The 72089-nt window shown below is 35.4% G+C and overlaps 2 pseudogenes; one reads left to right on the plus strand and one right to left on the minus strand.

Moving 5' to 3' along the window:
- Positions 1-3215: 3215 nt before the first annotated feature.
- On the minus strand, positions 3216-4331 carry LOC149145216 (protein DMP3 pseudogene; annotated as a pseudogene).
- A 25974-nt stretch (positions 4332-30305) lies between these two features.
- On the plus strand, positions 30306-57054 carry LOC149145217 (protein DMP6-like; annotated as a pseudogene).
- Positions 57055-72089: the final 15035 nt, after the last annotated feature.

Consider the following 72089-nt stretch of genomic DNA (forward strand, 5'->3'; position numbering starts at 1 on the left):
CAAAACAAGAGACAATTTTCCTTTTACAATTATTGTAAACTGTCACTAAACCTTTATGCAACAACTACACAGTTTTTTCATACACAAGTTCATCACACAAACATCTCAAAAATTTGGTTGAAATGTCGTACACATAATCATCAAGTTTACGAAATTGTTAAAATCATTATAACCTATTCAGATACCCGCTATTAATTTACAACAGCATTGGTAATTTGAAATAAGAAAATGAGAACAATGAACACCAATATATGTAATGTAACCAACAATAGGACAACAAGAAAAACAAATGAAAAAAATATAAAATTTACATCTACATCCCTATGTAAATTTTCGTGTAGTTCACATACAATATATTGAATCAATGATTATGTCCCTACATATGAAACAAGGACAAAGATAATGCAACAATTAATAGATAATGCAATAATTAATAATGAATGTCTCTATATGAACATGTCCCATTGTAAAACTGGAAACCAAATTTCAGCATAATAAACCTCTTTTCTCAACCTCTGTATCAACACCCTATGAAAATGTGCATTTCATTGACCAAACTAAAGGAGACCTTAACACAACAAGTTTGACTAATCAACTTCATGATATGTAATGACAGTTGCAAAATTTAAATCATCTTGTGTGGTTACTTGATACAAAGTAGTCCATGCAATCATGAACACCTTTAGACAGTTATGAAAATACCACTTACATCTAGAACTGGCAAACAACAAATCAACTTCCTTTAACAACTTAATATAGACAACCAAAATTTTCTAACTGATACACTTTTGATCCTTGAAAAAGCCACATACAGATATTCAAAATATCTACCAACCTTAGAATCATGTCCAATAAACTTGATACCCTTTCCATGGTAAATATTTTCATCACCTCAGTGGCAAATTGTTGTAATGAAAATATTGAAAACAGATGGCAAAAAGATAAAATAGAAAAATATTGAAAACAGATGGCAAAAAGATAATATAACAAATAAATGAAGTATCTAGGAGCACACAACATCTCTCAATATCCACAAATGGAAAAATCAGATTATTAAACTAAAAAAAAGTTGCATCAAACAACAACGAGAATGAAAGAATCACAAATGAATCTTCTAAATTGCAAAAGGTAAAATCTCGCAAAAGATTTAAAATATACTATTTTAAACTACAGGAAAATAGGGAAAAAAACACACACTGCATAAAATTTTTAAAAGCAACAATGGAAATGATCAACCAAGCCACCAAAAAAAACCTTTCTCTATTAACATTTTCTGACAATAAAACCCTACGCACAATATTTCCCATCATATAAAACTATGATTACATGAAACTCACTTTAGAATCACTAGAACTATACCTTTATAACATGCCAAAAAAATCATCGCATCACAATATAGTTGCAAGTACAAATTTCCACTACGAAATGAAAAACCCTTATTTACTCTATAGGATATTTATTCAAATATAAACAATGCCAAACAACTTCTAGGAATATAAAATTTACAAAATGTTAAAAAAAATATTTTAACCAATAGCCCAAAAACCTAAAAGCTCAAAACAACTAAAAATTCTAGTAACCATAACTAAAATCATATTTGATAATGGCACAACGAAAAAGGCTGAAAAACTAAAATCTTATTGTGTCAAATATTCTTACATGCAACAACCAAAAAAACACTTTTAAAACCTCAAAAAATAATTCAATTAAGTTCTCCGAGCCTTACACTAAACATCAAATATAAACATATCTGGAAGGTCCAAAACTCTTGTAAAGTCCAAAGAATACATAATAATAATAATAAACAACCTCTTTTAAAACAAAAGCTCTTTCTGAAACTTTAATTTCTCCTAATCAATATTCAAGAATGGTGCAATATATTAAAATTGTGTTTCATTTTATTTTTAATTTATTACTAAAATATCTAATCCAACTACAAGTAATTGATTAAGAAAAAAAACATCAATCAAGAAAAATAAGGAAAATCTGATACTAATATTTTTCCACATATGTCCTCATAATATATATCCCTAAACTCTATCGATTATTATGCACATACCTAGTTCGAAGACGGATGTGCTTAGTAACAAATTTGATTTAGATTTATAGTCGCTGTAAGTTAAAATTAATCTTAGGTTTATTCAGGATAACTCTCACAAATTACCTATTATCCTAAATTAAAAAAAAAAATCTAAATTAATAATAAATCTACATAATAACAAATAATTTAAGAAAAAAAACATCAATAAAAAAAATCAAGTACTATTATTTTTCCACATATGCCCTCATAATATAATATATATCCCTAAACTCTATGGATTATTATGCACATACCTAGTACGAAGACGGATGTGCTTAGAAACAAATTTGATCTAGATTGATAATGAATCTACACAATAACAAACAGTTAAAGAATGCATTTAGTGTAGATCTATTTAGAGAGTGTGTGAAATAATATATATAATGAATTTAGTTTAGGTGTATTTAAGTTTATCTACGTAGAATGTTCAATAATAAATTTAGTTTAGATTTATTTAGATAAAATTATGTACTTATGTATATTTTATTATTTTTATATATATGAGATTGTTTAATAAAATATTTTTATAAAAAATAATTAATTTTAATATATAAAATTTATAAATTAATAGTTTCAACAATAATATTAATTTCTGAAAAGTCTAAATTTTCATTTAATTATTAATTATTTTATGATGTTAATATATATAAATGTGTTTTTAAATTTTAAATTTCATTATCAATAATTAATAGATAAATAATGGGAATTTTACTTTTTCTAATATTTATGAAATATTTTTTAAAAATAATTAGAAAAAAAAAGAAATTTATCTAAAAAAATAATATAAATTTTTAACTTCTAAAATTATTTTTAAAAATATCATATTCAAAATTGTACAACTTAATTTCAATTCAATTTTATTTAAAACCTTAGACTCTTATGACTTTTTACTTTACTATATCTTTTTTGTTATATATTTTTAAAATATATATAACTCATCTATTAATTTTTCTGATAATTTACAACCATAAAAATAAATAAATAAATTTTTTTATGTTTTTGTATACCTCATCCACATTCCCGTCATTTAATATACATTTACTGACCATTTAATATATCATTTGATTTACGCAAGTTATTTAGACTGGTTTTCTCATATTTTAATATAACGGTTAGCCTTAGTCAAATCGATGACTTACACTATCGAGAAATAATAATTTATAATTTTCACATATTTAACAACTCGTGGATGTTGACTGCGTTTTTGCCGAGCCACAGTGGACGAAAAGACAGCAGTATTATTAAAAAATACGACATAGCACATGCAGTTTTGTTTGATTGTAAATGCCAACCTACTATTACAGAGACATCATAAGGATCAGCTAGACACGGGGACAGCAGCGAGAGGTGAGCATATTAGGTCATTTTGTCGTGACGGGATGACTGATTCCTTGTCTCTTGGACGGAAATAAAACGAACACCGCACCAGTTACCACACTGACCGCTACAGGTAAAGCTTGAACCCACTTATGTATGCTACTTTGAGCCGACGGGTACAGACACTGAACCACGTTTTTGTCTGTGAGAGACACGACAGCGAACAGCAGAACTGCTAGACCTGCTACCAGAAAATCCTTTAATGTAAGCTGATACTCCGAGACGTTTGAAGGCTTAGTTTTACTTTTCCCACTGCCAAACGTAACTATCCCGCCTTTGGTTGCGATTCCGTAATGGACTTTGCCGTTGCTGTCTGTGAAGGTATCCGAGAACGAGAGAACGAAGCACACAATTCCAAGAATTACCAGGCAAATTCCCACCAAAACCTTATGGCCCTTTCCACAGTCGCCGTTGTGGGAGAGAAGATTCGACAGCATCTGAAATACGAAAACAACGCCTGTGGGCAGCATTTTTGCAAGATTAGATAAAGATGATAAAGAGTAATTGATGGCCTTCGTTGTACTTGTCTCCTCACTAGTGGAAAGTCCCATGTTTCAACTTGTGATCTCTATCGTTCAGTTTAACACCTCTAAAACCGCAAAAGCACACAAAAGAAAAATTTGATATTGCACAAACCAAAATCGAATATATGGGCAAGGTCTTGGTTCCCCTGCTATTGATGAACACTGAGGTCACGCATCAGTATGGGCGATCTGATAAGTAATTCTCAATGGCAAGGGTGTCTTCTTATAAAGAAGAGGAAGATAAATTACTTACGTGGTGGATCAGAATAACCACGATTAATGCGTGCGTTTTGATTACTCTCTCCGTTGTAGCCGTCGCTGAAATTGTCAATTATGATGGATGCCTGCTGGAAGAATTTGAATGTCCTCCTGCATATTGCCATTGTATTATCCCAAGCCGCCTCTACATTATAACACACACGGAACTTGTATTTATCCACGAGCACCAATTCATCTTATCTTCCTGATCCGGTGGCGGTCAGAAATTTTATGATATGTCTTTTTGTAAATTAATACTTTATCTTTCAAGTCAGATATATATGGATGTAGCATCTATTAGTATATGATTTCTTTGTATATCACTTGTACTACTATTTTTTTTGGTAAATTAATACTTTATATTTCCAAAAAGTCAGATATATATGGATGTACTATTTATTAGTATAGGATAGTATAGGATTTCTTTGTATATCATTTATACTACTAAGGTTCTAAATACCAGAATTCATTCTTTATTATTGAGTTGTGTAAAACATACCTAATAGAAAAACTAAGTATCTCACATGTATAAGAAATCATTCAGATTCAGAAAATGAGATGGGAGTTGGGGGGCACTGGTAGTAGTGTCACCAATGTAAGTTTTTCTCCATATGGGTAAGTCTTGCATCCAATTTTTCCAAAGTGCATGTTGGCTCCTCAATGTTCTTTTAATGTTTTCCAAGGAGGCAAAGATATTGTACATGTTTCCTAAAGAGGCAAATATATTGTACATCTCAACCTGTTTGTCTTTCAAAGCTAATCCTAGCAGCGTTTTCATCTACCATTGTACAACCACGGAGTTCAAATATTGCTTCCTTAATTGTCCCCTAGTGTGGCTAGGATAAAAAAATCCACGTAGAGACTTCATCCATAATTTTAGAATCTGAGTGGGATTGTGTCTCCACATGATCTTGGGTTTTTAACTTGCAAATTTCTCTTCTCGCCTCTAGTGGAACCACATCTAAAAATGTAGATGCAAAATCTTGAGCAAAAAGCCTCGCTCTTTGTCATCCTTATGAATTGCTTCGCCTACCCCTAGCCTATAGTGCATGCACTACTTGGGTGGCATGAACGCAATAGCACCGTCACACCTATAGTAAATGTTGTAGCTTCCTTGACTTACCTGCAAAAAGATAGGAAAATGCACCAAAGACAAATCCCTTTGGACATAGACACCATCCCACTATGTCATCAACTATACTCATCACACAAGACTTTACCAAGGATATGTGGCTGCAGACTATACTCATATCACAAAACCAAATCCATAGGATATCCAATGGCTAAAATTTAGAGGAGCTCTCAAAAAAGGGAAAACCAAAAGCAAAGAGAGACACTTGAGCAGATTGCCACTTTTTTAGAAAAGATCCCTAAATCCTCAAGGAAATACAAGGACATGCCAAAATTGAGTTTTCTAAGCACAAATATCAACTAAATCTCTTTAAAACAACTAGTGACTAAACACACAAGTTGCACGCTAGCTTCCCAATTCAAGGACAAGTTTCCAAAAGTTGCAGACCCAAGCCCTATGAAAACAATAAAACAGATAAAGAAGAATGAGGGGAGACAACCTGTACCATTTCATTGGGAATCTAAGAAGGGATACATCCAAAAATAAAACTCAACCCAAAAATACCTTATTAATGTCATTAATACTGAATGCATGCGTCATGGTAAAATAAAAAAATAAAAATTAAATTAACGACAAAGCCTTCAAAAAAACCAAAAAAAACCACAACAACAGAGCCTTAAAAAAACCAAAAAAGCCACAACAAAGCCTAAGAGTGCACGGAGACAGTTTTTAGCCGTGTTAAATTGATATCCATACTAAAAAATTTCTCCCTTTTGTCCGTCGTGGAAATTATATTAAATAAAACAACTCTTTTAAATGGTTTAAAAACTATCTTGACCGTTGAATACGGGCATTAGAATAGAGCTTTTGACAGCAATTCCTCCGGCTCGATAAACTTGTCCATTTCTTTTGAAGTCCTTTAAACGTTGAAGCGCTGGCGGGTAAAGTGTAATTTGAAATTGCAGGAACGTTGAAGGACAGTTATATGGTTCTTTCAGAGTCGTCGCGCAAAGAAGCTCTTGGACGCAAATTTCACGTCTTTATCTTTATCTTTCGCTTTCATTTCAGAAGTGATACTCATTTGCTTATGAATTAATTAATATAATAAAGTAAAATGTGTACATTTGTTTTTATTTACCGAGTATGTACTTATTTTGGAACTTTTTTACTGATTTAATTTAAAGTTAATGATTAAGTTTTATTATATTAATTTTATTATTATTTTATCTACAAAAATATTAATATATTAATATAGTTATATACCATTAAATGGTTAGTAAAAGTGGAGAGGCATCTATCGATGATAAGTGTCAAAACACTTATCTTAATAACTAACATATGAGTTAAGCAATAAATTTAATTATGGGTATTCACCTCACTTTATCATAGAAATTTTTAATTAGTAAATAGCCATGTTACAATACCATGTGCCAATACTATGGCTCACCAATACCACATGCACAAGTTTTGAGATAACATTTTCTTTAATTAATGAATTAGAAGAGTATAAGTAACTTGGAGATAAATATTGACCCTTAGATTTGTGAATACTATTATGGGTATTATGGCATATTCCATGGAGGTTGAATCTCTACTATCCACCTAATAATAACTAATAATGAAATTAAAATTCTAGGATAGCCATGTCTATCCACATAATTATGTTATGAATAAAATAAATTATATCTATATTGTCTTGATCATTATTTTATATAACATATTTGTAGAAAATATTAACAAAAAAAATTGGACCCATACATATATTATAACGAAAAAGTTAATGATAACTAGAACATGACTTAAATCTAGAGGAATTGGAGCTCTTTGACCACCTTCCCTTCCTTAGCTAACATGGTTTTTTTCCTATGAATATTATTGAGCTCAAGATTGGTCCTCCCCCTCCATAATATTGATATTGGAAGGGGGGCATTTACCTTCTCATCCTAAGGCTAGGTTACTGCAATGACTTCTTTAGACATCAACTAAATATTACCCTAAAAAATCTAGATAGTATGAAAGACATCTTCATGGGTTTCCTTAGTGCTCTGAAAACCCTAAGCCACTATGATCAATGTGATCTAGTAAGTTTAAATAATTTTAGAGAACTTTGTATTCATAACCTGTCAATGGACTAGGTCAGTTACTCATCCCTAAATGTTTCCAAGGATTTTTTCCTTTGTGTGGTTCTTCTTCCTCTCCTCCAGTCCCTTCTCTAGCACTTCCATCACTCTCTTTGCCCCCAATGAGCATCTATTGTGGTAATGTTTTTCATTCTCAGGAATCTGTTGCAACTTTAGATGGGTGGGTGGGTTGTGTGGTGGAGAAGTACTCAAGTGGCTTTTTTTTTAATTCCACATCTAGTTTTCCTGCTACCACTCACTATTATACCTTGATAAACTAAGAGTCCCAGAATGCACATGACCCAACAAGACACTCCCCCTAGCATAATAGAGTAAAGCTAGAGGAACCCAAATTAAGTGAATCACATCAATCTATCCATCTACCATTCCAAACCTCCATCACATTCGAAAAGACCCACAATGCTAGAAAGCCCTCAAATCACATAGTAGAAATAATATGCATAGGTGAGATGATAACTCATGGAGTCTTGAATGTTGATTTTTCAATTGCAATTTATACAAACACCTTTTTCTAATACTTAATAATTACCTCCAATGATTTAGATAATTATTTATCACTTCAAATTATCATTTACACGTTCAAAAGTTCAACCGTAAAGACAATGAAATAGTAAAGATCACAATGCACAAGAGAGATATAATGTTTACCCTGTGAAAACCTAATAATCTTCTTCTTAGAGAAATGTTCAGCTCAACAAGAGATACATCAAAGTCCATGCTTATGGTCCACTACTCAACAATATGTCTTTACAAGACAACCAACAAGATGTCAATTCTAGCCTCTTCACTTGTCCACCAACATTCATCTTGTGCAACTTCAGTAGACTTTATTAAGGATAGGTCACAAGTCCTTCTTTATAAGGGCTCTATCTGATCCATCGCAAAAAAGTTCAGATTGTTTAGCACAAAGAAACTTGAATCATCATCATAGAGTAGACTCAGATCATCATCATCAAATAGGCTTATGTCATCATGAGAGAATATGCTTGTATCATCGTAAGAGAGATGACCATCATAGAATTAAGATCCTTTCACAAATGTTGGATCATCTTAAAACAAATATAGAACCATTATAGAGCTCGGCTCTTCTCACAAAATATGAACCATCCACGAGTATAGAACCATCATAGAATTCAGATCCTCTCAAAATATATTCTTTCTCATATATCTCGAGCTATATTTTTTCTCTTTAGTCTCAACCTCCTTATGTTTGTAGATTGTAGAGATATGATACTTGAGATCATGGACACAAAGTTCTTGATAAGGAGGACGAGTGTCTCCTTTATATATTCGTCAATGAGGTTGAATCATTGCCATAATGGGCTAAGCCAACTTGAATATATGAGAGGTCGACTTGATATCTTGTGGTGTTTAAATTCCAAATCCGAAAATTCAAATTTTCTCTTTTGACAACGTCATGAAGAACATGCCTTATAATATTTTATTTTGAATATAAAATCAATAAATATTTTATTTTCTTGGAAGTATGAAGAACATGCATCAAATAAATCTTCTTTCATCACAAATATGATTTATATTTTATCATTACAATTACAAATTGTAAATTATGAAGACTGAACATAACTACAAAAATTTGGCATTGCCCCTTAGTTAGGGAGGTATTAATAATGGCTATTTAGATGTTCTATGTTAACATATTTTTTCTAAGAATAAGGTTTCAAAACAATATCAACATCGACATCATCCATGTCAACACTCCTAAATGATAACATTCATAACATCCACTTAGTACCATTATCGAGCTTATCATACCTAACTTATGGTACACCATCAATATCCACTAGATACCATAATCCAGGCTAGCACACCTAGCCTATGGTACAACATCAATATTTGTTGAATAATGTAGCTATGTTCAATTTTCATAATCCTTGATGTATTTATAATCGATGTAAAAAAATGAAATTAAATTAAATTTTAAATTATAAAGAAAAAAAAGAAGGAAATCAACAAAAACCACATAAAATTATTTGTGTGATCTTCAACACTTTAACAAATGAGTAAAAATGTAAAGGTATAGACTTACTTGAATTTAGTTTACAAAGAGATGCTACTTAATTTAAGATGCATTTCTCTTTGGTTATATTAAGTATAAAATACATTGAACATTTTAGTTATATACACACACTTATCTCTCACATATATCTCTCTCACATACAATGTGATTTGTACTTTCTTTTCATGGTTATTAGTTGAGTTTCTCAAGTGTTTTTGCTTGATGAAGATAAAAGAACTATAATATATATTCACAAGGAATTGCCATAGTTCAAAACCAAAGTACTTGTATCAACTATACTAAAATTCAAAATCATATAAGAGATTTGGTAATGGAAAGAGCACAAAGATCACTCATTGAAAAACTATGTATATCACTTTGAAGAAATCTTATATCTATATTCAAGTTGCACCAATGGCTTCTACTATGAAATCAGAGAACAAGTTAGAGAGGACCACTAAATCTAGGGCTTAGAAATCAATAATTGACCTAATTCTTGAGAAAGAAAATATTTTGGAAATTGTACATCGTAATGTGACTGAACCTATAAATGAAGCTCAAAAGAAGAATTGTTATCGGGAAAACTAGTGTCCATTCAGAGCTGCTAGTCCCACTAAGACGGGTAGCTATCTTAGAAACAAACAAACTAAAGTTACTTGTGTTTTCCTTTATGAGAGATAGATGAGAAAGAAGTAGAGAGTACCAACCTCAGTCTTTCACTTGGTTCCTTGGTTGTTTCCTTTCCCCTTTGACAAAATCTCGCCACTTCTTCCTTACTTGTCCTGCTTCAAACAACACCTGTAGAGTCAAAGCAACATAATACCATCAAAGCATAGAGATCTATCACCATAAACAATATAGGATCAAATGTATATTAACCATACAAATGCATATATCAATACAAGATTCAGAGATATACTAGAATATGGAGGAAAACTCAAATAGTTTTATTGATAGAAGTTGTAGAAGAGAGGATTACAACCCATTTGTCTGACCCAATGCCATCCTACCAACATGAAAGCCCTCTTCACCTCATACAAAGCAAGATCACCCAACAATGTCTTCAAAGAGAAACCAATCGCACTTCCTTGCAAATTACAAACTTCCAGCCTTCAACCTCTGGATCTCTAAGATGAGGGATCCATATATAGATATTTGCAGAGGTGTGAGTCAGCTTTGGGTTTTTGATCAGTGTCATTCCACTAAGAGTTCTTGGTTCCACTTGAAGATTTCATTGATCTCTTACTCATCCCTGGGCAAATTCTGAGAGGCAAGTGTCATATGAGAAGTTTCTATAAGATTCCTTGATCATCCACTTAGCAAACTGTCTCTGCCATTTGTCTATCCTCGGTCATCGCACCCTACAGAAGGCCTTTTCAGTATGCATCGCACCTCCTGTGTGTACAAGGTGAGATGCATTGTACCTTGGCCATGGAGCAGGTGAGATGATCCAGTTTTGACCAGTTCTGAGCAGCTTTTCAGGGAGAACTTCTGGGAGATGATGTAATCAACTGACCTTGCTCCTTTAGGGTATGAAACAACACTTTTAGGGACTTATAAGCCCTCGGTTTCTGGACATATGTTATTGGGGTTGCAGTGCCCAAATATGTCTATAACAAGAAGTACAAGAAATATGGCATCACGACCATGAGAATTATTTGTACTCCATCAAGGACCATATTATTCCCTACATCTCAAGACTTGACACTTCAACGAAGATGTATAATGTCCTAAATAACTTAGATACTATCATTAACATTAACCAAGTCATGAGCTTGAGAAATGCGCTTCGTGATATAAGACTGAAAAAGAATGATACCATGGCTTGATATTTTGTGAGGGTTTCTCAACTAAGGTATCAACTGCAAGCTATTGATGAAATTTTCTCTGATAAAGAACTTATGACTTCAACACTTACTGGACTACCACATTCATGGGATTCATTTGTGGTAGGTATAAGAAACTGAAAGGAAGCTCCATGTTTGGAAGAAATATAGGTGGGTTGTGCTTAGGAAGAGTCAAGATTTCTATCTAGAGAAATAAAACCAGAGGAAGAAGAAGATTATGAAGCCTATGTAACTCGTCCCATGAAAGTTGGTGGAAAAAATAAGTTAGGCTTTTCCATTGTGAAACCATCTCACAAAAAGATAGAAAAGATAGATCAAAGCCTTAGAAAGAAGCCTCTTCGAGGGGGCAACCTCCTTTAAATTACAAAAATGAACAATTCTTGGATGATACAAATGACAAGACCTCCTTTCTATATATAGGAGTCTAAGGGGTCATAATATAATCAGAGCAGACGTAACAATAATAATGTAAGGGAACAATAATAACAATAGTGGGATTCTATGGGGCACAATAATAACAATATGGGGACTACATGGGTACAACAATATAATAATGGGGTTGTACTAATGACAATAAGGGGTTACACTAGTAGTGTAGGGACCTAACATGCCCCTCTACTTCAAAAAGTGTTGTCCTCAACTCTTGAGTAATTATTGATTCTTTTGTATAAAATTCTTGTCCTACCATGTGTAATATTTAGTGGGTAAGTTATTCCACTTGATAAGATACTCTGAAATTGATTGATTTCATAGCTATCAGGTTCTTGCTTTTGTGACAGCTCTAGGCTCCAATATGATTTTTCCTTCCTCGTCAAGTTGTGGAAATATTGTTTGAACTGGGACCTTCTGCAAATTTTGAATGAGTGGTCACACTTCTTCATCCTTCTTCCATTCATCCCCTTCTTCATTTATCCAATCTAGTTAGATAATAGAAACAACACAAAAAAATGCTTTCACATCCTCATCCTTCCTTGAGAGTGCATCTGCCACAACATTTTGGTTCTCTCTTTTGTAGATGATTTCAAAGTCATAACCCAACATCTTCATGACCCATTCCTGTTGCTCTTAAAAGGATAATCTTTGTTCTAAAAGCTATTTATGACTATCATGATCCATTTTTACCTTGAAGTATCTTCCCATTAGGTAGGGTCGCCATTTCTTAAGTGCATGTAGTATTGTCAACATTTCCTTCTCATAAAAAGCTCTATGTAAATACTTTCCTTTGATTGGATGACTTTCGAAAGTAATGGGTCTTTCATCTTGCATTAAAATAGCACCAATTCCATTTCCTGAAGCATCATATTCCACAATAAAGGTTTTTGTGAAGTCCAATGTAGCTAAGACTGGTGCTTGGCACATTGCCTCTTTAAGATGTTTGAAGGCCTTTGTTGGTTCTAGAGTCCATGCATATTCATATTTCCTCAATAATATTGTTAGAGGTGCTGCTATTCTCCCATAATTCTTAACAAACTTGTGATAATACCCTATCAACCAAAGAAATCCTCGCAGATGCTTTATGGATCTGAGGATTTTCCATTCCTTAACAGCTTTAATTTTGCTAGGGTCTACCTTAACACCTTCATGAGATATAATATGACCCAGATATTCTACCTCTTGTACTCCAAAGAAACATTTGGAGCTTTTTGCATATAATTGTTTCTCCTCCAATAGTTTGAGCACCCTGTCAACATGTTGAACATGATCCATCCAAGACTTGTTGTAGATTAGTATATCTTTAAAAAATACTCGCACAAATTTTCTAAGGAAGGGTTTGAAAATGGAATTCATCAAACCTTGAAATGTCGAGGCATTCGTAAGGCCAAAGGCATGACCAAAAATTCATAATGACCCTCATCAGTTCTAAATGTTGATTTCAGAATGTCTTTAGTCTTCATTATGATTTAATGATATCCTGAACGAAGATCCAACTTGGTGAAGTAAATTGATCCATGCAATTCATCCAATAATTTATCAATGATAGGAATGGGAAATTTATCTTTAATGATGAGCTTGTTGAGCTCCCTATAATCCGGACACATGCGCCATGACCCATCTTTCTTGTACATCAATACTACTGGAGAAGAGAAAGAACTTTGATTAGGTTGAATTATACCAACCTCTAGCATTTCTGCAACGATATGTTCAATTTCACTCTTTTGGGCATAGTGTATTTGTAAGGCCTGATTTTTGCAGGAACACTTCCTAAAATGAAATGAATAGAATGATCATGATAACGAATAGGTGGGAGGCCTTTGGCAGTCTCCAATACCTTGGAATGATTGTCCAAGACATGTTGGAGACCTAGAGAAATAAATGATTTCAATTTGGGAACATCTAGCGAACATAATTGTGCAATTACACCTCGTTTTTATTTCTTTAGAAGCTTTGTGAGCCCTTTTGAGCTGATTATCTTTCCCATTTTCCCTGTGATACCTCTTAATTCAACTTCCTTTCCTTCTGAAGAAAATTTCGTGAAAAGTTCTTGAAAATTAAAAGCTATTGTACCCAGGGATTGTAGCCATTGGACTCCTAGTACAACATCAACACCACCCATTGGAATGGAAAGCATTGGGCTATTCAATACATATTATCCTAGGGATAACTTGATATTATGGCACTCTCCAGAGAAATTTATGGTTCCTCCTCTTCCAACCATCACTTGCCACTCCGGTGCTGGATATAGGACGCAATTCAATTCCTTGGCTATCTTACAATGAATAAAATTATGCGTACTACCAAAATCAATCAACACTATTACCTTTTTCTTCTTGATATGTCCTTCTATATTAATAGTTTGAGGAGTGGTACTTCCAGCCAATGCATTACAAGATATGGTCGGATTCATTTCTTATTTCTTGATGTGATCTTTCACTTCTTGAATCTTTTTCTTCTTGATATGTCCTTCTATCTTTAGAGTTTGAGGAGTGGTAATTATTTCCAATGCTTTACAAGATATGTTCGGATTCATTTCTTCTTTCTCTGGGGTTGGTTCCTGGTGTATGTCCTCTTCTTTTGATGTTTATTGACCCTTTTCTTCCTCCTCTTCACAATCTATGTAAAATAATTTCTTCTCAGCACACTTATGACCTTTTAGTGTATTTACTATCACAAATGTAAGAATGTACTTTTTCTCTTTTTTCATCCAATTGTTGTCATCTAAATCTTGTAGGTTGTGGAAGGCGAGAAGAAAAAACACTTCAATATTTAGAGTTTTGAGAGGTAGGATTCCTTCTTTCCATTATTCCGCTTTCAATTTTTATTGCCAACCTAAATGCCTTTTCCAATGAATTAGGTTCCCAAAGACAAACCTCATGTTGAATTTTATCCTCTAAAGTCCCTATGAAGGCATCAATCCTTTTCTTCTCTAGAATATCATTTACCCTTATATTCAATTTTTTGAAATCCTCAATGTGCTCTGCCATTGAACCCTTTTGTTTTAGATTTATCAATTAACTAAAGAAGACGTTACTCTTTGTATCCTCATAATTTTCTATCATTTCTTCCATAAAAATTGACCAATTGACAAGTGCCTTACGAGAACACGCCCATTTATACCATAAAAATTGATCTGGTTCTAAATATGAAGATGTAATACGTACGATTTGTAACAGTTGCACCTCATTTAGATCAAAATATTGCTCCATCTGTAGTATCCAATTCACCGGATCCTTGCCATCAAACTTCCTCATATTTCCCTTTCTTTGATTTTAGGAGCTTGATCTTGAAACCATTGTAATTCTGCAATTTTGGATTTTCTAGTTCTGAAATCGCGAGTTGCAGTATCCCTTTGTGTCCTCTTTCCAATGCCACCAGTCTCCTAAGATGACCTGATTATATACCTTTTGGAAAGAGTGAACTTGTATGAAGCACCACGTGTCACTATTTTGACCTTCGATCTGAAAATATAAACAAGAAACTACAATTCGTCCTCTTTCTGTAACTTCTTATGAAATTTCAATATGATGTTCAGAGAGAAAGTTATGATGATTTTCCCAAGGTAGCTTGTTTAAGATGTAATTCGAGAGTCTGCAAAAACCCTAACTTCCTTAGATCATATATCCTAAAATGTAGCGAGACAAGATCTGAAATTTGGACCTGAGGTTCAGACCTCTTTCTTGTCAAATGATTTTTTTCTTAGCTTATTAAACTTTGTAGAAAACAAGTTATTGCGAAACGTCCACGATAACCTATTTTAGATGAAATTCTAGAGCTTGTAAAAGCCTTAACTTTGTTGGATCGTATCTTCGAAAATATTGTGAGACAAGATCTGAAATTTCAACTTGAGGTTCAACGAGATTTCATATCAAATGGGTTTTTTTGTGAGCTTTTGAAACATCACAAGAAACAAGTTATAGAGAAAATTCCACGATGACCTATTTGGAGTAGCGAAACCCTAGAGTCTAAAGCTCTGATACCAAATGTTATGAAACCAGCTCACAAAAAGATAGAAAAGATAGATCAATGCCTTAGAAATAAGCCTCTTCGAGGGGGAAACCTCATTTACATTACGCAAATGAACAATCCTTAGATGATACAAATGACAATACCTCCTTTCTATATATAGGAGTCTAAGGGGTCATAAAATAATTAGAGCCGACATATAAATAATAATGTAAGGGAACAATAATAAGAATAGTGGGCTTCTATGTGGCACAATAATAACAATATGGGGACTACATGGGAACAAAAATATAATAAGGCGGTTATATTGACAAAAATAAGGGGTTATACTAGTAGTATAGGCACCTAACATTTTTAAAGAAGAAAAATGGTTTTGATAGCAGACCTAATCCTCAAAGGAGGAAATATATGTCTCAAATCAGGTTCTTTTGTTCCAATAAATATTGTCACTTCAAATCCCAATGTCCAAAAAGTTTCAATGATAGTAACAAGAGAGGAAATTAGCATGCTACCATGGTAGAATTTGATGAGCAGTCCAAGAGATCCAAAGAAGAATGAGATGAATATCACTAACACTATCTTGCATTTGCAGGATCTATTGCATATGACAACAATATATGGTTGATTAAGAGGGGATATTCAATACATATTATAGGAAAGCATGGTCATCTTACAAGCTTAATGGAGAGAAGACTCGCACAAAACATAGAGCTTGCAGAAAACAACAACTATGCATTCAATGGAGTTGAGACAAAATATGTTGAGCTAGAAACAAGTGAAAACATTCACTTGAGCAACATACTCTATGTTCCATGTTTGACAAAGAATTTGGTTTCATTTTCAAGTTTAAAACATAGTGGAGATAGAGTGCCCTTCATTGATGGGAATTTCCTTGTGTGGGATGAGGGCTCTAGTATAAGATCTTCTAGGGTTTTTGGGATTCATGATGGAAGGTTGTATAAACTCTTGGGGCAATCTTCCAAAGCTTTAGTACATAATGATATTAACGATAGTGAGTTGTGGCATAAGAGATATCCACATCTTAATTACAGAGCCTTTCCATATTTGAAGTAGATTGTTTTAGGTGTACCATATTTGAAGATAAATCATAAAGGTGTGTGTAAGGGACATAGTCTTTGAAACAATATTAAGAAACCCTTTCCAATCCATGAACATAGGTCCAAAGAAATTTTGGATCTAGTCCATTCCAATGTGTGTGATCCCATGCCGATGAAATCTCTTGGAGGCAATCTATACTATATATCATTTATTAATGACTTCTCCCACAAGACATGGCTCTATTTGATGAAGTCAAAAGATTAAGTTTTCAAAATGTTCCAAGAATTCAAAGTTGAAGTGGAGAACGAGAAAAGGAAGAGATTAAAGAGCCCAAGATCAGATAATGGAGTAGAATACACCTCCAAGGAACTCATTAACTTATATAAAGAGGATGGGATTAAGAGGGAGATGATAGTTCCCTATGATCGTCAACAGAATGGAGTAGTCAAAAGAAATAACAAACCTATTGAACAATACATGAAATCAATGATACATGATCAAGATGTATCAATGTTCTTATGGGGAGAAATTTCCAAGACAATCATCTACATGTTGAATAAAAGTCCTCATAGGCTTTTAGAAGATAAGCCTCTCGAAGAAGCATTTATAGGTTAGAAACAACATGTTGATCATATGACAATTATTGGTTATCTAGTGTTCATACATGTACCCAAGGATAAGAGAAACAAGTTAGAGCCTTTCGACAAGAAGGAAATATTTTTTGGATATAGTGAATCATGAAAATCTTATAGGATCTATGTTCCATGGAAACAATAGGTGGAAGTAAGAAGCGACATGACTTTTGATGTAGATACAACCTATTTAAAATCCAGAGAAGAGAACAAAGACATAGAAGATGAAGAGAAGAAGCATGTAGCTCTATTGGCTTCCCCACTAAATCCCCTCTCATTTTTGAAATGATATGCATCCCTATATTTTTGTTTGCATTTTTATTTTGATTATCATAAATGAAAGTATCTACTTTGGATTGTTATTTAGACCGTGGTAAATTTGGTTGTTTGGTTTTAACCAAAATTTGATGTTTTTCTCTAATACCTTCTTTCCTTATCTATTTTGGTTTTGTAATAATAATGTAACCTATGTTTTAATGACATTTTATGTGGTTAAAATTCTAATACGTTAGTCAATCTTCTTCGAGATTCGGGTGTGTGTACTTTTTTTCATTTTATTCTTTTCTATAAACATTAGTCATGTCACATTGCAATAGGCCTTATGAATTTTCATTGACCATTTATGTTATAGAAACATTGATTTTATAGTTTTATTGAAAGAATTATTCCTATATAGTATGGTGATTCACATGTTCTAACTTATTGAGATTGTGTATTATATGGTGACATCAGGTTATATAGTTCCAATGAATGATTTTAAAACATTTATATCTCATTTTCTGATGTTTTCAATGCATAAGTCATTTGGTTGGAATTGGTTTTATGTAAGGATTAATGTATTGTAGTGTTGGTCGTGGCATAACCTTGTATTACATTGATCCGGACTCTTAACTTTTGGAATGTTGAAAAAATGGTTATATTACACTCCTAATTACGGCTTGATCCATGTCATATGCAAATATATAATGTATGGTTTGTACGCAAATAGAATTTGACATCGATATTTCTTTTTACCATATTCAGAATGATATATGGTGGTGTGAGATGGATTTGGTATGATTTATTTTGGTTACTGTGTTTCTAATTTGGTGATCACACCTTTCGATACCTGTGTAGATTGTAACCCGTGGCCATAACTTAACCCATAATCCATCAAAATATTCCAGTTTTCATGATATAAGTATGGTACATTCTTGAAACTACATTTTATGACCTCCCGAGTCACCTTATAGGGTTTTAATTTCAACATTTTTCTCTTGTTTCATTTTTGCCTTCGTCTTTCCTGGTTCCTTTTCTAATTACTAAGGTTTTGACCTTTTGTGCGCTCATTTTCCTATCTGTCGATCTCATATTTGATTACGCCCATGCCAAAAGTTAGAATAGAGCTGCTAGGGACTGACCTTGTCAAAACCTATAGATAACTATTGAATACTAATATCTTTTCCAACATGTTGCATGGTGGTAATTTATTGAACCATTACAAAGGCTTAATGATGGCATGGTCAAAGCCTTTGCCTCCACCTTCAATGGAAAGTAAGTGAATCTTGGTGACTTAGAAATGATGGTTGATGTCATTTTCATAGTTGAAACTACCTTCATGTCCATGATGGGCAAATGATGGTCCAAAAACTACCTTGTTCATAATATCCCATGGCATGAATTTTTAGTAAACAAAGACAATGGTTACTACGTCAAAGGTATTCCTATGACCTACTTTAAATTGAAGTGGAGATATTTATTATATTTTTTGCAGCGTTATATGGCTTTTGAGGGCCGATATGCCTTGTTGTTTTTGTATCATACTTTTTTTTGATGGTTTTTCTGATTCATAAACTCAACTCGCCTTATTGCTTACATGAGATTTTGGCCAAAATGGTGAAAACATATTAGTATGATTGTAGAAACTAGTATAGATCATTCTTCAACAATGGTATTATATGTATCCTAGTTAATCACCATTTGTCTAAGGTCAACTAGTAATAGGAAAGTTGTCTTGTGGAATGGTTACCAAGAAATCTTAGTGTCTTGTCGACATAATGTTAAATCTAATATTTCAATAAACTTGACCTCTCTAGGTTTGACTTCACTTGATTTGTGCCAAACAGGAGAATAACTTTGGGAACTCTGTTCATAAACAATAGTTTGATTTTTCCAATGATTATAGGTATGAAATCCATGAATCTCCAATAGTTTGCATTACCACGAGTAGGGTCAAGGATATTTTATTCCACCATATTGAATAAATTCAATCTAAGAAATAGTAATAAGAAGAGCTTCGGTGTAAATCACATATAGAAAGACCTTTGTTGATGCGTTTCGAGCCAGCAAGTGTGGCTCATCGTCAGGACAAGTTGAAGAAACAAATCCAGCTTTGCATGTTAAATAGTCTGAGCAGGGCCTCCAACAGCTATCTAGATTAACGGCTAGCTTTGACTTAGGGATAGTCAAAAAGTCAAGTCAAAGCTAGCCATTAATCTAGATAGTTGTTGGAGGCCCTGCTCAGACTATTTAACATGCAAAGCTGGATCTGTTTCTTCAACTTGTCTTGACGATGAGCCACACTTGCTGGCTCGAAACGCGTCGACAAAGGTCTTTCTATATGTGATTTACGCCGAAGCTCTTCTTATTACTATTATGGATCACAGAAGTCTCAATTCGACAATCTAAGAAATAGTTTAAAATTTTGAAAAATCTGGATAGTTATCCTCACACAGAACCTATATGCCAAGAAACAGACAATTAATATAAAAGAAATCTCTAGTCTAGAGTCAAAGCTAAGTAGACTGAAAAATATCTAGTTTGAGGAAAAATAGGTGAATGAATATCCCAGCTAAAGAGGTATTTGTCGACCTCAAGGAAAATACATAGATTGTGTCCAAAAAGACCAAGCCTCAATCTCAAGATAACTTTAGTTTTCCTGGTGATGGAAACAATATCCTTGATGTTGACAGTGACTCTAGGAAAGCTACTTATTCTGGTGAAACCCTATTAAATATGTATTTGTACTAGGAACTTTTGATGATAGTACCTCATCCAGAACAATGAATAAGTTAGCTTGTTCGGGAAAATAATCAAGTCATGGAATCAAACCTAGCTAAGGAAAAAAACAAGGAATGGAAATCCTCTAGTTCAGAATGAAAATCACAGTCCTATAATACATAGACTACTGTTAAGTCATCTCAAGTCAAAGTGATAATTTTTCTAGATATTGATAATTAGAATGATGCTAAATAAATGTTTTTATTGTTAACTATTTTTTATCCTTTGAATATTTTAAGGTGTACTCCTATTATGCTTTTCATTACGAAGCTTATAAGGTTATTAAAAAATCGAAGATATTATAACAACCCTCTTTCTTGATTATGTCAGTTATTGTTCATGTTTTTCTAACTTGCAATAGGTCTTCGTATCGGTTGAAAGATGAATGTTGTGAATGGATCACTTTGCATAACCTCCAGTTCTTGCAAAACTGGAAAGGGTTTCCTATTAGTGGCCTTGTATATTTTCTTTTATCTATTCGGATATGGGTAGGAGACCCAACAGACAATGTTTGTTATTTTGTAAAAGATAGTTTAGATTCTAAGCTTTTTTTAGACATGGTTAGTAGAAGTACCCCTATATAAACCTATCATTTTGGAAGAGAAAGGGGGGATCCTAGGAGAGAATAAATTGAAAGAAAATAATTGGTTAATACCGTTGTGGTTGTGGGATACACTTATTAGTTTTGTAAGTGTGTACCTTGTTTGGTTTTAATCAATCAATTTATACTTATAATATTTCCTTTTCCATAGTCACATTGTTCATCATCTACTTAAATTCCGTGATTTGATTCATGAACACTGAGGAGATAGTAATATTGTTGTTGTGTGATTTGATTCCATAGGCAAATAATAAATTTATTTGCATTTTCTTCTTCTTGTGTCAATTCAATATCAATTGTTGCAGTTTAATCACTTCTGCCTCCAGCGACTTATGTCTTGAGGCTCATTCTAATCTAGGCATTAATTTAGCTTGAATTGCCATGGTTTGATTCTGGGAGGTTAAGTTGTAATTGAAGTTATTTTTATTTGAATTAACTTGACACTTATGCTCTATAACAATTTCCAATGTGTTCTTATGTTTATTTATTTATTTATTTGTTTTATTCACAAATGAATAGTTGAAACATTATTTGATATTTTGAAATTGCTACAATCATTTCTTCCCCTTTGTCTCAGTCAGGAATTAATAATAATGTTATATATTTAATTCGTGTTCTTAATGCGTGTTATCATAACTGACATTTTTTTATCTTTGTTAGTTCGAAATATATGAAGCTTACTTTTATGTAGATTCATATCTTTGATTTAAATCACATTAATGATTATATTTAATTTATATTTTAACTTATAACTTAAAATTTAGTTTGCATTTGCCTCCTTTAATAGTCTATTAGAATTACATATAATTTCATAAACTAGTTATAGTATGTTCTCATGTTTATTTATTGTATTATAACTTTGTACATTTCTTGTATCATAAGATTTGATTTCACTCTCTATCTTATTGTATAGTACATTAACTTGTAGATTATTAGATTTAGATTAATTTTATATTAACCATAGGATAGAAATTGACCCTTTTTCTTTTACTTTCATGAGAGGAAGAGGCATCTAGGCCAATTAAGCCTTAAAATCCATCGAGGGTGACCATTCCAAACAAATTGGTATTTTTGAAGAGCCACATTCTCAGTCACTTCTCCCTTGTTGAGTAGGTTGAATAAAACCGGTATCAACAAAGTGGCGCTAGAAGGAGGGCCAAACTAACAAACTCGCTTTGTGGAGTCTTGGTTTATGAATGGTTTTCATTTCTCATATCTCCTTTCCCAACCTTTGTTTTGGAGCATACTTTTAGTTCATGGCATCCTCCTAGGAGCATTCTCAAAGAGGGAGTCAACTACTTGTAAAACCTAAGATTTGATGGTGAGGATGCCATTTCTTCTCTTGGACATATTCATCATTTTCTATGTAAATCCAAGCCTTTTGGAAATTTTATTGATGAGTTATGCAGGATTTTTACCCTTAATTACTTTCCAATGGAGAATTATAATTTGGTTCAAAGCATTAGCAACCAAATACATTCATTCGTGTAACCATTTAACTAAAGTATTTCTTAATGCTCATCAGAATTACGATTATGACATGTTATACTTAGAAATAAATAATATTTCAATGCATGAAAATGATTTTATTGAACAATTCTCTTCTAGGTTCAATTTACTTTCTTGTAGATTTCGCTTAGAATATTTACCGTCTATGGAAGAGCTAATATTATGGTCTTTAGTTATTGTTGATTATGAAAATAAACATAATTAAAAATATAATAATGAAAACAATCTATGTCTCTCTCAAAATGATAAATACATAGATCCAATTGTTAGTTATTATCCCATTCCCAAAAATTTGGAGCCAATCAATGGATCTTAAACTTTTTCACAACCACACACAACAAGAATTAGTTTCCCACATTCTCAGCAATTCAATACTAATTTAGATTTTAATATTCAAATTATTCTTGAAATCCCTCTTGATGTTGGTTGTGAAAAGGAAAATTCATTACAATTAAACTTCATAGAAAATCAATATTCAACTAGCGAACATATTGATAATGATTCTTCCCTTGAGGATAATCTTGAACTAGTCTATAGTATTCTATTAAATGATTCATCCATTAACTAGAGATTAACTAATACTCCCATGGAAGACGTTTCATCATGCAAATACGATGTTTTCTAGTAGTCATTACTTCATGTATCTTCATTTGTTTATGAATTTTGATACTTGTAATAATGATTCATTTGATCATCATGATCAAACTTCTATTTCAATTGGTTCATACTTAAGTGAAGAGGAAAATTGTGTAAATCAACAAGATGATCTTACTAACATTTTATTAGACCATGTTGATGAAATTGAGATTGGAAATAATCAACATGTTAATGAGTATCTTGCATATCCATTTGTCAATGATAACGAGTCTTACCTTTGTCATGGTTTCTAGGAAAGCAAAGTTCATTATGATGATTATGTTGATCATATGCAAAATGATGACATAGAACTCCCTAAACATAAGTCTAAATTCACAATTTCATTAGAGGAAATTTCATCCTAAAAGCGCCCATGATTTTTTCATGTAATTTCAATGCCATGACATGTAAACAAATCAAAATCATTTAAATTTAAAAAGACGTATATGTAAATATTTTGGAGGGAAAAGAAGAAAACCTACTTTTTAATTGTATTTTTCGCTTATCTCCTTATAAGTTTACTCAAATTTCAAGTATACACACTTGTTGGATGCAAATTAATCAGTCAAAAAAAAAATTGACATGTAGTCTATCCCATAATTTTGATACTTTGAATATAATGTGATATATGATGTCCACAATATTCCTGAAATGTGGTAGTCAAGCACAGGGGCACATAAGATGGATCGGCTGAATTTCATCCAATTCCTTTGTGCACAGGATGGAGATTGATTAGAAATTTACAAGATCCTTTGCTCTTTTACCAAACTGTTGGGGGGATTTCTCCAACAACACTTGTAGGGTCACAAAATTTGTGAAAACCATGTCAAATGTTATGTGAGTAGGGAAAGAAGAAGCCAATTTTGAAATATGTCTGACTCAAGTTCTAAATGAGGATAAGCCAAGCAAAAGAAATTAATAGAGGCAGGTCAAAATTGAAAATATGAAGACTAGATATTTTATGTTATCTATCATCAAACAATAGCCCTAAATCTAGAAAAAAAATAAAAATCTTCTCCTTAATAATTTTTTTTACAAGTTCCATACTATTCAACCACTTATCAACTTTGATAGCCCAATGATAGAAGAAGCGTCTTTAGGAACACAAATTCTATTAATCAAAATAAAATAAATTAGAGCTTACATGAATCTCTCAATGATCTTACATGAGGAGAAAAATAAAATTTAAATAAGTTTATGCCTAAACCAAATTTCTTATGGAAAACCTACCACAAATGAAAAATTTTCCCTTACATTAAATGCAAAACTAACAATTTGCCTAAGTTTAATACTGAGTAGAGAATGCTTTTCAATATTTAGTCATAATATAGAAAATCCTAACAATGCGAAAATGTAATTCTAATCCTTGAAATCATTTTGGATGATAATATGTAACATTGTATTCGACGATGGAAAACATTGCACAAAGAAAACATGGTTGAATAAATGACACTGTTGGAGAAGAATGAGATATGGGATATAATAGTGTTGCTAGCTAGAGGTAAACCTATTGGAAAAAAAAGGATGTTTAACAAGAAGTTGAATGTAGAAGGAAAATTTGAGAAATAGAAAGATCAATTATTAGAAATTATAGTTTCTAGTTTAATTATTTATTTTTGTTGTTGCCAATATAGTTTCTATTATTATTATTTTTTCAGTTGTTTTGATTTTGATTTTGATGTAGAGCAGATGGAAGTGAAGACAACATTCCTACATGGGGATATGAAAGGAGAGATTTACATGAAGCGAGAAGGATTTTCAATAAAGGGAAATAAAGAGATGGTATGCAGGTTGAAACAGTACTTGTATGGGTTAAAGAAATCACCAATAAAGTGATATAAAAAATTTGGTACTTATATACTATGATTTGGATTCATAAGGAGCAAGCACTATGGATATTTTGAATTAGTTGGTGATAATATTATTTATTTGGGCTTATATTCGATGATATGTTGCTAAATAGAAATGACGAAGAAATTATCCAAGATGTGAAAATTCAATTGTGCTCTAAATTTAACATGAAGGACCTTGGATCTTCAAATTTCATTTTGGGCATAGAAATTAAAAGAAAACTAACAAAGGGGAAACTATGGCGATATCAAGATAAGTAGGTCCAAACATGAATGAATTCATTGTTATAGAGGCAATTTCACTTCTACTAATTTCATCATAAAAAGAACAACTCTTTTAAACAGGAAAAAATGATATATTATTCATATCATTTAAATTACGAAAAAGACCAAGCACAAATGAACATAAAATAATTATCATGATAACAAATCTAATGGCACAATCAAGAATTTTCTCAACATAAATCATAAAAATAAAAATAAAAAATAAAAGATAAAAACTAATCCTCTACTTACAACAATAACAATATATGTTGTTAATTTATTGCTACAACACACAAATGGATATAATATGTATTGTACAATAAAAACCTAAATTGTTGGGTGTGTGCTATATTCTTTCCATGACTACCCCACACACAGGGGGGTCACAGCGCGGCCATAGCCGCCATTGTACATTGTGTCAGGCAAACCAGGGGGGGTGGTAGTCCCCCTACACGGGGTCTCGGGCGCACCAAGGGGGGCGGTAGCCCCCCCTGCACGGGGTCTCAGGCAGCATCATGTGAATTGTGTTTTTTTTGGATCCTATATTAGGTGGGAGGCCCTACCTATGGTTTTGTGCATAGATTTCACACATGGTTTTGGGCATGATGGTCTTTTGTCCATGGTATTTTGTAGATATGGTCAAGGGAACTACGATTATGTTCTAATCTTGGGTTAATAAATTTGGGTTATGGATGCTTCGACATGTATATATATGTATAGTAACATTGAAATGAATATAATGAAAAATCAATCTAGTAGTCCCAGTTTTAGGATCCTGGGGAAAATCTCTCTGTATATTTGTTTTATGTTTTATGCTCTCGCCATTATTTATTTTCTGTTTTTTTAGAATTCATATGTAGGTAATTTCTGTACACCTACATTTGGTATCAGAGTTGTTTCGGCTTCAAGAGGATGCCTTTGCTGCCGATGGGCTTGCTCATGCTTGTGGTAAACCCTATTTATTGGGAGATTAGCAGGATCAATTCTTGTGGTGAAAGAAGATGGTGAGGAGTGGAAAGATAGAGATCAAGAAATTTAATGGTCAAAGTTTTGAGTTGTGGAAACTCAAGATGGAGGATTTATTGGTGGATAAAGATCAGTGGATCGTGGTAGATCTGGGTACTAAACCAACAACAATGTCAACAGAAGACTAGGTGAAGTTGGATCAGAAGGCAAAGAGCACAATACGATTGTGTGTCTCAAATTTAGTATTGTTTAATGCATCAAGGGAAGCTTCCACGAAGGCTTTTTGGGAAAAGTTAGGGACTTTGTGTGAATCTAAGTCTTTGGTGAATAAACTATTCCTACTGGAAAAGTTGTATAATAAGAGGATGAAATATGGAGACTCGGTGATAAAGAATCTGAATGCCTTTAATGCTATGGTAAGCCAGTTATTATCTATTGATATTAAAATTTCATATGAACATAAGTGTATCAATTTTTTTTGTTCTCTACGATATTTGTGGGATAGTATGGTTGGTGCAATAGGTAGTAGTGCAACTGCCTTGTAGTTTGATGAAATAGTCTCATCCTCTCTTTAGAAGGAGATGAGACGAAAAAATATGGAGAGCCAGAATGGTGATTCCTTGTCTGTATGAAAGAGGTCCCAAAATAGGAAGAAAAATAAGTCCTCGAGTGGGAGATCTAAATCTCGAAGAGAACCTGTAAAGATGTGCCGAAAATGAGTAAAGGAGGGACACTTTAAAAGGGATTGTAAATCTAAAACTCCTGAGAAAGGAAAGGGATTTGATGCTGCTCCTTCTACAGAGGAAAAAACCACCTTAGATGAAGGTGGGGATATGTACTTGGTTTGTTCTTCAAGTACATATTTAGATCATGAAGCATGGTTGATTGCATCAGGTGCATCCTTTCACTTCACTCCCCGTAGGGAGCGATTATGGGAGTATGAGAGATATGATCTTGGTGATGTCTTCTTAAGGGATGACAGGAAGGATAGAATCGTCGGCCACAGAAAATTCAAGTTGAAGTTGCAAGGGGGAAGGATTATAACACTTCTAGGTGTTCTGCATATTCTTGCATTGGCCAGAAATCTGATCTATGTAAGCAAACTAGATGATGCAGGTGTAAAAATAGTGTTCGAGAAAGATACCTGTAAGATGCTTTGGGGAGCACTCATATTGATGCAGGAAGTCTGGATAGGAACTCTGTACAAGCTTCACGGTAGCAATTTTATTGATGGGTGCAACAACGTTGTGGTTCCTGAAAGTGGAGTAGAAAGTCTAGTGGTCTCTTGAGAAAAGACCATGATATGGCATCAAAGGCTTGGACATATTGGAGAGAAGGGACTTTTAATACTTCATGGTAATGGTATGGTATAAGTTATGTCTAATCTCTCTTTGGATTTTTATTTCTATGAAATTGTGTATATGGGAAGAAGAATCAAGTGAGTTTCCCTTCTATTGGTAAGAGGGCGAAAATATATTAGAGCTTGCACATAGTGATGTGTTTGGACCCGTGTCGGTTCCATCGTTGACTAAGTCTGTGTACTATGTATCATCTATAGGTTACTTCTCAAAGAATACATGGATATATTTCCTCAAGAATAAATTTGAAGTCTTTGACAGGTTTAAATAATTTAAGGCTCTTGTGGAAAACTAAACAGAGAAGAAGCTAAAGGTGTTGAGGATAGATAACGGTGGAGAGTTTTGCAAGAAGGAATTTGAAGAGTTCTATAAAAAGTGTGATATAGCATGACAAGAGAATAATCCATATAAACCTCAACAAAATAGAGTTGCAGAAAGAATGAACATGACGTTGAAGGAAAAGGCAATAAGCATGCTTAGTGATGCCGAGTTAGGATAGGAATTCTTGGCAGAGGTAGTGGAGACTGCATGTTACCTGGTTAACATATCACCTTCATCATCGTTTTTGGATAAGACTTAGGAAAAGGTATGGAATGGTAAGAAACATTCTCTTTCACATATGAGGGTAGTTGGATGTGATGCATATGTACATGTTTTGAAGAAGAAATAACAATGTTGGATACTGAATTTGAAAGGTGTATCCTTATTAGGTATAAGGATGGTTTAGAAGGCTATGAGCTGTGGAACTGAGAAACAAGGAAGGTTGTGTACAACCGATATGTGATGTTTAAAGAGGTGAAAGATGTTATTAAACATGAAGTGCTACCAAAGGAACCTGAGAAGATAGAATTTGAGCTAAAGGAGGAAGAATCAGAATATATAGTAGAAGAGGAATGGGAACATGAAGAGCCAAAAACTCCAGTTGTGGGAAGATCACTTCGAGAAAGAAGGCAACCATAAAGGTATAGTCCATTTGCTTTCTATTCAAATTTTTCTTTATCTATTATGAAGATGATCCCAGAACTGTAAGGGAAGCACTACGTTCAAATGATGGAAAACTCTGGAAAGAGGCCATGGTTGATGAAATGTCTTCTTTGTACAAAATGAGGCTTGGGATTTGGTGGATTTGTCGGCTAGAAGGAAACCATTGGCAAAAATGGGTGTTTGAGAAGAAGATGTATGCAAAAGGAAAGGTGGAGAAATACAAAGCTCGGTTGGTAGCAAAAGGTTATTCCTAGGTGCCGAAAATTGTTTTTGGTTATATTTTTTCTCCTGTTGCCAATGTAGCTTCTATTAGTTTACTTTTATTTGTCATTGTTGCTTTTTATTTTGAGGTAGAACAGATGGATGTCACGACAACATTTCTTCATGGGGTTCTCGAAGAAGAGATCTACTTGAAGCAACCTAAAGGCTTTACAGCGAAGGGTAAGAAAGAACTTGTATGAAGGTTAAAAAAGTCTCTATATGGGTTAAAACAATCACCAAGGATGTGGTATCAAAAATTTGATACATATATACGGGAACTTGGCTTCACCATAAGCAAAGAAGATCATTGTGTGTATTTCAAATTAATTGGTGACCGTGTTATTTGTTTGGTCTTATATGTGGATAATATGTTATTGGTTGGAAATGACAAAGAAATTATCCAAGATTTGAAGACCCAATTGTCCTCCAAATTCGACATGAAATATTTTGGTGATGCAAACTATATTTTGGGCATGGAAATTAAATGAGATTAGACAAAGAGGAAGGTCTTGTTAAACCAGGTGAAGTATGTCGAGATAATGTTGTAGAGGTTTAATTTGGAAGATAATAAACCTGTGAATGTTCCTATTCTTGTAGGTGTAAAGATATATATTGAATAGTGTTCCAAGACACACGAAGAGGAAGAGGACATGTCCTGTGCTCCATATGCAAGTATTGTCAGTAGTATGATGTATGTAATGGTATGTACTAGACCAGACATTACACATGCAGTGGGAGTGTTGGGCATATTTATGTCAAAACCACGAGAGGAGCATTGTACAACAATAAAGTGGGTTTTTAGGTATTTGCGTGGCACTAGTGATTATGGTTTGTGTTATCAAGGAAGATCAGGATTGGATCGAGTTTTGGATATCTGTGGCTTTGTTGATGCAGATTGGGCTAGAGATTTGGATCAGAGAAAAATTACAAGTGGGTATGTGTTTAACCTATTTGGAGGTGCAGTCAGTTGGATGAGTAAGAGGCATTCTATAGTGACACTTTAAACTACAAAGGCATAATACATGGCAACCACTCATGCAAGAAAGAAAGCAGTTTGGTTGCAGATATTGTGATCAAGTATGGGGTTAGCACAACAAGCTATAAGGCTAGACTATGATAGCCAAAGTGCAATTTTATGGGAAAAGGACCTTGCCTATCAATCAAAGAAAAAGCACATTGATGTTCAGTATCACTTTGTAAGGGATATGGTTGAGGACAAAAAGGTGTTGCTGGTAAAGGTGGACATTTTGAAAAATACTGCAGATGCATCAATAAAGTCTGTGAGCATTAAGAAGTTCTACTGGTGTAGAGAAACATTGGGCGTTGCAGGGTTGGACAAATGACTAAGCTCTTACGTGGCCTGTTGTGGAAAGAAAACAACAAGTGAGAGAATGTTGAGTGTTTTTTATATTATTTCCACAACTACACTATGAACAGGGGGTCACAGGTACATTGAGTCGGGAATAGCACCCCAAAATTTTTTCTTTTGGACTCTATATTAGGTGGTCGATCCTACCTATGGTTTTGTGCATGTGTTTTGCACATGGTTTTGGACATGATGGTTTTATTTCCATGATATTTTGTAGATCTGGTCAAGAGAACTACATTTATGTTCTGATCAAGGGTTAATGGATTGGGGTTTACGGATGCTTCGACATCTCTCTCTCTCTCTATATATATATATCTATATATATATATATATATATATATATATATATATATATACAGTTAGTAACATTGAAAGGAATATAATGAAAAATCAATGTAGTAGTCCCAATTTTAGAATCCAGGAGAGATCCAGTCAAGGGAACTACATTTATGTTCTGATCAAGGGTTAATGGATTGGGGTTTATGAATGCTTCGATATATATATATATATATATATATATATATATATATATATATATATATGGTATAATTGAAAGGAATATAATGAAAAATCAATATTATAGTCTCAGTTTTAGAATTCATGAGAAAATCTTTGTGTATATTTGTTTTATGTTTAATACTCTCGTCATTGTTTATTTTCTGGTTTTTTTAGAATTCGTATACGAGTAATTTCTGTACAGAATTAAAGCCTACATAAATCACCTTCAAAATATTGATATTAAACCTCATAAATAATTATATCATTTTCTAATTTAAATGTGACATATACACTTCTAACCTATCGATGGATTAGAAAAACTTATGAATAAGGAAAAAAATCAAATCAACGAATCTATCTTACCACAACAGGGTTAGTTGAGAATTACTCATTAAAATATAGGAATATATACCAACGGGGTTAGTTGAGACTTACTCATTAAAGTATAGGAATATATACCATTAAAGTATAGGAATATATACCATATGTATAAAGTATCGGGGTAAGCATATGATTTTCTAAGCTTTCAAACCGTGGCATAAACTCACAAATGAGTTGATACATCCGAGAAACTCACAAAGGGGGTCTTACGTTCACTTTACTCTCAAAATATGAGATTCTTCATCTCGTGAAACTTAAACATTGCTTTAAATGAGGATGCGTTTTTCGCCCAAGAGAAGCGAGGTGCTCCAATATTTAGGGTTAGGTTCAAAGTCAATTAGGTGCTATAATGTTTTACTACAAGTTACAAATTGATTTAATTAAATTATTTATGAATAATAAGTTATTAAGTAAATTATTAATTTTATAGAGTTGTGTGAGTTGAGAGAATTGTAAACTTAATTTTTTGTTTGAGAAATTTAGAATTAGGAGTATTTAAGCAATAAAAGTCATTAAGGGATCACATGAGGTTTACATTACACTAGTTTTTAATATGGTTGAATTTTGTCCATAAGGTTTTCAATAAAGGCTTCATTCCAGGAGCAATACCATACTACGTGGGCTGATATTAGGGGATATATATATTGAGGACAAAATGACGTAATGTAGTGGGGGATATATAGGGGTAAAGGGTTTTTATATTGGTAGGTATAAAAAATAAAGCTAGAAGTTAATGAAAAATATAAAAAGGTATAAAAAATGGATCCCTACAATATTAATATTTAGTGAAACTTGGGGTTGTTTAAATTGAGAAGGTGTATTTAGTTCAAATTGGTAAGGGGTTAAAGATGTGATTTTTAGAGTTATTTTCCAATATATAGTCAAATTAAAAGTATTGATTAGTAGATTAGGAAAGCATTATTTAATATGTCATGAAGGCACTTGATATATAAGAGGTTCATTCAATAGAACTCTTAATAGTTTCCCATCATGAAATATCTTAATTATACACCCTCTATTATAATTTAGTTATTATTAATTTAATTTACAATTTAATTTTGGCCGAATAAGTTACAAATTCATTTGTCAATTTTATAATTTAATCATTAAATAGCTTAAATTTATAATTAAATTAAATTAAATAATAAATTACAAAATTAATAACTGATTCTAAATCAGTGATTATTGATTTTGTAATTTAACCAAATCTATACTTTGAGTTAAGTTCTATTAAAATCAGCTTTATATTTGCTTCGATTTAACGTGTCAATAATTTCCTTTTAGTTGTTTTTATTCAACCGCGTGTAAATAACTTTTAAAAAATTTATGTTTGTTTTTATCCACAGTGTCAGTGACTTTTAAATAAAGCAAAATAGATATGTTAGAAGGTGAGATAAAGTTTTCGATAAGATTGATATTTCTTAGTGTTCAAAATGTATAAATGGACGTTTAAAAAACCAGAACACTCTAATTCTGTGATTTGGAAAATGACAAAAACTTCGAAGCAATAAGCCATACGATTATATGTACGAGCTTGTGTTGAAAAACATCATTCGGGTGACGAGGACTTTGAAAAAACCATCTTACTGTCCTTCCACGTTCATAAATTCCTGATGATGATCTACTGACGTGGCGTGGCGTTGGGTTTGAGACTTTCAAAACATTTTTATGTAACGGTCGGTCCAAGGTACGATTACTGTCAAACGCTCTCATCTAGTCGTCCATCAACCATAAAAACAGTTTAGTGCATTTTAACGACGGCTTAAACGACCGGACTATGTGGTTACGGGTTTCAATTTAACAACTCTTCTAGTGACAGGTTACCTTTCGTCATCAACACATTCAACATGCATATGTTAATCAAAGAAATTCAAGAAATTTGGACGGCCTGATCGCATATCTTCTTGATTGAGTCCACAAATTCAGAAAAATAAAATTAATTAGCGATGGGGCCAAATTGCCAATAGAATCCTACGATAATTAGTAAAAAAAACATAACAGCCAAGCAGCAATCACGGTGGGCACAGTAATACACTGCTAAAGTATTGGCCATCCTTAGGTCCTGGAATATTCTGGGATTCGACAGACATGAGCATGGTCAATTTTTTGACCGCGCCTATGTCTGTCAGATCCCAGAATATTCGGGGAATCTGCAATCGACTTAAGCTCACCGCTAAAGTATTCAATGGGTTTTTTTGACAGCGCTGCACAAACATGATTATGTGATTGTGGGGTTTGGATATCCATAACTTAACAATTGACCGCACCCATGTCCATCAGATCCCAGAATATTCCGGAAATCTGCAATCGACTTAAGCTCACCACTAAAGTATCCAATAGGTTTTTTTGACAGCACTGCACAAACAAGATTATGTGCTTGTGGGGTTTGGATATCCATAATTAAACAACTAACCTACAGTTTTCACTGGAACGGAGGAAATGACACCAACAACAAAGCGGAAGCAATGGCTCTTTGGGGCCTATTGTGGTTCAACAACTTCTTAAATATTCCTGTCTTACATGTATATGGAGACTCCAAGATCATAATCGACCATGTATTAGGGAAGGATTCCATAAACAACCCCTCTTTACTAGGATGGATGAAGAGAATTGAGGTCTATTGGTAACTACAAAATGGCTACTCAATCCACCACATAGGCAAATCTCAAAATGAGCAAGCTCACAAACTATCAAAAAAAAGGTTTGTCCCAAGAACCTGGTAAATGGTATATGGAAATCTACTAGGAGAACAACATTTATTTCATGGGGGACCTTCTATTTTCAGGGTTATAGGATCTCTCTTAGGCAATACTGATTTATGTTTCTGTTCCTGTTGAAGAATAGTCGGCTGCCTGGCCACTGGGCATAAAACAGTGTCCTCTATGAGGTGGGATTTTTTTCTCCTTAGTAAATGGTATTTTTCTTTCTCAAGAAGGTCATACTGTATCCTAAAACAGGCATAACACTGATAGCTATAAGGGTCATACTGTATCCTAAAACAGGCATAACACTGATGGCTATAATTTTCTTATTTTCATACCTAGGATATATCATACAATCCCCTCTACATAGTTTATACGGAGAATAGATTTATCGCTTTGCTATTTTCTAATTAAGAGTAAGTGGTACCTGCAATTATGGCATGTTTTAACTAATAGACAATGACAAAATAGCTTATGTTTTCGAAGAACAGCTTACTTTTGTAAATTTTAACTTAGATATTAATACAAATTGTGCCTTTTCCGTGCTCAAAAAAATTAGTAAAAACGTAAGGATAATGATTGATGAGGGATGACATACGCGAACCCAACCGTGCACAACAACTTTCAAATTCTCCCCGCCCATCATAGTCAAATTTGAAAAATTGAGCGACGGACAATGTACATAGCAAATGAAAACGGATGAACTAATTGTATGGCTATGATCTCCACGTAATTATCTCAGCCATTTTGTTATATGAACACGCTCTTGCGTTTGAGATTTTCATATAAATCAGCGACATTGATGCCTTAGCTCAGTATTTGTAAACGAAGCCAAACCCTCTAGTAAATATCCCACTTCCGAGATACTCGATCTTTATAGTTTCAATATGAATGATTTATTCAAACTTTATAGTTTCTATAAGAAATATTTCTCGAGTGTTCTTTTAATAAAATTAGGCTTTTTATAATGCAGTAAAATTTGATTTTCTATAAAAGTGAGATTATTTGCAAATAATGTGCAAATCAATTCCAAACACCAAAATTCCAAAAATAAGAATTGGTAATAAGATTTAATTTCTTATTATTGGTATCCTCCTCTACTGTACACTGTTTCTAGCAAAATTTAGAAATGTTCAGAATTATTCATGGGAAAATGACTATATAGACCAACAAAAGCATGGGGCACTGAACTAAGACAATCACGACGAAGGTGATAGGTTACCTGTTATCGTCTGTATCTAATCTTGCAAAAATGCTGCCCACGAGTATGGCTTTTGTATTTCAGGTCTGGTCCAATCTTCTCTCAGAAAATGGAAACTGTTAAGTTCCTATACCAATAGGTTTCATTTTTCATGATTGACAGTGGAAGTGCCAAATATGTTCATCTTTGATGCTGCAAAGGTTCCATATTTTCTATGCAGATAGACAAAATTAAAAAATGTGAAGAGGATATGCCCTAAAATGATTATCAAAGGGAAAAAAGAGTAAATTGGTCATAAAGAAAAATAAAAATAAGCCCCAAATCAGAAGACTAGGAAAGTGGCTAGCCAAAATGCCATTGTTAGCTTGATGGATGGCCCAACAGTGCAATCCAAACTAGCCCATGTTTTAAATTGCTTGTTCTAGACTAGAGAATGAATACCTGTCCAAACAGTTCAAGTTGGGCATAAGAGTAGATAGGCAGAGAAATGAAGAAGCCCAAATACTTAATCTGGACCCTTGGAAGAAATAAGGGTAGATTTAGATAGGAGGGCAGTCAAAAGAAAAGAAGATAATCGGGGTTTGCAAGTCTAAATGCACCCATTCAAAAGGAAGAAAAAATGTTAGGTGTATTAGGCTGGGTAGGTAGTTTGAGGTTGCAGAAGCAAGGTTTTTGATCACCTCATCTATTATCAATCAGAGCTCATCTCATTAATCACAGAAAGGTCAAAGCAGTTGTCTAATGGCAGAACTATGGAAGCATGTCTAACTCCCTTTCGCCTTCCCCTTAAAGTTTCTTACTAGCACTCCCTTGAGGTGTTTTGGATCTTCCTAACAAGTCCTGCTTTCAGTTTATTTTTGTAAAATATCAAGTCAAGTTTTGATTTCCTTCAATGAAAAGAAGCCACATTTCTTGTGTAAAATCACTCCTCCACATTCCATTCTATTCTTATGTCTAAGTTTCAGTCCATAAAATTAGCCTCTGCCTTACTCCTTCACCTCACAAACTCATATTAACTTCTAATTTTATTTTATAGCTCCATAACCTATGTTCCCATCCCTATTACTACAAAAAACTATATAAAATTCCAAGAAAATACTACATATCCTACCCTATAGCATTATAGCTATGTAAATATGGTTTTGGGAAATAATAGTCCATCTGGGGCTACTATTAACCCATCCGCGTCCTAAACCTGGGATTAATCTAACCTCTCGTTAGGTTAATAGCCTATACCTACTACTCTACCCATCAAAACCTTATAATTCTACCCCTCCGTAGTCATTTTCCCAAGGTTTAATGTTTAAATGTTTTAATTAAACATTAAATTATCGTTTCCACCCGCATAAACCCAACCCATATAACCCACATTAACCAAGGTTTTGGGCCCCCTTCGGTGCATTATTATTTAAATATAGTGGGCGAGTCCCGTCCCTAACCCTCTATCACCTCGCCTACCTCGTCCGCCGTCCGATTCCTCACACCCCAGATCAACGGTGGGCGGTCATTATTGTTTGCCGATATGCCGAAGGATAACGTCCAGGGGATGGGTGGTTTCCCTGCCGTACCCTCGCCACGTGTCGTCCTCCCGGCATGATCGGAGGCCCCTCCCCCAATACCACCTATGCTGAAAAGTGGTGCGGGAGGAAACCGGATACCGCTCCCCCGCCTCTGACGTCAGCGCCACGTCTTCGTGACGTCATCAACCTGCGTCCCCGCCGCTGCTCCATGTCATTGCCACTTCATCCGCCCGCATCCACACCTTGCCACAGTGTCCTATGCCACATTGCCATCCTCGCCAGACACCACGTCATCCTGCCGTACCAGGGACCTCGCGATGACATCATGCTGACGTCATCACGGAAAAGCACCAAAAGCACAAATATGCCAAATTTTTATAAAAATACGCATTTTTCGACCGTTTGTTAGTCATTTTCATTGGTTATAGTAGAGTTCTGCTAGTGTCGTTTTCGCCCGTTTGCCTCTAAAGTTAAAAATTCGACCAATTGAGCTGCTGCCACCTTCGAATTCATCTCCACCATTCGCCATTGGACTAGTCCAGTTGCCCTCGGCGCTATTTTAACCAGGTATTTGCCACATTTCACCCATTAGCCCTGTTTTTCACCATTTTATCCATTTTAGCTGCTTGAATACCTGCAAGTGCCCAAACTAAAGACACCTCTTACACCTAAATTCTGCCTAAATTCACTGATACACCCCGTGCTTAAAAGAAAACCTTGCAAACCCCCATCCATTCACAATTTCACCGTGAAAAACCATTTTCAAGCTCGGGCTCCAGACAAAATTCCATAGCGGCCCGGCATTATCCTTTTCTGCCACATAACATTCAAAAACTAAGGTAATTGGGCTGGAAACTATCTCCTTTCCCCTCTGCATTTTGCCCACAGTCCTTTAACCCAGAGAATTCAACAAGGAGAAGAGAAACTGGTCTAAAAACTCTGCAAAATTTGTCTCTATCATCATAATTTCAGACAGTCAAGACTATTGTCACATTTAAGCTCAGTCCCCAGTTCCTTTGCTAATCCTCACAAGCAAGTTTGTTCAATAGTTGTTGTCTTAATCTTTATTTCAAGCATAAGCTCAAAAAATTTCAAAATGGCCACCCCAACAGCTCTAAATATCACTCCTATGAATCCACCAAACAGAGAGCTTGAATCCATGCCCTTAGCTGATAAAGATTACCTCATTCAAGATTTAGTTGGGGACAAGAATCACTTGCAAACCTTCTGCCAGTTGAGAAACAATTTTTTGAGCAACTGTGACATGTATGGCATATGGGAGTCTAATCTGCCTCTTTTCTTCTTCTCCTCTGTTAATATCTTTCCTGAGATTATCTGTTTGTATGCTCAGAACTATGAGCCAACCCAGAGAGCTGTCAAGTCTCCATCTGGGAGCATACTTTTTCATATTTCTCCTTACTCCAACAACCAGATGTTAAACTTCAAACAGACTCAACTACTGTTTCCTTTCTCTATGAACTACTTGCTGGATGAAGGCTCCAAACTCTCCAACTCTAAGATTGCAAGGATTTCCAAGACATTCATGAGGGCAGACCACCAACCTACTGAGCCACCTCCATTCCTATATGTCAACTTCAATGAGGTGGGCAAGTTGCTTGTAGATATGATCTTTTATGTGCTGGGTTTTAAAACAAGTGAGCACATTGATGAAACAGTGTTGGTTTTGCTGTCTGCATACAGCCCAGGACAGCCCCCTACTGTCAAGTACAACTATGCCAAGTTCATAGCCAATAAAATGCATGACCAATTAGTGAAGCTGGATAGGGAGGGAATCTTTAAATATTCATCATGTGTCTATCATTTGTTCATGTTTTATCAGTCTGAAAGCTTCCAATGCCCCATCAAGAAGTTGGATTCCAAGGGTGAAAGAAGGTCTGTCATCTTTTGGTCATCAGTTTTTCATGAGGTTCAAAACTCTCTTTTTTCCTACTGTGAGTTCAATGACCAATTTGTATATTCAGTCTCTTATCTCCTAATGAGAACCCCTCGTCCTAGATTATCATATGACATGCAGAAGATATTGCAGCTGTCCAAGAGTTACAAAATAGGTGATTGGTATCTCTACCAAAATCACACCGTCATCAGAATCTATGGCTGTGAGCTCTATCCTTACAGGCTCCCAAGATATGTACCAATGAGACTTTTTGCCTTAAATATTACAGGCAACTCATCAATTCAGACCTCACTCACTTCCATAGTGCCAAGAAGAAATCTCCCCTGAAATTTAGAGACCATCTAGGCCGCTTCATTATGAACAAGAAAGAGGGTTGGCAAGATGTTGACCAAATATTGGGGCAGAAATTCATACTGAAGAGAAGTTTCTGGTGGGTTCCTTATGACCTAGATGGCTTTATTAGTGCCAGGAGAGTCAAATATAGGCTGACAACATATGAGCACTGTAGATTCCCACAAATTGAATAATATGCCAACCAAGATGAGTGGCTGGCAGGGACACTAGCTGAGGAGTTTACTCAAGAAGAAATTATGGAGCAAAATGTCAAATATCTAGAAAGAACTCTTGACTTGGATTCTTTTGACCAGGTAACTTTCAAACTACCACAACAAGTCGGAGAAGGTCCATATACAACTACAGCTTCACAAGCTATCCAACAACGGTCTACACCAACACCAAGTACATGAAAAGGAAAAGAGTCAATGGATGCATAGCAAGAAATGGTTGCAGAACAACCTACCACCTCAAAGGAGCAAACTCAAGAACAAGCTCCTCCACAGAAAACAGAGGCACTACAAGTGCCAATATTGCAAACTCCTGCTAATGAAGAAGGTGGTAAGAAGCGAGACCGAGAGGACTCCACACCTGCTAGTGGGTCTGCACAGCAGCCTCAAGCCAAGAGGCAGAGAGTTGATTCTCTAGTTGAGGAGGAAATTAGTGAGGACATCCTAGAAAGTCCAAGAAGAAAAAGGGAGGCAAGTGAACACACACCTACTAGCTCTTTCCCGCAAGAGCAAGAGAGGCAGCATGGCATGGAGGTATCCTCCTCAACACAACAGACCAAGCGGCCACCTAGTATAAAAACTGCTTTCATGGAAATCAAGGCTCAAAATGAGCTGTTAAGAGTACGATTGTATAATTAGTTTCTTAAGGCAACACCTGCCAAATAGCAGAGGTTGATGGCAGCATATGACCTCAAGGAGGAAAAGATGATTCTAAGTCATTTTAAGCCCAAGATACCGCAGCCACAGTCAACTGCAGATTACGTGAAGACTAATATAGAGGTCCTTTCCAAGGACATTCACCCGATGGATCAAATAGAGCTGCATAAACAAATGGGTGAGATGGTCTATGCCACTTTAGCAGATAAGGCCATGCTGGTCCATGAATTGAAGGAGTCTTTAAAGAACACAAATACTCAGCTAGATTTGGAAAGACTGTCCTCCTCGGCCAAAGACAACAAAATTAAAACATTGCAGGACATTATTGTGGATCTAGGACATGATCCCAAGGACCCTAAAGCTATCAGGGCCCTTATGAAGAAAAAGGAAGATGATATTGCTGCCCTTAGAAAACAATTGGGGTTGGCTCCTACTATGCACCCGCAAACTGCAGAGCTGGTGCAAGAAAAAGAGGCTGAGGATGCAATGGATCTACTGATGAGAATGAATGAAAGAATAATTCAAATGGAGAAAGAATTGGAAAGAGAAGTGAAAGTCAAGCAGGGAGAGTCAACCTCCCAGCCGCCTCAATCAGTTCCAACTGATGTCCCTGTTTCTCTTACACAAGCAGCAGTGATCCCCCCTATCATCCCAGCATCTACAACAACTTCATCCACCATAGATGCTACAGCAGCAACAACAACAACAGCCCCTGAATCTAGCATGAGCATGGATGAAATGATGAAAGTTGTCAAGGAGCTAGAACTTCAGGCAACAAAGATAAAAGAGGCCAAGGAAAAGCTGGCCAAACTAGAAGTGAGCTATGATAAGTCCAAGGTGACAGTAGCTGAGAAAACAAGGTAGATTCAGGCCCTCAATGACAAAATAAAGGCTTTGGAGAAGGAGCCGAATATGGAAAACACCCTGGCTAAAATAAAAAAGATTTTGTGGGCCAACATTGGCCAATCAATCGCTAGACAATAGAAGTCAATCCAAACCATGCATGAACAGATGCAATTAATAGGTCTAGCTCAATTTGAGAATCAAAGGGCTAGGGCAGCATTGGGAAATATGACTGAGCAGGCTACTAGAATGATTCATTTCTTGAACACTCACACCAACGAAGAGTTGGCAGTGTTAGATATCAGCAACAGGACAGACACTGTTCTAACAGCAAAAAAGGTGCCGACTTTAAGAAATTTTGTCTAAAGTCTAGAAAGAAAATGTGAGGAAATGCAGGCAGTGGTAGATGAATTTGAACTAAAGCTTGAAGCATTGCATAGCAGAGGATTGCCCAGCCTATTGACCAGTGCTGGAAGACTGCTGACCCGGGAACAATATGCCACCAGGATGAATAATTTTATTACAAATCAGATTACAGCATCTTCAAGCTCCTCAGAGGAAACAAGACCTCCATCAGGACAGAGCCTTTATGACAAGCTGGAGAACTTATTTTACATGGAGCATGAAATCAATCATATTTTTGAGGTCCCGCCCAATTTTTACAAATATACTGAGGCAGATAAGACATTAATAAAGATACAAATACATTAATAAAGATACAAAGAAATTTTTCCAAAGTAATCTCGGTCTTTTCCCTCTTCGTTCAGCGTCAAATTTTGGTCAGATTTTGGTCATCTACAGGTCAACAGAATTGAGTACGCAGGCACCACACAGAGCAGTTGGAAAACAGGTGGAGCAAGGCAAACCAATGACTCATCAAAGTACTAGGACAACAAGCCCGAAAAATGCAAATTTAAAAGCGCAGTCCCAGCCGACTCAGTTGGTCCCAAAATTCAAAATTCTCTAACAGAATGGACAGCTAATACACTAATATTTACTACAACATTTAATTCTGCACTTACTTCCTTGGAAGAGTTGGTGTTGTAATTTATTTCATGAAGACTCAACATCTAGATATTTTGTATATATACCCCCCCATAGAATGTATTTGGGGTTGGTGAATGATTCTCTCTCTAAGAGCTGCTCTGTAAGTTTCAGATTTTTCTAATACAAAGAGCTGGTGGAGTTTATGATTTCTGCACTGTCTAGATGTGAAAGTAATGAACTGCGTTCTGCTACAGAATTCCTGTGTTGTCTAATGGAACAATAAGTTTTTCTCAACCATGTTTTGTCTTTTCTATGTTTTTCAAATACACATATATGTTTCATGATATTATAAATAGAGAAAAATAATAGCTCAGGACTTGTTTGAATGCACCCTATGCTCAATCTCTGCTTCTAACTATGTTTTCCTCAGAATTGGTCATAAATATGAATTCTTATTTGCTCATGTTTGCACTGATTCTTTCACTATGAATGTTGTTTAAGAATTCTTAAATGCTCCTAGATAATATTCTCACACTTTCCCTCTATCAGCATAGTGAAACATCCTTGACTGCCCTTCATTCCCTGATTCCATGCCATCAATTCCTTGATTTGAAGATTTGTTTCATGGATACCTGTTTAGCTCTGTAGTATTACCTCTTTCCCAACAAGCACTTTCAGCTGTACACAAGCATTGACTCCATTGTCGAATGGTTTAAGCTATTTTGAAAATTGCATATCAGTTCTATTTGAAATCATCATCCAACCAAATTCAAAACAAAACCCTGTGCATCATAACTAGCCTAAAATTACACCAAAACAAAGTTAAATCATAAAGAGAGAGCCCTCTCTAGTTGCAGGTAGGCCAGGACCTGTAGCTAAAAGATTGGTTAGTCGTTACCTCGGCTGTATTCCCTTAGGAGCTAGGGAACAACCTGAGTGATAACATCAATGGCGACTCCACTGGTGAGAAACCAATTTTTCAAATTGCTGTCTATTCCTTAAAACTACAGATGAAGCCTGAATGTCAGCCAAAAAGCCTTTGAAACTGTTATTTCTTTGCATTTGCAGGATTAAATAAAAGCTGCTTCAGTCAATCTTCAGTCTAGTTTTAAGCTTTAAACAGTTGTTCCAAAAATTTGATCAGTTCCTTCCTAAAACTATAAATATTCCCAGAAAAATACCAAAAATAAAATTGGAAGTTGGCTCCAAAGAAGAAAACTCGCTATACCAGGTCAAATCCTGACCCGGATCCTCCAACTGTTTTTGACAATCCCAACTTAATCCGAAAGATCCTCAGGAAACAAAAGGAACAAGAAGATCTTGTTGATTCTAGCCCTGAAGCAGTCTAAAAAGTTATATTCCAACCCCTGCTAAACATTCCGTCCATCCTCACATTTCTCCTTCTTCTCCTTCTTCCTCATCCTCCTCTCAAAATACCTTCTCTGCACCTCCATCCACTACACATATTTCTGCTACTATCCTTGCTGTCCCAGCTGTTCCATTCCTTACTGTTGTCCTATTTATCTCTGTCAATATGGAAAACAAATATGCCCCTTTACAGCTACCTGGAAATCCTGGGGCTATGCCTCAGGATTATCAAAGTAAGATCACTTATTTTGATGGTACAGGTACATATACTGCCCTACATCATACAAATAAAATGCAAGACTATTTTGAGAATTATGAGATAGACGATGATGATGTGAGAATGAAAATTTTTGTCCAAAGATTAACAGGAGAAGTAAGAACTTGGTTCAGAGCACTTGCTGCAAATTCAATAGCCAATCTGGATGCTCTTTACCATACATTTCTCAATAGATGGGAAAAGAAAAAAGATCCACTACACATATTATCTGAGTATGACACTATAAAAAGAGGCCCACAAGAAACTGTCCTAGATTATTGTGCAAGATTCAACAATGTTTACAATGCTATTCCTCAAAACCTTAGACCTCCACCTGATTTAGCTTTGATCAAATTCCCTGATGGATTTGATTCCGACATGGCATATCAACTGAGGGAAAGAGCCCCTCCAACCTTAGCAGACATGCAAAATATAGCTGTTAGTGTAGAGGCAAATCTAATTGCTAAAAGAAATAGGGCAAGAGCTGAAAGAAGAACTACTTTTAAAGAAGAACATTCAGCATATGAACAAAAATTGGATGCAATTATCAAAGGTATGGACAGACTAGGGGATAGGGTGGAGACCATTGAAAGAAAGTCATCATGGGAAGGTCAACCAAGTACTGCTAGAAACCCAAACTTTAGAAAGAATCAAAATCCAAATGTTGGAAGGGCTGGTCCCGACCAGAACATCAGACCTCCTTTTCAAGAAAATTATGTCGAGGCCTCAACATCTAGTGAACCAACCGAGGACCCTCACATCAACTTGATGGTTTTGGACAGTGAACATCAAGTATTTTTAACACAAGAGGATCAAGAGGCCCATAATTACAATCAATTTCAAACCAAATCAGGAGAGTCATTTGATTTTAGAGAAGGCTATGATGTAGCAGTCTGTGAAGTCCATAAATAGTACAAGTTGAGGAGCGGAACTATAGATGTGCCTGAAACTATCAAACCAAAGAATGCTAAATAACCAAAGAAAGTAAAAGATAAAGCTGCTCTCACAGAATTCTCTGATAAAACAGAACCAAATCCAAGAGAAGTTACTGTGGAAGACATATCATATGTACAACCCTCTAAAAATCAGCCATTCTCATCTGCCCCCTCAAAATCAAATTCAAACAGTGTTCCTGAAAATATTTCTAAAAAAGAGGTACTTCAAAACAACAGTCAAAATCAAGAGAGGGTCATTGAAGATCCAACTGAAAAAGAAAATCTTGTTTTCCCTAACACAAAGCTACAGACAGAAAAACCCTTTAACTTGGAAACATAATTGGTAAGATGAAAATGGCCATTCCCCTGTCCGAGTTGGCCAAACATGAAGTATATAGACAACAAATCAATAGGTCACTCCAAATACCAGACAATAGGGATGCTGTAAATGTTTTAGATGATCAACTTGAATTACTGTTTGGTCCTGAAGTTAATGGAAAGGCAGCAAATGGAGGAGTTCCACCTTTTTACGTCAGTTTAAACATTCATGACAAGGTGTTACACAATGCAATGTTCGAATCAGGAGCCTCCCATAACCTAATGCCTAAATTTGTGATGGAAAAACTAGACGTAGATATCACAAGACCATAGAAAGACTTATTCTCATTTGACTCTCCCCAAGTTAGGTGTCTAGGCCTAATTAAAGATTTGTGTGTTTCCCTGGCCCAATACCCAACCAAAACAATTCTGATGGATGTGGTGGTAGCTGACATTCCACCCAAGTATGGCATGCTTTTGTCAAGATATTGGGGAGCCAAACTCTAAGGATCCTTACAATTAGACATGTCCTATGCCACTATTTTAGTCTTTGGGCAACCAAAGAGATTATACCGTGAAACATTAATGAAATATGTGGTTAGCAGTCAAGAAAAGCCCCAAAAATTCCCCCATCTACTCTATTCATTCTGATATGGACTCATTCATTTTATATAATGTTGACATGTGCCCCAAAACTGATGCAAAACTCCTGAATAGCACAACCAGAAAGCATGAATGAACAATCTATTGATCTAGATCAAAAAATTGTCAATATGGTTAATGCAACAAATGGAAAGGACATAATGGATGACTTACAAAAACCCAATCTACCCATAGTGAAACTTTCTAAAATTCTCAATACTAATCATGACCATCAAATCTTATGGTACTTAGAGTTTGATGGCTCAGTAAACAAATTAGGAGTAGGGGCAGGGGTTTGGATGCACAACATGAAAAATGACCATGCTGAAGGTCATGCATATAGATTAAACTTCAGATGCACAAACAATATGGCCGAGTATGAAGCCCTTTTGCTAGGACTCAAGCTAGTCAAAAACCTGGGTGCAACCAAAGTCTCAATTTTAGGGGATTCAGATCTAATCATACAGCAGATGAAGGGAAATTTTGTCACAAATGATCCTAGGTTGAGGGCTTACAGAGGTGCAACCATTGAAATACTTAACACTTTCTTGGAATTTCAGCTAACCAAAATCCCAAGAAAGCATAATTTACATGCACATAGCTCGGCAACCTTTGCCAGCACATGCAAACTACCTTTTGAGCCTAACCACCATTTCACAGCTGAAATCAAACATAGACCTGCAGTCCCGGATAATGTCAAAAATTGGCAAGTCTTTGAAAGTGACACACAGATAAACAACTTCCTGACTTTGAAGGAGGAATTCTCCAGCATGAACATTGATACTAGCTCTATGGATGATCGACAACAAATAGACAGAATTGAGCAGAATATATCAGCTGAAACAACAAGTCTGATTTTGCATCCAACTACTTTTATTAACAAGAATGTACAACAACTAGAGCAAACAGATTTTGATGAAATAGCTGGGGCAGAAGCTGAAGTAATTGATCTAAAAGACAATTTTCTACCCGTTGGTTTAATCCCTTTGGAGGATTTATTTGATTCGAATGACATTTCAAGGAAGCCAAAAATACAGCCACTGAATGCTGAAATTGAGGATTGTAACATTGGAACCACACAAAATCCCAAAATGATAAAACTATCCAAAGCATTTCCTGCTGATCAGAAATTGAAATACATTGACTTATTTAAGGAATTCCAAGATATGTTTGCCTGGAGTTATGAAGACCTCAAATCTTATGATACCTCAGTAATCCAACATACTATACCCTTGAAAGAGAATCAAAAGCCTTTTAAACAGAAGCTTAGAAGAGTGAATCCTGTCCTTCTCCCTCTGATTGAAAAAGAAGTTAAACAAATGTATGAGGCAGGAATCATTGCTCCAATTAGGTTCTCAGAGTGGATTTCAAATCTAGTGCCTACTAGAAAGAAAACGGGAGAGATAAGACTGTGTGTTGACTTAAGGAATTTGAACAAAGTCTCTCTCAAAGACCATTACCCCTTACCAAAGATGGACCATATCCTACAAAGGGTAGCGGGAGCTTCTAGGATCTCATTGTTAGATGGATTCTCAGGATTCAATCACATTTTAGTACACCTCGATGATCAAGACAAAACTGCCTTTACAACACCTTGGGGAACCTTTAAATATGTCAAAATTCCTTTTGGACTTAAAAATGCAAGGGCCAATTTTCAAATAATTATGGATATAGCCTTTGCCAAAGAAATCCATGATTTCCTGGTAGTCTACCTTGATGATCTTACTGCCTTTTCAAAATCAGACCAAGAACACTTAGAACACTTGAGGCAAGTGTTCCTAATTTGCAGAAAATATGGCATATCTTTAAACCCAAAGAAATCATTGTTTGGCCTAGAAGAGGGCAAGCTCCTAGGTCACACCATTTCAAAAGATGGCACTATGATCGACCCGGACAGAATTCAAGCTATCCTTCAAGTGCCTCATCCAAGAAACATCAAAGAACTACAAGCGTTTCTAGGGAAGATTAACTTTTTGAGAAGATTCATTCCTAATTTGGCCGAGATCATAAGACTATTAAACAATATGTTGAAGAAAAATTCTAAAGTCAAGGGGACCATGGAAGCCAAACAAGCCTTTGAGGACATCAAAAGAGCTTTGACAAATACACCAGTCCTCGCAAGTCCCAGGTTTGATAGAGATTTCATCATTTTTTCCTTTGTATCTAACCATACAATTATTGTTGTCCTATTGAAAAAATATGACCAAGGGTGTGAGAAGCCCATTGCATTCTTCAACAAAGCTCTTAGAGATGCTCCCTTAAAATATCAGATCATGGAAAAACAAGCTTATGCCCCGGTAAAGGCCATCAAGGATTTCATAATTTACATTTTATACTCTCATGTGATTGCCTATGTCCCAAATGTTGTGGTTAAAGACATTTTAACTCAAGAAGGAATTGAAGGCAAAAGGGGCAAATGGATTGCCAATATCTTAGAATATGACATTGAAATCAAGCCTACAAAATTGATAAAAGGACAAGGGCTAGCTAAACTGATGACTGAAACGAACTTCCAAGCCCTTGATATCAATGAACTGGACAATGAACAGGAGATGGTGACTCCACAGGTCAATCAAGCCTTTTTACAATCCCCTTGGTATGCTGATATATGTTTTGTATTCTTAAACCTAAAAGCTCCTCCAGGGTTTTCCAGAACTAAGAAGACATTCTTGAAAATGAAAGCATCAAAGTTTTATAGACAGTGCCTTGTTTTGGAAAAATCATGAAGGAATATTTCTTAATTGCCTAACATTGGATGAAACTGATAATGTCCTCAAGGAATTTCATGCAGGTGACTGTGGAGGACACTTATACTGGAAATCAATAGTTGATAAAATCCTAAGGGCTGGATTTTATTGGCCCTCCTTGTTTGCTGATGTGAAAAAATTTGTAATGTGTTGCCACAAGTGCCAAATCTTTGAAGGCAAAAGGAAGCTGTTATCTTTACCCCTCAAACCTATATCAACTGAAAGACCATTTCAGCAATGGGTCTTAGACTTCATTGGTGAAATCCACCCTTCATCCTCTAGCCAACATAGGTGGATTTTGACTGCCACGGACTACTTCACCAAATGGATAGAAGAAATCCCTTGTAGACAAGCCAATGACGCCATTATTATGCAATTTTTAGAAACCAACATCTTGTCTAGATTTAGTTGTCCATATAAAATTATTACAGACAATGCTGCTGCTTTCAAATCCATAAAAGTTATCAACTTTTGCCACAAATACCGCATGTCCTTGGGTCATTCCACAGCCTATTACCCTCAAGGCAATGGCCTAGCTGAGTCCTCCAATGAAAGCCTTATCAACATCATCAAAAATATCTTGGAGGAGAACAAAAATAATTAGCATAAGAAGCTGGTAAATGCACTGTAGGCAGACATATTGACCACTAAAAGTTCCATTGGTACAAGTCCATATGAACTGGTTTATGGAATGGAGGCAAGGTTCCCTTCATCTTTGGGAATCCATGTGATCAAGTTACTATAAGAAATACAAGCTGAGTCTAATGATATTCAAAGAAGGATCAATCAGACTATACACTTGCAGCAAACAAGAGAAGAAGTATATCAGAGAACCCAGGTCCTACAAGATAAACTCAAGAATATCTTTGACAAAAGAACCAAGGCTGAAGATTTGTTTATAGAAAACAAAGTGTTAAGATAGGATTCTAGGAGAAGGGACAAAGGGAAACATGGGAAATTTGATTTTCTGTGGAAAGGACCTTATGTCATTCATGTTGTACAAGGTAATAACACATATTTTCTGAAGAGTTTGGATGGCACAAATACTGAAGAAGGCCCAGTCAATGGGCGAATTCTCAAGCACTATTTTGATTCCCCGTAATCAGCATAACACCAATGTGTATTGTACATAAATATTTGTATTTCCAGCAGTTTTTATTCACAACAATTAGATAAGAAACCAAATGCAGCAAGTTTTGAGGAAAATCAGGGAACTGCACCATTTTTTATATATATCTTGAGTCTATCATAAGAAATCAAGAACAACACTTGGGAAGTATACAGATGATGATCAATACTCAGAGAAACCAGTAAAGACAGAGCTGTAATTTTGCACAGATCAGCTCAAGAGGTACTGCATACAGGTTAGAAATACTCAGATCAATGGTCTCCAAGACAAAGAAGTTTCAGACTGTAGCAAGAATGGAAGGATAAGGCAATATAACCTGCTGTTCTTGGCTTTTCATTTGGAAAAGCCATCCCCAAGTGGAGCCACTGTTAGGTTCCTATACCAATAGGTTTCATTTTTCATGATTGACAGTGGAAGTTCCAAATATGTTCATCTTTGATGCTGCAAAGGTTCCATATTTTCTATACAGATAGACATAATTAAACAATGTGAAGAGGATATTCCCTAAAAGGATTATCAAAGGGCAAAAAGAGTAAATTGGTCATAAAAAAAAACTAAAAATGAGCCCCAAATCAGAAGACCAGGAAAGTGGCTAGCCAAAATGCCATTGCTAGCTTGATGGATGGCCCAACAGTGCAATATGGACCAGCCCATGTTTTAAATTGCTTGTTCTAGACTAGAGAATGAATACCTGTCTAAACAGTTCATGTTGGGTAGAAGAGTAGATAGGCAGAGAAATGAAGGAGCCCAACTTCTTAATCTGGGCCCTTGGAAGAAATAAGGGTAGACTTAGATAGGAGGGCAGTCAAAAGAAAAGAGGATAATCAGGGTTTGCAAGTCTAAGTTCACCCATTCAAAAGGAAGAAAAAATGTTACGTGTATTAGGCTGGGTAGGTAGTTTGAGGTTGCAAAAGCAAGGTTTTTGATCACCTCATATATTATCAATCAAAGCTCATCTCATCAATCATAGAAAGGTCAAAGCAGTTGTCTAATGGCAGAACTAAACTCCCTTTCACCTCCCCCTAAAAGTTTCTTACTAACACTCCCTTGAGGACTTTGGGATCTTCCCAACAAGTCCTGCTTTCAGTTTATTTTTGTAAAATATCAAGTCGAGTTTTGACTTCCTTCAATGAAAAGAAGCCACATTTCTTGTGTAAAATCACTCCTCCACATTCCATTCTATTCTTATGTCTAAGTTTCAGTCCATAAACTTAGCCTCTGCCTTACACCTTCACCTCACAAACTCATATTAACTTCTAATTTTATTTTATAGCTCCCTAACCTATGTTCCCATCCCTATTACTACAAAAAACTATATAAAATTTCAAGAAAATACTAGATATCCTACCCTATAGCATTATAGCTATGTAAATATAATTTTGGGAAATAATAGTCCATCTGGGGCTACTATTAACCCATCCGCGTCCTAAACCTGGGATTAATATAACCTCTGGTTAGGTTAATAGCCTATACCTACTCCTCTACCCATCAAAACCTTATAATTCTATTCCTCCGCAGTCATTTTCCCGAGGTTTAATGTTTAAATGTTTTAATTAAACATTAAACTATCGTTTCCCCCCGCATAAACCCAACCCATATAACCGACATTAACCAAGGTTTTGGACCCCCTTCGACGCATTATTATTTAAATATAGTGGGCAGGTCCCGTCCCTAACCCCCTATCATCTCGCCTATCCCGTTCGTCGTCAGATTCCTCACACCCCAGATCAATGGTGGGCGGTCATTATTGTATGCCGATGTGCCGGAGGATAATGTCCAGGGGATGGGCGGTTTCCCTGCCGTACCCCCGCCACGTGTTGTCATCTCGGCATGATCGGAGGCCCGTCCCCCAATACCCCCTATGATGAAAAGCGGTGCAGGAGGAAACCGGATACACTCCCCCACCTCTGACGTCAGCGCCACGTCTTCATGACGTCATCAACCTGCGTCCCCGCCATTACACCACGTCATTTCCACTTCATCCGCCCACGTCCACACCTTGCCACCATGTCCTATGCCACGTCACCATCCTCGCAAGACACCACATCATCCTGCCATACCCCAGACCCACTGATGACATCATGCTGACGTCATCGTGGAAAAGTGCCAAAAGCGCAAATATGCCAAATTTTTATAAAAATACGCATTTTTTGATCGTTTGTTAGTCATTTTAATTGGTTATAGTAGAGTGCTGCTAGTGCCAGTTTCGCTCGTTTGCCTCCGAAGTTCAAAATTCGTCCAATTGATCTACTTCCACCTTCGAATTCGTCTCCACCGTTCGCCATTGGACCAGTCCAATTGTCCTCGGCGCTATTTTAACCAGGTATTTGCCACATTTAACCCATTAGCCCTATTTTTCACCATTTTATCCATTTTAGCTGCTTGAATACCTGCAAGTGCCCAAACTAAAGACACCTCTTGCACCTAAATTCTGCCTAAATTCACTGATACACCCCCTGCTTAAAATAAAACCTTGCGAACCCCCATCCATTCACAATTTCACCGTGAAAAATCATTTTCAAGCTCGGGCTCCCGACAAAATTCCACAGCGGCCCGACATTATCCTTTTCTGCCACATTCCATTCAAAAACTAAGGTAATTGGGCTGGAAATTATCTCCTTTCTCGTCTGCATTTTTCCCACAGTCCTTTAACCCAGAGAATTCATCAAGGAGAAGAGAAACCGGTCTAAAAACTCTGCAAAATTTGTCTCTGTCATCATAATTTCAGACAGTCAAGACTATTGTCACATTTAAGCTCAGTCCCCAGTTCCTTTGCTAATCTTCACAAGCAAGTTTGTTCAACAGTTGTTGCCTTAATCTTTATTTCAAGCATAAGCTCAAAAAATTTCAGAATGGCCACCCCAACAGCTCTAAATATCACTCCTATGAATCCACCAAACAGAGAGCTTGAAGCCATGCCCCTGGCTGATAAAGATTACCTCATTCAAGATTTAGTTGGGGACAGGAATCACTTGCAAACCTTCTGCCAGTTGAGAAACAATTTTTTGAGCAACTGTGACATGTATGGCATATGGGAGTCTAATCTGCCTCTTTACTTCCTCCCCTCTGTTAATATCTTTCCTGAGATTATCCGTCTATGTGCTGAGAACTATGAGCCAACCCAGAGAGTTGTCAAGTCTCCATCTGGGAGCATACTTTTTCATATTACTCCTGACTCCATCAACCAGATGTTAAACTTCAAACAGACTCAGCTATTGTTTCCTTTCTCTATGAACTACTTTCGATATGAAGGCTCCAAACTCTCTAGCTCTAAGATTGCAAGGATTTCCAAGACATTCATGAGGGCAGACTGCCAACCTACTGAGCCACCTCCATTCCTATATGTCAACTTCAATGAGGTGGGCAAGCTGCTTGTAGATATGATCTTTTATGTGCTGGGTTTTAAAACAAGTGAGCACATTGATGAAACAGTGCTGGTTTTGTTGTCTGCATACAGCCCAGGACAACCCCCTGCTGTCAAGTACAACTATGCCAAGTTCATAGAAAACAAAATGCATGACCAATTAGTGAAGCTGGATAGGGAGGGAATCTTTAAATATTCATCATATGTCTATCATTTGTTCATGTTTTATTAGTCTGAAAGCTTCCAATGCCCCATCAAGAAGTTGGATTCCAAGGGTGAAAGAAGGTCTGTCATCTTTTGGTCATCAGTTTTTCATGAGGTTCAAAACTCTCATTTTCCCTACTGTGAGTTCATTGACCAATTTGTATATCCAGTCTCTTGTCTCCTAATGAGGACCCATCCTCCTAGATTATCATATGACATGCTGAAGATCTTGCAGTTGTCCAAGAGTTACAAAATAGGTGATTGGTATCTCTACCAAAATCACACCGTCATCAGAATCTATGGATGTGAGATCTGTCCTTACAGGCTCCCAATATATGTACCAATGAGACTTTTTGCCTTAGAATATTACAGGCAACTCATCAATTCAGACCTCACTCACTTCCATAGTGCCAAGAAGAAAGCTCACCTGAAATTTAGAGACCATCTAGGCCCCTTCATTATGAACAAGAAAGAGGGCTGACAAGATGCTAACCAAATATTGGGGCAGAAAGTCAAGCTGAAGAGAAGTTTCTGGTGGGTTCCTTATGACCCGGATGGCTTTATCAGTGCCAGAAGAGTCAAATATAGGCTGACAGCATATGGGCACCGTAGATTCACACAAATTGAACAATATGCCAACCAAGATGAGTGGCTGATATGGACACTAGCTGAGGAGTTTACTCAAGAAGAAATTATGGAGCAAAATGTCAAAGATCTAGAAAAAACTCTTAACTTGGATTCTTTTGACCAGGTAACTTTAAAACTACCACAGCAAGTCGGAGAAGGTCCATCTACAGCTGCAGCTTCACAAGTTTCCCAACAACGGTCTACACCAACAACAGGTACATCAAAAGGAAAAGAGCCAATGGATGCAGAGCAAGAAATGGTTGCAGAACAACCTACCACCTCAAAGGAGCAAACTCAAGAACAAGCTCCTCCACAGCAAACAGAGGCACTACAAGTGCCAATATTGCAAACTCCTACTAATGAAGAATGTGGTAAGAAGTGAGACCGAGAGGACTCCACACCTGCTAGTGGGTCTGCACAGCAGCTTGAAGACAAGAGGCAAAGAGTTGATTCTCTAGTTGAGGAGGAAATTAGTGAGGACATCCTAGAAAGTCCAAGAAGAGAAAGGGAAGCAAGCCAACAAAAACCTACTAACTCTTTCTAGCAAGAGAAAGAGAGGCAGCATGGCATGGAGGTATCCTCCTCAACACAACAGACCAAGCGACCACCTAGTATCAAAACATCTTTCATGGAAATCAAGGCTCAAAATGAGCTGTTAAGAGTATAGTTGTATGATCAGTTTCTTAAGGCAACACCTGTCAAACAACAGAGGTTGATGGCAGCATATGACCTCAAGGAGGAAAAGATGATTCTAAGTCATTTTAAGCCCAAGATACCATAGCCATAGTCAGCTGCAGATTACGTGAAGACTAATCTAGAGGTACTTGCGAAGGACATTCACCTGATGGATCAAATAGAGCTGCATAAACAAATGGTTGAGATGGTCTATTCCACTTTAGCAGATAAGGCCATGCTGGCCCATGAATTAAAGGAGTCTTTAAAGAACACAAATACTCAGCTAGATTTGGAAAGACTGTCCTCCTCGGCCAAAGACAACAGAATTAAAACAATGGAGGACATTATTGTGGATCTAGGACATGATCCCAAGGACCCCAAAGCTGTCAGGGCCCTTATGAAGAAAAAGGAAGATGATATTGCTGCCCTTAGAAAAAAATTGGGGTTGGCTCCTACTATGCACCAGCAAACTGCAAAGCTAGCACAAGAAAAAGAGGCTGAGGATACAATGTATCTACTGATGAGAATGAGTGAAAGAATAATTTAAATGGAGAAAGAATTGGAAAGAGAAATGCAAGGCAAGCAGGGAGAGTCAACCTCCTAGCCGCCTCAAACAGTTCCAACTGATGTCCCTGTTTCTCTTACACAAGCAGCAGTGATCCCCCTATCATCCCAGCATCTACAACAGCTTCATCCACCATAGATGCTACAACAGCAGCAACAACAACAGCCCCTAAATCTAGCATGAGCATGGATGAAATGATGAAAGCTGTCAAGGAGCTAGAACTTCAGGCAACAGAGATAAAAGAGGCCAAGGAAAAGCTGGCCAAACTAGAAGTGAGCTACGATAAGTCCAAGGTGACAGTAGCTGAAAAAACAAGGGAGATTAAGGCCCTCAATGAAAAAATAAAGGCCTTGGAGAAGGAGCTAAATCTGGAAAACACCCTAGCTGAAATAAAAATGATTTTGTGGGCCAACATTGGCCAATCAATCACTAGACAATGGAATTCAACCCAAACCATGCATGAACAGATGCAATTAATAGGTCTAGCTCAATTTGAGAATCAAAGGGCTAGGGCAGCATTGGGAAATATGCTTGAGCAGGCTACTAGAATGATTCATTTCCTGAACACTCACACTAAAGAAGAGTTGGTAGCGTTAGATATCGACAACAGACAGACACTATTCTAACAGCAAAAAAGGTGCTGACTTTAAGAAATTTTGCCCAAAGTCTAGAAAGAAAATGTCAGGAAATGCAGGCAGAGGTAGATGAATTTAAACTAAAGCTTGAAGCATTGCATAGCAGAGGATTTCCCAACCTATTGACCAGTGCTAGAAGACTGCTGACCCGAGAACAATATGCCACCAGGATGAATAATTTTATTACAAATCAGATTACAGCATCTTCAAGTTCCTCAGAGGAAATAGGACCTCCATCAGGACAAAGCCTTTATGACAAGATGGAGAACTTATTTTACATGGATCATGAAATCAATCATCTTTTTGAGGTCTCGCCCAATTTTTACAGATATACTGAGGCAGATGAGACATTAATAAAGATACAGAGACATCAGCTGCCTAGAGAAGATTGGTGGCAAGCAATGCTGGAAATTTTGCCCAAGTAATCTCGGTCTTTTCCCTCTTCGTTCAGCTTCAAATTTTGGTCAGATTTTGGTCATCTACAGGTCAGCAGAATTGAGTATGCAGGCACCACACAGAGCAGTTGGAAAACAGGTGGAGCAGGTCAAACCAATGACTCATCAAAGTGCTGGGATAGCAAGCCTGAAAAATGAAAATTTAAAATCGCAGTTCCAACCGACTCAGTTGGTCCCAAAAGTCAAAATTCTCTTGCAAAATGGACAACTAATACACTAATATTTACTGCAACATTTAATTATGCACTTACTTCCTTGGAAGAGTTGGTGTTGTAATTTATTTCATGAAGACTCAACATATAGATATTTTGTATCTTATTTTTGTATATATACCCCCCCATACAATGTATTTGGGGTTGGTGAATGATTCTTGCTCTAAGAGCTACGCTGTAAATTTCATATTTTTCTAATACAAAGAGCTGGTGGAGTTTATGATTTCTGCATTATCTGGATGTGAAGGTAATGAACTGCGTTCTGCTACAGAATTCCTGTGTTGTCTAATGGAACAATAAGTTTTTCTCAACCATGTTTTGTCTTTTCTATGTTTGTCAAATTCACATATATGTTTCATGATCTTAGCAATAGAGAAAAATAATAGCTGAGGACTTGTTTGAATGCACCCTCTACTCAATCTCTGTTTCTAACTGTGTTTTCCTCAGAATTGGTCATAAATATGAATTCTTATTTGCTCATGCTTGCACTGATTCTTTCATTATGAATGATGTTTAGGAATTCTTAAATGCTCATAGATAATATTCTCACACTTTTCCTCTATCAGCATAGTGAAAGATCCTTGACTGCCTTTCATTCCCTGATTCCATGCCATCAATTCCTAGATTTGAAGGTTTGTTTCATGGATACCTGTCTAGCTCTGTAGTATTACCTCTTTCCCAACAAGCATTTTTAGTTGTACACAAGCATTGACTCTGTTTCCCAATGGTTTAAGTTATTCTGAAAACTGCATATCAGTTCTATTTGAAATCATCATCCAACCAAATTCAAAACAAAACCCTGTGCATCATAACTAGCCTAAAATTACACCAAAACAAAGCTAAATCATAAAGAGAGAGCCCTCTCTGGTTGCAGGTAGGCTAGGACCTGTAGCTAAAAGATTGGTTAGTGGTTACCTCGGCCGTATTCCCTTAGGAGCCATTGAACAACCTAAGTGATAACAGAAAATCTGGAAAGAGCAATAAGATTTTGGTGCTAATCTGTCTGGGAATTCTTGGGATTGTATGCTTCATTCTCTTATTCACGGATACTTTTACAGACAAAATGGTGAAGTCCATTACGGGATAACAATCAGGAGTGGGCTGGTGACCATTGCCGGTAAAGCTAAGCCTTCAAACGAATCTCACTATAAAGTTGGATTAAAGGATTTTCTGGTAGCTGGTCTGGATGTTCTGGTGTTCGCTGTTGTGTATCTCACAGACAAAAACATGGTTCAATGTTTGTATCCCTCGGCTCAAAGCAGCATACATAAGTTGGTTCAATCTCTACCTTTGGCAATGACTCTGGTTGCGAGTGCCCTGTTCGTTTAATTTCTGTCTAGCAGGCAAGGGTCAAGTCATCCCGTCACAACAAAATTACATAATATCTTAGGCTATAGTTTATTACGGTGAATTGTTGCTTCTTTCGTTCCGGTGTCTAGGCAATAGTCGTGTCTATGCAATACTATATCTCTTTTGACGTTTAAGTGGATAGGCAGACGCCATTGAGAAGGGCCAGGTTAAATTTCCTTTTGGTGATGGATGTATTTTTGTTTTTTTACACACGATTTACAAATTTACGGATGAGATCCATAAACATTTACGTATTACCACCCTCTCTTAATAACTACTTTATTAATATGTAATAACTGATTTCTTAATCTTTAATAGATATGTTTTTATTTTTATTTTTCATCAATATCTTTTTGGTTGCAACACATGTTTCATTTTGAGTTAATGAACTTTCTAATCACCAAAGTTTATGTTTGGTACAACTTGACATTTGCACTTTACACTTTTATTATTTAGACATTACCAAAGGTTTATATAAAGAAACACTTATGCATTATACTATATAGGTAATCATTAGTTTTATGTCATTTTACAATAATGCTTTTCAGAGACATAGTTTATTCAATTTATTTATAAGTTCTTAATGTAAAATTTCAGCTATCAATGTGTAAAACCAATATTGTCTATGCCTAGTGTTATGGAACTCCATCATAGAAACTATTAAATTATCCAAGTAAAAGGGTAAGGATTTCTATCTTGATCTCATAATGGTATACAATTTACAAGTAGATATAGATACATACATTAGATATTTTACTAGGTACAAGCACAAATTTGTATCCACTATCTAGAATAAAAAAAATACATTATAGACTTTGTACAACATCAAAATGCAATTCACCAACATCTTTATGTTGATTACAGATTACGGGAATACCCCAGAATGGTTAAGGGAGATGTCAATTGTTTGACCTCTATCGTGACCATCATATTCTTCTCGGAACCTACACTCAACATAAGATCAACATTGACTCACATTACAATATCGTCAAAGCCTACTTCTATTAAACACACTCCACTCACTTTACCTTATTTTTCCAAGATTATCCAATCTTCTGATACGATCACAACCAATCTCCATTACTACCATAACAATTGCTTCACTTAGACAAACTCAAAATGACTCTCTCCTCTCTTGATGTTGTTCATCCGAGATGATAATGGTTAATTGATCATGCGAGAGCATCTAAGGTATTTGTTTTAGGGGTTTTGATTTTGGTTTTTATGGAGGACCAATACATATAGAAAACCGTAAGAATGATATATTAACTCTTTTCGATTGTACTAATAGATAATCGAAGGGCTACTATTTGACCTCACATGGTGATTTGAATTTATAAGGTGTTTAGAAAGAATAGTAAGTAGGAATGATTAATTTAGATTTCAGATAGAAAGATAAATTATCATGAGTGAGAAAACTTTTGTCCAATGTTCAAAAGTTAAACAAACTATGCTTAGGATTACATAAGATGTTGACAATTTTATGATTTAGAGGGATATTTTTAGACAGACAGTCCAATATTTTAGTCTATTTATGATAATAACTTCAGAAAGGAATTTTAAGAATAACTGTAATACATTTATTCTCACCTAATATATTTGTAAAACTTAAAAATATGCAAAATAAACATAATGAATGAAACACTTGAAAAACTTATAGAAGGAAACGTATTTTATGAAACAAAATTCAGGATCCTTTGCTTTATTACCAGTGATCTAGAAACAACTTTGTACACCAATAATTTTACAAAATTTCTCATGAAAGGTATCACCTTTAATAAATCATAGAAGAGAGTTATTTATACAAGTTCTAAACAAAATATTCTAAATTGATTACAAGATAGATTGAAAGAATATAAGAAAAGAAAAACTGCTGCATGATGTGTGCCTATTAGATAGGATGTTGTTGATGGTTGTTCCTTCAAAATATGTTGTTGATGTCTTCTTGTTGGAATGAAAAGTTAATCAATCATTTAACATAATTGATCCCACTTCTTCTCACTAGGTATCTCAAGATTTAACATCCTTTTAAGTATCTCATCAAACTTTTGTATATCTCTTAGAATTGGGTTTGGTGAGAAAAAGATAACCAATTTCATATTTAATGGAGAGTTCTAAGATTAAAGATTCCATAAACTCCTTGCAATTAATCTGCCTTTTTATCCCCCCAAATTAATTGTTGTTTGCTGCAATGGTATAAAGCCTTTCACAGTAATCCTCCAATTTTACTAGCTAATCATTTGATGATACCATCTCTGGTAAACCTTTCTTATGTAATATACTAAATTTAGAGTGAAACCTCATGACTGTAGTGTCCAAAGAATCACACTTTGTTTTTAGTCGAGTTAAGAGATTCTTCTTCACTAGAACCTTCTTAATTTTCAAAATAGTAGTTGTCTTGTCTGGAATGTTCATCTCTTGTAACTGCTGTCTAGCCTTAGAATTCAGTACCTTGATCATTCCCGATGCTTCTTTATGTTTTGTGCCCAATGTTTCCTTTTGGGTCTCTATCTCTGCTTTGTATTTAACAATTAGTTCTTGCAACTAAAAAATGATTTGTATGGATGGCCATACTTCTGTGATAGAGTGGCTAATATCTAACTAGATATCTTCTTTGGCTTGGGCCAAAGCATTTGCCATTACAGTCATGCTTTCTAGCTGTTTAGCCTTGAGCTCTAACATATGTGACTTCTGCATTTCTTCTACATAAAAGGTATCAGGTTTTACGTTTTGTGACTCCAGGGCTTGGAACTTCTAGAGTAATTTATCATTTTGTTGTTTTTGTGCTTGTAGATCCTGTGATATCCTTGTTGTTTCACCCATTGTTGAAGATGAGGCAATGTCAGTAGGAGATGAACCTAAATCTGCACTTATCATTAGAATTGTTGTCACTGAGGTCACATCAGGTTGTGCTATCTCTTTTTCCTTTAGCAATTGTTCTATCTACTCCATTTTCTTGATTTGTATGTTTTACTCAATAATGAGCTTTAACATCTCCTCCTTCTGCTATTCATTATATGCCATTTCTTTAATTTGTGGATCCTCATTTGAAGGTAGTTTCAACTGTTTCTTCAAGGTTGTAATCACAACATTCTTCTTTTGCAGTATTTTGTCAATTGCTTACAATCCTCGGGATCATATACAATCTTGATAATGATATCTTCTAAAGATTTTAATTTGTTATCCTTAGACAAGGATGAAAACTTTTCAATCTTAAGTTATGACTGTACATTGGACAAAGTAGTTCTAAGCTCAGAAAGAGTCATGGCTGTTTTGGTCATTGTTGAAAATAACATCTCACCTGATTTGCTATGCAAATCCATTTGATTAATGGGATGTGTCTGGTTTACATCAAATGACAATATGGTCTTCTTATAGTCTGTTGTGGATTTAGGAAATGGAATATGAGTCTGCAAAAATGCCATTTGCATCATTCCTCTTTCACTTTCGAAGGCAGAGAGAAGCTTATGTTGAGAAGTGGATGTTTGTTTCAAAACTAACTGTAAACTTGAGATTTAAGACTTTCATTCTTTTTCATTATTTTGAAAAATGTTGAGAAAATATTAGTATCGCCCACTAAGTTGGTCTGAGTTGATTGGATAATCTCCATAGGTTCAGTTGAAGAAGGAGCTGAAGAAGTAGAGGGAGGCTTGGGATCAATGGTCCCTGCTGATGAAACATCTTCTAATTCTCCAAGATCAATTATCTCTGGTGGCTTGCTTCCTGATGACATTGAAAACCCAGTTTTCAACTCCTTTTGCAAGATATAGTACTCTTTACCTAGTTCTGTGGCTGACTGATTTTCTTCTCTGCCTCTTTTATGTTGAGTTCTATGTTTAGCTGGAGTCTTTCTTTGAGGAGTTGATATAACCTATTCATCAGCTTCTATGAGAGTTCCTTCAGACCATTGCTCATGGTTCATGAAATTCTCCAATTTTGGCCTAAGAGTATGGTTGTAAGGGGTTGCCTTCAACTGCACTGTGAGAGCTGAAATAATACCAAAAGGATCATAAGACCAAGTGGACCTTGGTTGGAGGTTCATGTTCTTTAGCAATCTGCCTACTTTTGTAGCTGCAGACCCAATGTTATAGATAAAACTCATTACTTTGGCTTTGAGTTTAAACTATGATTTCTTCTTGCCTGAGACAAAATGGACTTCATCCATATTTATCATTTGTCTGACATATTCCAGTGAGAATATTCTCATTGGCACATACTTAGGTAGTTTGCATGGAGCCAACTCACTACCATAGGTCCCAATCTTACTATAACTCTGGTATAGGTACTAGTCACCAGTCTTTGTTTTCTCTGATAGGTGTAGTGTCTTTCTAATTTCTTCTCCAATTCTAGGCTATGCCCGGCTGTTGAGTAATTGGAGAATTGGATGTATGAAGGAATCATTGAATTGGGAGAATGTAAAATTTAATGATCCTGCTGTTCTCAGCTCTGTCTAGTGAATCACTGATTGATTCACTCCCTTCTCATCTTGTTTGTTGTCTTGAATAGGTAATACATCTCCCTGTTGAAACAAAATTAGATGAATGATAACTGAATTGTACCTGAATACTCCTTGTGTGGTCAAATTCATAAACTATTCATGTATATTATCAGCCCGAAAGTGGCTATAATTATACATGAAAGCAGGTTTATATTCTTTGATGAAGATAGAAAAGAGCCCAAGGATGGATTCATCAACAACTTGGTCATTTTCATAACATAGGAGGTATGATAACAAAGAGATAATGTGTCTAGTAGCTTCAAGGAACATGGATAATGAATATGGAGGATTTCTCTTAGGTAACTAAACATCTTTTAGTAGGAAAATTTCAAATATAAGAGCTCTCTGTGGGAAGGTGAGTTTATTGTGAAGGTCCATGAGAGATGCAGATGAGAAATGGCTAAGGGAATCAAATGGAGGTATATTAGCATTTGGTTTATGCTCTGATCAGTGATGGTAATCAGGATTTTCCATCCTGAGTCATTACTATTCTTTGCACAGGTTCATACCTGGCTTGACACTAAGAGATTAGATCAGGGAATTAATGGGTCTTAGGAAAAGAAAACAATGGTAGAAGAGTCCCTGAGAAGCGAATGAAATCCTCTTGATCGATATATTTTAGCTTTAACCATGAATGTAATTCATTGAGATCAAGTTCACATTCACAGACATTGATCTTGAAAAGGGAGTCTACATGTGGCATATGATCCAGATCCAGGGAGATTGTGGAGGGATTCTGTTCCTCGGAAGTATTTTGTATCTTTTCATTAGAAGCCATCACTACTGCAAGGGAAATTCAGAAGTTGTTTTTAACCAAAAATTGATAACAGTGGAGAAAATACATAGAGTGACAAACTGGTGCTTTTGGTTTATGGATGGAAACGAAAAGTAGAAAAAATTGGAGCCATGAAGGATTTATACGTTCAGTTGGGCTCAATTAACTATTTGGATCTAGCTGTAGGCTTTCAATATGTAGGGGAAAGGTGAATTAATGCTTAACAATTGTTTAAATGGATAATTAGGCACATCAATGGCTTTGGAGTGTATGGGCAATGATATTATAACATGGTGGGTGGTGAATGGGTAAGAAAACAGATGGATGATGTTGAGGTTCATTATTGGATGAAGGATAATGGATGCAAAAGCCACGGGAGAAGTCAACAGTCAGATGGAAGAAAATTGGAAGTGGATTTCAAGGGGGGGGGGGGGGGGGGGGGTTTGTGGTTGCGGGCCCTGGGGTTCTAAAACATTTTGGAGGTGCAACATTGCAAAAAGCGGAAACCATGAAAACTGCGTTTTGGACCCCCCCGCTCGTGTTAAGAGGAAATGGCTAAGGGGGGTCGAAGGGCTTTCTCTACCATTGATCTGGGCAGAGTGAAGGATCTTCGTTGAAAAGAATCCATTAGTTATTGGCACCCAATGTGTTGCTTTGTCATTTCTGCCAATATGACAAAAGTGTTATTTGTCAATTATTTTTCATCAAGCTTTCTTACAATAATTAAATTGTAATTAAATAACTTAAGCATGATTCATCAAAAGGACATTTTTCAAAGGTGCATTTGAGCTAGAAACCTTAATTTATTTTCTAAAGCAAATATTTTTCTTTTATTACTTATCTATCATTTTCATTTTGCCTTATTTTTTAGAGAAACTACTCTATAATTTTATTTGATATGAACCTGCAATAATAATCACTTCTAACGTTTTTATTTTCCATCTTGTTTTTGGTCCATATCCTAACTTATCATTTTTTGTATGGAATTTTGATTCCTTATCTAATAGTTAACTTATCAAAAACAAGAATGTTACAACATCGGCTCCAACTGGGGACTTCTTTCTCTTGTAGAATGCAGAGAATTTACAGATCCATGTGCCTTCTCCTCGGGCTGTGGAGTCTTTGTTATGAAAAACTCATGTTGATAGTTTGAAAAGTAAAATAAACAGACTTTTTACAATGGTAGTAATGAAATTTAATTCAACTTCTTAGTATTGAGTGTAATGTTTGAGAAACCTTCCATTAATAGGATAAGTGGAATATAGTCCCTCAAAATTTTGTAGCACAATAGTGTTGTTTCCCTTTACTTCAGCAATAGCTAGAGGTCCAAACCATAAGTTTTCAAACTTGCCATGTTTTTCTTCGTCTTCTCTCCTGGAATCCAATCTTAGAAGTAGAACACCTTCCTTGAAGTCCCTTTCCTTGAATCTTATGTCAAAAAGGTTCTTCATCTTATTCTGATACTTTTTCAATTTGTATTGAACTTCATCTCTATTCTCATTAAGTTCAATGATTTGATTTATCCTCCTTGAAAAATCATCAAGTTCATTAGTTGAATCCTGTAGAAACTTTAAAACGGGGAAAGCCAAATTGGTAGGGAAAATTGCATATTTCCCATAAACTGAGTGAAAACGATAGTTTCCAGTATATCTCTTTGGAGTAATCATGTTTGTTGAGACTGCATAAATTAGATGAGTGTCCCAACTTTTTTTATGATCTTCTAAATTTTTTCTCATAACCATTACTAGACTTTTATTGGATGATTATGCAAGATTGAGGATAATATGGAGTTGAATGATGTAGCAAAATCTAATATTTCTGGCAGAACTCGTTCATTTTGACACTGGAAAATGTTGTATCATTGCTAGTGACAATCTAGGTCGGGCAACCTAACCTAGATAAAAAAATTTCTTCAATGAATTTGATTACTACTAAGTTAGTAGCATTTCTTACTAGAATTGCTTCCACCCATTTAGCAAAGTAAGCTGTTGTAGTGAGGATCGATATATGCCGATTGCTTGAAGTAGGATGAATATCTCCAATAAAATCTAATCCCCATTGGAGAAAAGGTGCTGAAACTATCGTTGGGATCAGTGGAAAAGCTGCTAGTTTTTGCTTACCAGCAAACATCTGACAAGGGACACAACTTCTGTCCTTTGCTCCTACCTATAAGAACAATGTTAGAAAATAGAATCATGCCCTTAATATCTTATATGTTGTTTCTCTCCAAGTATAATGTCCTCCACAAAATCCTATATGAAACTGATCCATGATCCCTTCAGTCTCTGATTCTGTTAAATATAATAACAGGATATTGAGTGGGTCCTTCCATTATAGATTTGCGTTTATGATATAATCCTTTACTACTTTAAATTTGAGAGTCCTACATTGAATTTTGGAAAATGATGCTGGACACTCAAAATGAATTAAGAAATTTACAATATCTTGATATCAATTTGATAAAAGAAATTTCTCAAAGGGTAAAGATTCTTGTGGATTCTTTTCTTTAGGATTTTGGGAAGGTTCTTGTGGATTCTTCCCTTCTGCATAGACAAGAGGTTCTTATGGATTCTTCCTATGTAAACTTTGGGAGGGTTCTTGTGGATTCATCCCTGGTATTTTCAGAACAGAGTTGATGCCTAACACTCTATAGTTGGATTGAACTAAAAGTTCACCTAAACCTTGAACTTTTACTAAATTTGTGGTTTTGATAGTTAGATCATACTCCAAAATTTGGGTGATCCATCTACCTCTAATCCCATCAGTATCTAGTTGAGTGAGAACAATTTTAACAGCACTGTTGGGAACATAAGCTATAATGGTTGAATGTAGAACATACATCCTAAAAGATTTCAATGATTGGAATAGGGCATAAGCCCGCTTCTCGATTATATCATATTTGAGCTCAGAATATCTCATGACTTTGCTAAAAAAAGGCTATAGATTGGTCATGGGAATCTTCATTCTTTTGTAGTAAAGCAGCAACAAGGGTTGTTTCAGAGACAATGGAAAAAATATTGAATGGTTTGATATAATTAGGGTTGGCCAGGGTTGGAGCTTCAAAGATAGCTTTCTTGATTTGATCAAATGAATGTTTGTAAGAGACAATCCATTTAGCTTCATGACCCTTCTTAACAATATCAGTTATATCTTTGAAAATTTCAACATAATTGGGTATGAACCTTCTTAAAAAGTTGATTTTACCAAGAAAAGCCTGAACTTCTTTTTTATTTCTTGGTAATGTTAATGTTTGAATGGCTAATACTCTATTTGGATTGATAACTACTCCAACTTCAGAAATTATATGGCCAAGCAATTTCCCATCTAAGATGGCAAATAGAGACTTTTTTGGATTCAATGATATCCCAAATTTCTTGCATCTTTCAAAAACCTTCATCATGTGCTTTAAATGTTTTTTATCATAATTAGAGAAAACTATAAGGTAATCAAGATAAATAACAAGAAATTTGTTTACATGGTGTACAAAAGCTATATCCATAGTTTTCTGGAATGTATCTCATGCATTTGTCAATCTGAAAGGCATCCTTGCATACATGAAAGTACCCCAAGGTGTTGTGAAGGCACTACTTTCCCTATCCTCTTGTCCACCATAATCTGATTATAACCAGAAAAACCATATAACATAGAAAGTTTGTTGGCTCCATAAACTTGTTCAAGTATCTGATCCATCTTACGTAATGGATAGTTGTCCTTCAGTGATACTTTATTTAAGTTTCTGAAATCAACACAGAGTCTAATTTCACCATTCTTTTTTCTGACAGGTACTAGATTGGCAATCCAATTAGAATATCTCGATGGAAGAATAATCTGTGCATCTAACATTTTCTTAAGATTTTTCTCAATAGTTGGTAGAAGAATTGGATTAATCCTTTTGAGTTTTTGCTGGTAGGGTTTAGCTTCAGTTTCTAGTGGGATCTTATGTTCAATAAGTGATGTATCATAAGTTTTAAGATGAGCATAAGACCAAGCAAAAACATGTTTATATTTTTTAAGTAACTTAAGATATTCATCTTTAACTTCTGGGGCTAAAGACATAAAGATTTTTGTATTTTCACTTTTTCTTGGGATCCAATATTGATTTCTTCTATGTCATCTTCAGGAGAAATGGATGGAAGGTTTCAGGGGACATCATTATAATCGAATAATTCCTCCAAATGAATTAACCCCTTAGGAAGGAAGTTGTTTGATCATTGTATGATGTCATGATGTGTAATCTTGGAATTTAATTTGGGACCATCAACAGCTTGAGGATTGACCATATCAAGGTTGTCTTCATGAATTTGTAGAAGAGAAAATTCACCTACAAGTTGAAGGAAATATTTTAGTTGTTCATCATCCTTAAACACCTCCCAATTCTTTCAGTTGTCAAGTATAGATGGCCAGTATTTAAACTGGATTTGGTTTAACAGTTGTGTTTGATAAGGAATACTAAATGAGCTTGCAGAAACAACCAAAGAATCTGCATGTATGTTTTCATTTCTAGGGACATAAGTTATGTTGAAGTCATCAAAGAAATTTTCAATGGAATCCCAAACCTCATTTCTATAAGACCTAAGCCTAGGATCCTTTGTTTGGCAAATATTTCTAACTTGTCTTACAATGAGCTCTGAGTCAGTGAAAACACTCAGGTTGTGTACCTTTAAACTTTTTCCTAACTGTAGTCCTACAAGGAAAGCGCCATATTCTGCTACGTTGTTGGTGACTTCAAAATCAAGTTTACATGATTGTGTTATGTTTTCCTTTTCTGGTGAGATTAACACTACCCCAACCCTTGCTCCATCCTTTGTACAAGAACCATCAAAGAACAACTTCCATACATCAGTTTGATTTGATACATAGTTTTCAACTACATCTTCAATTTTTACTTGAGATTCATGTATTTTATTTGAAGAGAGTTGAAAACAATGAAAATCTTGGTAAATTGCATAAATGGGGTGGTTCTTTGGTTGATCTATTTTTCATACCATGTGGACAAATCTAAGCTCTCTATAAAACCTAAGTTGTTCTTGCCCATAAACTAGAATAGTGGCATAAGACATTTCCATCTGAAAAGTTCCCCCTAATTTCGCACAACAAGACCTTAAAAGGAGCATTCCAAATTTGGGAGCGATGTCAGTGACAACAATTATATCTAACACTATGCTTTTTACTGGAATTCGGGCAAGACAAACTACTAAATCCTTAATCAATCCTAGAAAAGGTACTCTTTCGGAATAAAAGGTGTACAAATCATGATAGGATCTAGTTATGTCAAGATTTAAATAATCCATGATGGTTTTTGAAATGAGATTGTGTGATGCTCCAGAATTAAGCATACAATTATATAGCATGGAGTCATTTGTCTTTAGTGTTACATAGAAAGGGGGTACTATTTCATCTATCATATCTCAACTTGGACCAAAGATCATTGTTGGTTTTTCATCTTGAAGGCTAATAACATCACTTTCAACATTAACAAAGGTGTTTTGCATCCATTTGGAAACACGCTTTTTATATCCCGGGTTTTTTGAAAGTTCTGAAAGTGGCATAGGGATTTGAACTCTTTCTAACTCTTTTTCAACATTAAATGTAGTCAAGATAGTTTTTTTGAATTTGAGTTGTATCAGTTGATTGATTTAATGGTCAAATACTAGTTTTATGAGTTTCAACAGTTTTGGTATGAGGTTCAATTGTTGGAGGTTCCTTAGGAGATCTTCCAGGGCTAGGTCTATGTCTAAGATCATATCTTTTGTTGACCTCTGCAATTAGGAATTTAGAGAAGACATGGTATTTGGAAACCTGTAGGGATTCTTCATCTTCTTGATCTTGCTTATTTTGTGGAAAAGGAATGATAGTGATTTGACCAGAAGAGTTATCCATATTGTTAATGTATTTGGTGATAGTCATCGTATTTTCATCAAGTTGTTGATCATATATCAATAAAAGAGTTTGAACCTTCAGATCATTACTAGGTCTTTGAAGAATTTGTAATTGTGGATTTCTTTTGTATTGACCTTGATTTTGATTTTGAGGTCGAGATACTATCTCTTGAACTATTCTAGGTTGTGTCTCAATCTTGGAAATTCTATTGGAAATATTTCTAAGAAGTGAAGTAATCTTATCAATTTTAGAATCTTCAGTTTTAGTCTTATAGGAAGTTGAGGCTTCTTGACTAGATTTAAGTTTTCTTTGAGCCTTTTCCTCTTTAGCTTTTAAAGTGGCTGAGGTAGCCCTATTTTCTTCTACCTCTATAGCATTAGTTTGCATGTCTTCAAGAGTCCTTGAAGTTATATCTCTTAACGTTACAACAAAATTATCTTCAAAGGCTTTTGAAAACCTAGATTTGGCTACTGCTACAGGGGGTTTGCAATCAGGGGGCATCTTATAATAAATCTTGTTGAACATTTTAATAAAGTCAGATACAGGTTCACCAAAGTTTCTTTTAAGTTCTTCAAACTCAGTCAAAAAGTAAAGAGCATATTTCTTCACACCCCATTGGTTTTTAAATATATTTGTTAACTCTTCCCAAGACTTAATGGAATTTGCAGGTAACTGCCTAAACCAAGTTCTTACATTTCCCTCAAGATATTCAACAAACAACCTCATATAGACATTTTCCTGCTCAATGTTCATATAATCTACAAAATCTATAAATTCTTGAAGATGGTCCTCAGTTGAGGAACCAATTTCTCCATTATACCTAGGAAGATGCTTTAAATATCCTAGAAGTAATGTGTCGAGGTTTTGAAGTAAAACTAAATCTGCATATCTAGCCTGTACAATAGGTTGGAAAACCATAGTTGAAGATGGTGTGTGAGATGTTTGTGTAGATGTTGAAGAAGAAAAAGGGAAATATGGTGTTAAGGAAGGTGTACCTAGGTGGAGGTGATGAAGGAGGAGATAAAGAAGGAGGATATCTCTTATATGAATTTAAGGGGGTCATAATAACTAACTTCTTAACATATGACTAAATATCCTCTTTTGTTTCAAAGAGTGGATTATAATATAGAAAAGGTCCCTTTAGGTTGTTCGGAAGTGGAAGGGAATGAACAAGTAGTGGGGGATGTGAAGTCTGTAGGTTTGTATTTAGGTAAATGAACACCCAAGTCAGACTCAGATTTAGGTGATCCTGGTGGAAGTAGGGGTTGTAGATGAGATTCAAGTGAATGAATAAGGAAATTTGATTTAAAATCAACTACCCTATCTAAAAGTTCAGCAACCCTAGGTGATAAATGAGTCCAATCTAGATTGGATGGAATATTACTATAGGGATCAAATTGTAATAAATCTTCACACTGTAAGGCTGAAGTAGAAGAAGATGGTTGATGTCTCATTCTAGGACTAACCTTTCTCATAAGTCTTTTTGGATTTGAGAATGGATTAAATGTGTCAGATTCAGAATGGGATCTAGTGTCCTTAAAAGGTGTCAGCTTGATACAGTGGAGTTGCAAGGTGAAGGATTTTAACCTATCTAGATCTTTAGTCACCTTAAAGGAATAGGGCTTATTTCGTTGTTCTAGGAAAACTAATAAAATTCGAGTGCCTGGAAATGGCACCATATTGATGTTGTCCCTCTGAGATGATAATGTTCAATTGATCATGCTAGAGCATCTAAGATATTTGTTTTAGGGGTTTTGGTTTTGGTTTTTATGGAGGACCAATACATTGAAAAAACTATGAGAATGATGTAATAACTCTTTTATATTGTACGAATAGATAATCGAAGGGCTACTATTTGACTTCACACAGTGATTTGAATTTATGAGGTGTTTAGAAAGAATAGTAGGTAGGTATGATTAATTTATATTTCAAACAGAAAGGTAAATTATCATAAGTGAGAAAACCTTTTTCCAATGTTCAAAAGTTAAACAAAATATGCTTATGATTACATAATATGATGACAATTTTATGATTTAGAGGGAGATTTTTAGACAGACAATCCAATATCTCAGTCTCTTTATGATAATAACTTTAGAAAGGAATTTTAAGAATAATTGTAACACATTTATTCTCACTTGATATATATGTAAAACTTAAACATATGCATAATAAAAATAATGAATGAAACACATGAAAAACTTATAGAAGAAAACGAAATTGTATGAAACCAAATTTAGAATCCTTTGCTTTATTATCAGTGATCTAGAAACAACTTTGTACATCAATACTCTTACAAAATTTTTCACGAAAGATACCACCTTTAATAACTCATAGAAGAGTGTTATGTATACAAGTTCTAAACAAAATATCCTAAACTGATTACAAAAAAGCTTTAAAGAAGATAGAAAAAGAAAAATTGCTAAATGATGTGTCCCTATTAGATAGGAATTTGTTGATGATTGTTCCTTCAAAATATGTTGTTGATGTCTTCTTGTTGGAATGACAAGTTAATCAATTGTTTCACACAATTGATCCCACCTTTGCTCACTAGGTATCTTGAGATTTACTGTTATGAAACCAGCTCAAGAAAAGATAGAAAAGATAGATCAATGCCTTATAATTCAGCCTCTTCGAGGGGGAAACCTCCTTTACATTACATAAATAAACAATTCTTTGATGATACAAATGAAAATCCCTCCTTTCTATATATAGGAGTCTAAGGGGTCATAACATAATTAGAGCCGACATATCAATAATAATGTAAGGGCACAATAATAACAATAGTGGGCTTCTATGGGGCACAATAGTAACAATATGGGCACTACATGGGTACATCAATATAATAAGTGGGTTATACTAATAACAATAAGGGGTTACACTAGTAGTATAGGGGCCTAACATGCCCCTCTCCTTCAAAAAGCGTTGTCCTCAACTCTTGAGTAGTTCTTGATGCTTCTGTATAAAATTCTTTTCCTCCCATGTGGAATATTCAGCGGGTAAGTTCTTCACTTGATGAGATACTCTGAAATTGATCGATTTTGTAGCTGTCGGGTTCTTGTTTTTGTGACTGCTCCAGGTTCCAATATGATTTTTCCTTCCTCTTCAATCTCTGGCAATATTTTTTGAATTGGGATCTTTTGCAACTTTTGAATAAGTGGCCATACTTCTTCGTCCTTCTTCCATTCATCCCTTGCTTCATTTATCCAATCTGGTTGGATAATATAAATAACACAAAACAATACTTCCACATCCTCATCCTTGAAGAGTCTTCCCACTCGGTAAGGTCGCCATTTTTTAAGTGCATGTAGTATTACCAACATTTCCTTCTCATAAATAGCTTGCTTGAGATGTAGCAGTAAAAATACCCAATCACCTACATCAAAACATTTTTCACTATGATGTTGATCTACCTGTTGTTTCGTTTGATTTTGCACCGAAGTGGCGTTATCCTTTAAAAGTTGGAGAACTTGTTGTTGATGCTCGATTTGATATTTCACTACTTGAACCTTTTTCTTCTTGATATGTCCTTATATCTCTAGAGTTTGAGGAGTGGTAATTTCTTCCAATCCTTTACAAGATATGGTCGGGTTCATTTCTTGATGTTCGGTGTGATCTTTCACTTCTTGAACATTTTTCTTCTTTATATGTCCTTCTATCTTGATAGTTTGAGGAATGGTAATTTCGAACAATGAATTACAAGATATGGTTGGATTCATTTCTTCTTTATCGATGTGATCTTTCACTTCTTGCACCTTTTTCTTCTTGATATGTCCTTCTATCTTGAGAGTTTGAGGAGTGGTAATTCCTACCAATGCTTTACAAGATATGGTCTAATTCATTTCTTCTTTCTCTGGGGTGGGGTCCTGGTGTATATCTTCTTCTTTTGATGTTTCTTGATCATTTTCTTCCTCCTCTTCATATTCTATGTAAAATAATTTCTTC

Source organism: Pinus tabuliformis, chromosome X (genome assembly GCF_031772625.1).
Source record: "Pinus tabuliformis cultivar Carrire ecotype Pingquan chromosome X, CPIR1, whole genome shotgun sequence".
NCBI classification, from domain to species: domain Eukaryota; kingdom Viridiplantae; phylum Streptophyta; class Pinopsida; order Pinales; family Pinaceae; genus Pinus; species Pinus tabuliformis.